Source organism: Mesoplodon bidens (genome assembly GCF_964165515.1).
Source record: "Mesoplodon bidens genome assembly, chromosome: 3".
Lineage (NCBI taxonomy): Eukaryota > Metazoa > Chordata > Mammalia > Artiodactyla > Ziphiidae > Mesoplodon > Mesoplodon bidens.
The window spans coordinates 80819003-80887659 of NC_138178.1; the positions used below are offsets into that span (position 1 = coordinate 80819003).

At 48.8% G+C, this 68657-nt stretch overlaps 1 protein-coding gene across 2 annotated transcripts; it reads left to right on the forward strand.

Moving 5' to 3' along the window:
• The first annotated feature begins 4631 nt into the window (after window positions 1–4631).
• On the forward strand, window positions 4632–37798 carry FAM174B (family with sequence similarity 174 member B). 2 transcript variants are annotated; one of them, XM_081229022.1, is made up of 4 exons: window positions 4632–5104; window positions 8434–8511; window positions 23425–23556; window positions 35783–37798. In XM_081229022.1, the coding sequence occupies exons 1-4, from the start codon at window positions 4761–4763 to the stop codon at window positions 35784–35786; spliced, it is 558 nt and encodes a 185-aa protein (XP_081085148.1). In that variant the 5' UTR covers window positions 4632–4760; the 3' UTR covers window positions 35787–37798. The 2 variants fall into 2 exon arrangements, with proteins under 2 accessions (XP_081085148.1, XP_081085149.1); XM_081229023.1 differs by lacking the exon at window positions 8434–8511 and having other exon boundaries at window positions 35783–37795.
• Window positions 37799–68657: the final 30859 nt, after the last annotated feature.

A 68657-nucleotide genomic window follows, 5' to 3' on the forward strand; every position in this document is an offset into this window, starting at 1 on the left:
CAGGTTACCCCAGTTGTCACTGCAGTGTTCTTGTGACCAGCAATCACTGCAACCCTCCTAAGGTTGAAGCCAGTGCTGTGGGCAACAGAGCAGAGAGATGGAAAAATCCAGAGTCCTAGACGTCATGTAACTGCTGAATCAACCACCTGGGTCTTCCTTTATATGAGAAGAGATTTCCTTTTTGTTTAACTCAGTTCAAGTTGGGTTTTTCTGTTTCTCATAGCAGAAAATATTCTAATTGATTTGCTTCTTTTTTCCACCCAAGCCTGATTATCTAAGCTCATCATCTCTCAAACAATCTTTTGGTCTCAGGAAATTTTGGTCTCTTTTTGATTTCCAGTCTTAAGAAAAATGAAGGACCTCAAAGAGCTTTTGTTATGTGGGTTATACCTACTGATATTTACTGCATTAGAGATTTAAAATGAAAACATCTTAAAATATTAATTCAATTAGAAACAGGGTAATAAATACATTAACATTTTAACATCGATACACTGTTATGAAAGTAACTATATTTTCTAAAAAAATAGAAGAGTGGCATTGTTTCAACATTTTTTGGTAAACCTCTTTATGGTTTGATTTATTGGAAAATAGCTGGAAAAACTAATACAAATGAATCCATATTCAAAACATAAACAGACTCACAGATATTGAAAACAAGCTTATGGTTACCAGAGGGGAAAGGGAAGGGGGCAAGGACAAATTACAAATACGGGATTAACAGATACAAACTATTTACTATACATAAAATAGATAAGCAGCAAGGATTTACTGTATAGCACAGGTAATTATACCCAATATCCTGTAATAAACTATAATGGAATATAATCTGCAAAAAAATGGAATCACTGTGCAGTACACCTGAAACGAACACAACATTGTAAATCAACTATATTTTAATAATAAAATAAACTTCTATCAAAAAAAAAAGAAAATAGCTGGATTCTCATATACACTTTTGCATTCACTCTGTTGCGATTTGTTGTTTGGGTTGAAAAATATGAAGAAAATCCAGCCTCACCCAGATATGCAGTTGGAAAAAGGAGAACTTTAATAGCCTTTTCAGATAGTATGGATATACTTCTTTAATTTCACACCAAAATTTGTGAGCAGTAGTTTCTTAAAGATTACACTGTGAAATCTGGAACCATATCAATGAACTTTTTTTTTTTTTTTTTGGTACGCGGGCCTCTCACTGTTGCGGCCTCTCCGGTTGCAGAGTACAGGCTCCGGACGCACAGGCTCAGCGGCCATGGCTCACGGGCCCAGCCACTCCGCGGCATGTGGGATCTTCCCAGATCGGGGCTCGAACACGTGTCCCCTGCATCGGCAGGTGGACTCTCAACCACTGCGCCACCAGGGAAGCCCCAATGAACATTTATACTCCGTTTCATCAAAATCCATTGGTCTATCTTGCACTTCGAATGGATCTTTTACCCAAGCATGATTTTGTAACACTGTGCATTGGCCATGCAGAAAAATTGGCTTGCTGATTTAAGCAGATATTTCAAAATTTGACATATTTCATTACATAATATCAGAAACGCCACACTTTTTAGTATCACCACCAAGCTCATCAGAAAAGTCTTGAAGTATTGGGAAGCAGTCCAGCTCACAGCAGAAAGCCTCCTAATGGATAAGTTTTCTAAAAATTCAGATTTTAGCCTGAAGGTTTGAATTTTATCATTGGCTACAATACTGTCAGTTGCCATCCTTAAAGTGACAGGCTCATTCTTGTTCATTTTTGAGAAAATGCCTGCCAAAGACCAGGTCTGAAGTTTGTCAGGCACTCTTGATTAACAACGGTGTTCCATGAAAAAAGTGGCTAGTTCAGTTTGCAACTTTAAGAATCACACATGTGTTTTTTTCTTGAGACACTCATCATGGCTCAGAGTGCAGGAGATGAGATTTATGCATACTTCTTATTTTACCACATCTAACAGTAAAATGTTCTGTTCTCAAGGGTCAAGATTTAATCATTTCATGGCTCTATCAAAGACACTATTAAATGAAACTGGCTCTTTTTTTTTTTTTCTGTCGTGCATGGTCATGAAGAATACAATTACTATGAGTATAGTTTGTCTTGATTCATGCTAAGGTACCATCAGTTTTCATCACGATTGCTTTTGCACCATCAGTGAAAAAGACAAATAACATCTTAATGTTATTATGGAATTAGTTTTGGCTTTGCAGGTTCCCTGGAAGGGTCTCAGGGACCCCAGGGGTCCCCAGACCACACTTTTAGAACTTCTGCTTTAGCTTATGGTTGATTCTAGAAGCAACCCAACGTGCTTCCAATAAACTCCCTTTTCCTGAAATCAGCCCCAGTTGGTTTCTGTTGCCTGTCAGCAGTGTTCCATGTTAAAATGTCATTGTTTATGGTTGGTTGATTCAAAATGTTTAAGGAAATCTAATTTAAGGCAATTTATAAGTAAGTTCTTTGTTGTGATGATTTGCACAGCAAATAATCAGGAAGAAGGAAAGATTCTACAGTTTCACTTTACTAAAATAACCTAACATTTATGTACATTCTTGGTGTTAAGTCAATTTTAAACAACTAAGCCAGTCTACTCCAGTCCATGAATTGTGGCAAAAGAAGGATAAGGGCACTAATGTTTTCTCCCTTCTTAGGCATCCAGTGGTCTTCCTGAGCTAAGTATTATTATCCTCACTTTAGACATTAAAGACTTGAATTCTGTGGTTAAGTCTTTGGCCAAGGCCACTCAGCGGTCAAACCTCTCATCCTGGTTAAAGGCTCCAAGGCCCAGGCCTTCTTTACTCTACCATGCAGGAATTTTTGATAAGGACAAAAATATAAGCCTGTGATGTCTGAGGTTTATGCCTTAGAGGGCAGTGCTGCAAAATCATGGACGTTGCCAGTGGTCCTTTAAGAAATTTATTTTCTAAATTCTATCATGATGATATGATAAAATGCTGGCTCTCTACCAACACATTTTTGACATACCATAAAGTGGTATTTTAGAGTTGGAAGAGACCTAAATCATGTGATCTGTCCAAATTTCTCACCACTGGGGCATGCTGGACTATTCAACGTGCATTTCAAATAGTACCTCCTGGGTGATGACTTCTGATAACCTGATTATTGTTCATCCCACTAAATCAAAATGTGTCACATTATAAGTGGCAGGCAGCTTTTTAGATGCCCCAATAATCCCTGCTTCCTGATATTCACACCCTTGTACACTTCCCTTCCCTTGTGATAAGATCTGTAACTTGCTTCTAACCAACAGAATATAGCAAAGGTGTTGGGATGTCACTTCTGTGGTCAGGTTTCCTAAGACAGTGACTTCTGTCTTGCTAACAGGGTCTTTCTATTGTCTTCTAGACTTGCACATTTTGATGAGGCAAGCTGCCATGTTGGAAAGGCCCACGTGGTAAGGAACGGTGGGCAGCCTCTGGCCAACAGCCAGTGGGGAACTGAGGCTTTCAGTTCAATAGCCCACGGACAGCTGAATCTGGCCAACGACGAGTGATTGAAGTTGGAAGCAGATCCTTCCCCAGTTGAGCCATCAGATGAGACCCCAGCCCCAACTGACACCTTGATTGCACCTTTGTGAGAGACCCTGAAGCAGAGGACCCTGCTAAGCTATGCTCAGATTCCTAAACCACAGAAACTCGGATATAATATATGTGTGTATTTTAAGCTGTGAAGTTTGGGGATAATTTGTTAGGAAGCAATAGCTAACTACTACACTGTACTATATTTTATTTATCTGTTGCTGTTTTTAGTAGGACCAGGAGTGAGCTGTTTAAGGTCACTGAGTACTTGTCATGTGTGTTTACCTGTTTACCTGTTACTGGAGAGCTTCCTGCCAGGATCCATCCTCATGCTGAAAGGTGGAACCTGAGGCCTGCAGTATAGTTCCTAGTGATCCAGGAAAGCCCTTTGTGCTCTGCATCAGTTCCCAACTTTGGGTCTCACACTAGAACATCCATAACTGTCTTTCTCCACTTAAGTATAATTTAGCTTACAAACCAGAGGCAGCAAGCCAATTACTCCCTGGGGTCTGAAACTTCAACTTGGGAGGAAGACTATTCCACAGCAAAGGTATGAATGCAGAAATGCACATCCTAATCCAGTTCATAAGCAGAGGTGCACAATGTCTGAAAAATCGAAGCCATAAGAAACTCTTTCAGAGAAAAAGAAGTTAACTGGGGAGATGAACTATATGCACTGCATCGGACAGCCCATTTCACTCTGGAGGCTTCAGTTTCCGCACCTGTAGAATGGAGGCTTGCCCCGGGTGCCATGGTCTTTTGATTCTTAGTCTGACACAACCTGGGTTGCTACGAGCAGGCTCTCTGGGTCTTGAATCAACTATTAAAGGAGGGTAACAGAAATACCTGTCTCCTAAGGGGGTTGCAGGATTAAATCAAATAGAGAAAATGTGAAATGTGCAGCACAGCGCCTGGCTATTGTTACTTCTCCAAGGGGGTGCCAGGCCCCGGGGGAACTGGGGCCGCCCGGAGCGCAGCGCAGCCCGCACCGGGCCTGGTGGCCTGCCCCGCCCACGTGGGGCTGCGGCCCGTCGAATGACTCTGTGCAACGTGTTGGTGGCGGCGGCCGCGGCGGCGGCGGCGGGCGGCTCGGACTCTTCCGGGCGCCGCAGCTTCCTGCCAAGCACCGCGCAGCCGCCTGGCTCCGCCGCGGGAGTAGCCGGTGCAGGCCTCCGCGCCGGTGCGGGACCCAGGGCTCCGCCGCGCTCGCCCAGCCCGACCCCGGGCCGCCGGACCGCACCATGCGCGCCGCGCCACCTCCCGCGCGGCTTCTGCCGCTGCTGGTGCTGCTCGCGCTCCTGGCCGCGCCCGCCGCCCGCGCCAGCAGAGCCGAGTCCGCCGCCCCGCCGCAGTCCGGATCCGAGCGCCAGCCGCGGCCGCCGCCCGGCCCGGGGCCCGGGAACGCCACCGGGATGGGCTCCGGGGAGGCGGCGGGCGGCGGCGGCAGCGCCAACAGCAGCGGTGACGCCCTGGTGACCCGCATCTCCAGCCTGCTCCGCGACCTGCCCACCCTAAAGGCGGCTGTAATCGTGGCGTGCGCCTTCTCCGCCTTCCTCATAGCCTGCCTGCTGCTGCGCGTCTTCAGGTGGGTCCGCCGCCCCTTTGCAGCCTCCGCGGGCCAACTTGCACCGCCAACCTGCTGTCACTGCGCGCCCGCCGCACCTGCGCGCACCGATGCTCCGGCCCCAGCGCCTGGGTGCGCTCCTGCTAGCCTGGGACTCCCGGCCCTGCCCCACAGGGTTGCACTCGGCTGGTTTTCCCTGCTACGCACTTTAGGAATTTTCTCCCCTTCGAACGATATCTCTATCTCTAGCTCTAGCTCTAGCTCTAGCTATGATATGTATCTATATATATCCATAAATATATAAAAAATATTGAATTCCTTTTAACTCTCCACTAATGCTTAACACTATCCATAGCGCTCCGAATTATGACAACCTTACACGGAATTTATTTTTATACCTATTTCACAGATGAGGAAAAATTTTCCGGAAGGTGGCTTATTCAAGTAAGCTCAGTGGTGGAAGTAGGATTTGAACCTTACCCACCTTGCTGCGCCTCCCTCTGTTCCCTCTGAGGGCTTCTCAGGCACCACCTGCTGTTTTTTCTTTTCATCGGTTCTGCTACCAAAAGAAGCAGTGTCTAGCCTGTGGGGACACCTATTGGAGGCACGCGTTGCGCCAGGGATTGGAGCTGGGCTTTAGGATATTTGGCCATCCTTGGTGGCCTCAGTGACTTTCTGCCTACCACCCTGCCTGAATGAACTGCCGCAATGAAGATTTGCAGGGGCATGAGGGATCTTGGAGAGGCTTTTTGTAGGTTGCTCAAGTTCAGGGAGAAAGTGGGAAATTAGAAAGGATGGCCGGGGTCTCTGGAGTAGGGGGATGGAGAGGGCTGCAGGGGATGCAGGGAGGGATGCATTTTCCCCTAATGCCTGGGAAATTCTGGTTTTGCAGGAAATGAACCAAATGTGTCCTGTTACTCAGGCGGGCCTCTGGGAAATCTGGGCATGTGTGTGTCAGTTATTCACAGCCTGTTCCTTCGCCTTCCAAGAGTATACAGTGTGCTTGGGTGTTTGATCAGCTGTTGGAGGTTTGGGGCCAGGGGCTTATGAGCATTTTCAGAGCAGGAGCAGAAACCAGATCTGGAAAGGCAGGGTTGGGAGCTCTCCCTTGAGGTTTGCTGTTGGTTGCTGTGTGACTTTGAGTCAAGGTGTTTCTTTGTGGGGCCATAGGATTAAATGGCAGTGGTCCTGAGAAAATGGAGAAGGGGGAACTGTGGGCCCACATCCCCTCGCCCCATCCCCTGCCCTGGCTCCGGCTACATTGTTTTTCACTGTGCTGATCCCCTGATGTGCAGCGGACGTTGAATTGCCCCTCTCTGTACCCCAGCCTTCCCTCTGCCCTTCATCCTCTGCTTGCAAACTTCAGTGGCTCCCTGTAGCCACTACCTGGATGTGGCATTCAGACCCTTACAAACTAGCCCCAGTGCACCTTGTGGCCATCAGCCAGCCCTTAGGAACCTCCTGTCACTTCTCTCCTGACACTCCCTGCTGCTGGCTTGTGCTCGTCCGCTCCTGGGCCAGTTCCCACTGCACACTTGCCATGACTGCACGCAGCCACCGGGGCCCAGCTCCCATGCTCCGTCCTCTGGGTAGTGTTCTTGGACATCCGAGCCAGGCGGTTGCTTCCTTTTCTGGCCTCCCCCAGCCCTAGCCTTGTGCATCCTCCATACGGCCCTTCTCACGCCAGGCTGGTGGCTCCCACACACAGAAGACAGTCCTGGAGGGTGGGCATATCCAGTACCCATGCCGAAGGACGGCCTGGCCTTCAGCAGATGTGCCATAGTCCTTTACTGCCTTCCTGATTGTTCAGTTGCATTGAACGTTGGTGCCTAGAGCAGCTCTGAGCCTGGAGGTTTGAAACATTTTGCTCAAAATAGGCTGCTCAGCCCACAAGGCGGTGCACTTCTTAAGACGGTATTTGAACTATTTTGCCAGTCTGCTCCGTATTACCCAGGAGCGGGGGAGAAAAGCAAGCAGCATGTGGCCAGATGTGAGGGCACGTGTTTGAGCAGGAGAGCCGGTACTCAGGGCTGGAAGGGATGGGTCCTTGCTGGCCTGTGAGCTGGGTGTTGGAGGAAGGTTCCGACTTCACAGGAGAGGCTGCTTATGGATGTGCCTTCTCTTTCCAGGAAGGCCTTCTTGTTGGGGCGAGTTTCCAGGGGGACAGCTGACACCCCAGTTCTGATGTGGACAGGAACTTACAGCATTTTACAGCTGGGAAGGGCCTTGATGATACACAGGTCCCACGTGCTCCTTTGCAGAGGAGAAAGTTGCATCCCAGGGAGGGGAATAAGTCATCCGGTAGACTCTAGAACACTACAAGTCTGTGGTCTGTACTGTGACCTTTCCACGGGCCTCTGCACGCTCGCTTCATCGGGCTTCCCAAAGGCCTGCTGCTCTGACTGGGCGTCTTCCTTACCTGCTTCCCCTCCTAGCCCCTTAGCGTGCAGTCACCACATCCTGGCCATTCTGCCTCTCAAGTCTCCCTGAGACTGTCTCATCTGGGCCATACCCCTTCGCCCACGGGAGCTTCCCCACCTGCCAGCCCTTCTGCCTGACTCACCTCCCTCCCTCGTGTCTGGAGTCACAGCAGCACCCTTCAGGCTGGTGTTCCTGCAGCCAGCCTTGTCCCCACTCCCATCCATCCTCCCTCGTCTGGTCTCACTCTTCACTCATCCCCCCGTGCGCAGGCTTCTCAGTGTGGTGGCAAGCTGGCTCTGTCTAACCAGGGCCCCGCCTCCCTCTCAAGCCCCCATCTCAGCTTTGCCCACTGCTCCCGCCCTGCTGGACCTTCAGGCGTTCTCCAGCAGCATCTGGTGGCCTTAGCCCTGCATGTCCCTCTGACCCTCTGCTTGGGGTCCCCTCCACCACCAAGACTACGTGGCCAGCTCACTGCTGTTTGCCTGCCTGTGTGTCACCTCCTCCGAGAAGCCTCCCAGCAAGGCCCCCTTCCAGAGCACATGTGAGTTTGGGATTTTCTACATGGGCTCAAGGGTGTCGCTGAACTTACCAGGCAGAGGGCTCCGAAGAGCAGGACTGGCCCTTAATCGTCTGTGCCTCTCTAACGCCTGCTGTGGCTCCAAGCACAAGCTGGCATCTGATAAAGGTATTTTTAGCAAATGAATGAACCCCTAAGTATTTTGCTTTGCTGATGCTTTGCTGATGCTTCTCAAAATGTCCTCTGTGATGAGCTGCATGGCTGATGCTGGGAACCTGTGAGATCGGGACTTATTTGGACAGTGGCCGCCATTTCCTTAACGATGGATACAGAGAAGGGAGGGAGGTAAAGGAGGAAGAGTGTAGTAAGTATTATTGCTTATACATAACCCGTGTGTCTGTTTTCCCTGAAGGAGTCGCTTTGCCAGACAACAGAAAGAATGTGGATCCAAGGCAACTGTTACAATTAGAAGCAAAGAATGTGTATCGTGGTAAGAAAGATATATACCTTTAACCAAGCAGGTCCATTTCTAAGGTACGCACATTTTTTACTGCAATACCTATTCTTTGCTTCTAATTTTATTACTTAGAAGAGGAAGCAAAGATGCATGGCCAATGAAGTCCAGAGCAGTTCTGTTTAATAGTGAAAAGGTTTAAGTAACCTAGGTATCTAACAATTGAGCATTGGTTAACTAAATTATGGTAGTCCTTACAATGAAATACTGTGCAGCTGTGAAAAATGATGATGTTAATATAATACTCACGGGCTTCCCTGGTGGCGCAGTGGTTGAGAGTCTGCCTGCCGATGCAGAAGACACGGGTTCGTGCCCCGGTCCGGGAAGATCCCACGTGCCGCGGAGTGGCTGGGCCCGTGAGCCATGGCCGCTGAGCCTGCGCGTCCGGAGCCTGTGCTCCACAACGGGAGAGGCCACAACATTGAGAGGCCTGCGTACCGCAAAAAAAATAATAAACTCACTATATGCTGTTGAATGAAACAGGTTACAAAACAGCATGTGTAGTATGAGCTCATTAAATAAATAAATAATATATATATATATGAATGTGCAAAGAATTTTTTGTATGGGTGTGTACACGTGTGACTGTGGGAGATTCTTCATTTTGTATTTATTTATTGTTTATGATATATTTCTACATTGTCTGAATTTCCTTTCAATGGACATTTATTCATTTTCTTTCTCCCTGTCTGTGCACTCAGCTCCTTGCTGCATCCTTAGGTGTGTCCTCCTGAGGGCCTGTATAAGAGAGTCTGGGGTGGACCCCTAGGAGTGGGATTCCTGGGTCCCAGGGGTACTCTTACACGGCTTCCTTGAGTATGTACCAGTTTACCCTCCCACCTGCAGTATCTGGGGGTTCTCAGATCCTCCCATCATATCTGACACTTAGTATTGTCTGACTTTCTAAAGTTTTTCAATCAGGTGGGTATGATTGGGTATCTCATTGCTTGCTTTTGCAGATCTCCAGTTCTTACTGAGGTTGAGTAGCTGTCTCTTCCCATACTTATTAATCAATCTGATGTCCCATCTGCAGAATCATTTAGAGCTTTTTCATGTATTGGAATCATTAAGGACAACTGTTTAAATACTGGAGACAAACTTGGAGGGAGGGAAAGGCAGTTTGGAGGCAGAGTGCCCTTGAGCCAGAGTACCTTCGTGTATGTGTGTGTGTGTGTGTGCACGTGTGCGTGTGTGTGTGTGTGCAGTTCTGCCTGGCTCACAGTAGGGCCAGCCTCCCTAGGTCTGTTGCTTGACATGTTTATGAAAGCTGGAAGGAAATCAATAAAGAAGCTGTGTTTAGGAAGTAGAAAACTCCTCCAATTTTTGGATGTTGGAAAGCGTCTCATGGGGTTGCATGGATTCCGGAATAACAAGCATAAGCCAGTGGCCGCTGTTCAGTACCTTTTGCCCCCCATGCTCTCTGAGGTCTGACTTTACCCTTTGAGATCTGAGGGGGAGTCTGACTTTACTCTGTGGTGTCTTATGAACGAGGTGGAGACAAGTTAGAAACTGCCACCTGAAACCACGACTTTCGTTTCCTCCTGGCGATCCTTTCCCCGTCCTGTCGAGTCTCCCAGCTCTCCTGCCCAGGCCACACTTCTCCCAGGTCTCTGTTGGCTGCATGCCCAGCCACTTATTTCAAAAGCTGTGTAAAATCATCTTATCTGAAAGGTGGGTTGTTTTGGTGCTTCCTGGGGGACGAAGAGGAAGACAAATTCTAGGTGATCTGACATTGCCCAGCTGTTGCACTTGGATCAGTGGCAAAGTTGCACGCTGTCATGTCCTGAAGACGCCGGAACCACGGGAGCTTCGTGAATTACTAAGCCAGGTCTTTGAAAAGGAATAAAAACGTTCCTGCTTCTCCTGGATTCCCCAGATCTCCCATTGTCTGTGTATTTACATTTGTCCTAAGAATAAAAGTTATTTAAGAGAAAATATAGAAGCTTAATGCTTTCAGGATTTGGGGAAAGTGTTCTGAAAAGTTTTTAGTTATTGCTCATTAGTATATCAATATTATTTTAATAAATTGGAGCTTTGGGCAGAGCCCTGGTTAGAAAGTTAAGCCCCTTTTTATGACTTTGAGATTGTGGTGCTTGTGTAGCACCAGGAGGTCATTTTAAAAAAATTTTATTGAAGTAGAGTTGATTTACAATGTTGTGTTTAATTTCTACTGTACAGCAAAGTGACTCAGTTATACATATATATATTCTTTATCATATTCTTTTCCATTTTGGCTTATCATAGGATATTAAATATAGTTCCCTGTGCTATACAGTAGGACCTTGTTGTTTATCAGGAGGTCATTTTTGATTGCTTGACCAAGGTTTTGATTTGGGGGAGAAGCTATAGTTGTGAAACATATTTATCTTAATTTAATTTTTACTTTTCAAGTGGGTTTTCTTTTTTCTTTGTTTTCCAGTTTTATTGAGATAAAATTGATACACAGAATTGTGTAAGTTTAACGTGGACAACATAACGACTTGACTTACATATATTGTGAAATGATGACCACAATAAATATAGTGAACATCCATCATCTCATAGATGCCAAAAAAAGGAAAAAATCATTTTTTTCCTGGTAATGAGAACTTTTGGGGTCTACTCTCTTAGCAACTTTCCCATCTCTCACACAGCAGTGTTAGCTATAGTCATGATGCCCACTCCATCCCCAGGACTTATTGGTCTTATTGGAAGGTTGCACTTTCATCCAATTCCCATGGATGTTTAATCTTACACACCACAGTAAAGAAAGTGTTAAATAAATCTAACCCAGCAAAAATCCATATTAAAAAAAAAAAAACAGGGTAGAGAGTATGCCCTTGATGCAGTTTTCCACGAAGTTGGAAAAGAAGTCATAGCGTGTGGGAGGAATAGGGTCCCTCAAGTGGTTCTTTCCTGGGGCGGATTCTGCCTGCTTTGGGGTCATTTAGCAATTTCTGGGGACGTTTTTGATGGTCATGACTTGGGGAGGGGGATGCTACTGGCATCTTATGGGTAGAGGCCAGAGATGCTGCTGGACATCCTACAGTACCCAGGACAGACCCGCTTAACAAAGAATGATCCAGCCCGAGATGTCAGTAGCACAGGTGCAGGCCTCCTGGTTGTCTACGTGAGCAGTTTACCGAACCTTTCTGGGCATCTGCTTCCCAGCACTAATTAAAGTACCTGCTTCCCAGGGCTATTGGGATGTTTGGAATGAGATTGGGTCAATCAAACCCCTGGCTCCCCTTTAAGCAGCCAAGTGTTCTATTGTATTTTAAAAAACGATTCTGAAAACAGATGTAATTTATACCCAACCTTTTGGTCTTGCTTTTGCCTGTAAATGAGGATTCAGCCATATGGCCAAGATCATCAGTCAAGTGCATCTGTTTCTGAGCCTTGCAAATATGAAATTGGTGACTCTTTAGCCTGCGTGAGCCTCCCTGGACACCTAGGACCCATGTAGGGTCCTGCACACAACTGAATTCCCCTGGGGAAGGAGGTGCCTCATGACTGCCCTTATTAACAGGCCTGCGAGGACTCAGGACCTGCCACTGATCCCTTCTATCAAGTTGGAAAGGGAGGAAATTCCCTCTTTAATTTAACCCTGAGCCCTCCGGCTTATTTGGCTTTGCCTGTAAACTCTCTTGCCCATGTACTCATCGAGTTTGGGGGCTTTGCCAACACAGGCCCTTCTGGAGACACGGGGCACATCTAGGGGTGGGGTGGGGGTCTCCAGTGTCAGTGTCTGCATGACATCCTGTACGGAGAGTGTCACAGGAGGGAAACCCTCCCAGATTTAAGCAGAGAAGGCTTCATAGGTTGTGTCTGGGATTTTAGTTTTATGGCTGATGTTTTGGTTCTAACTATTTACAAAGGGAAATTCTGGGACCATGAATTTAGAATCATGTTGTCATGGTTTCACTTTAAAAATCTGTATTTAATCTTCCTGGCAATCTGTCAGGAATCCAGACGATATTTATTTTCCTGAGGGTGCAGGGAGGAGGTAACCCCCTCTCACTGGCAGGTGTGGAGCAGGAGAGGGCCCATGGCAAAGAGCCTGGGTAGGGCTCTTCAGGCCTGGGAGAGCTTCAGGGCCTTGTAACCTCTTGGGTGTGGGGTTTCTTTGCACTGAGAGTGCCACTGGTCTCCCTCCTTCTACCCATTGTACAGATGAGGAAACTGAGGCCCGGAAATGGGAAGGGTTTGTTAAGGTCACCCAGTGAGTGGTGAGTTTGTAGGAAAAGTAGGACTCAAGGCCAGGTGTTCTAATGCTAAGCCTGGTCTTTTCTGGGCCTCCAAGACGTGGTGGGCTGGGTTTTAGCCTGGTCAGTTGGGTCTCCCCAATGCTCAGCCAGGGACCCAGGAGAGAGCATGGCTGAATGGATGGAGCAATCTTATCAGTGTATTTAATGACCCACTGGAAGCCTAGAAGGTGCTGAGAGAACACAGCCGAGGTGAAGGAGTTTCCAATTCAATCTGGGAGATAGGATAATGCCTTTGTATGATTTTACTTGGCAGGTGAAAGGCAATCTAATTCTGTAGGGGAGTCATGTGTCAAATCAACACTTGATAAGTTGCCAAAGGACTTATCAAAGCCCCAGGGACTTTGGTGGGGGACATAGTGGTCAGGGAAGGCATATGGGGATGAGTAGGAGGATTAGGACCCGATGGGGTGGAAGAAGAAGAGGTTCTTCCAGGACCGGCTGGCCGAGCAGGTTTTGCGGTGGGCAGGGTTTGTGAAAATGATCATCTGGAAATTATGGTGACAATAATAATAATAGCAACTAATATTTATTAAGCCCTTACTGTATACCAGCCTCTATGCTAAACATTTTATATGTTTCCTCATTCCTGTGAGGAGTGTACTGTCGGAATCCCATTTTACAGATGAGTAAATCAAGTTGCAGAGTGATGAAGTGTCTTGCTTAAGGCCATATGGCTGGTGAGGGCAGGAGTCTGATTTCCGATCCAGCATTCCTCCCCCACTCCTTTTCCTGTTGCAGCCGGATTTTGGAAGACAGGACTCCCAGCCAGAGGATTTTGGGATTAGTAGTGGGTCAGAGGAGCAAATGGAGGATTTGAATACAGGAGTGTAATGATGAAAGGGCTGCTTTAGTAATGCTGACCCCTTTTGGGTGCTTAATATGTATTTGCTGAGTGAATGGATGAATAGTGATGGGGCTGCCTCGGGGATGCAGGATGGCGGGGGAGACCAGTGGAAGGTGCTGGAAGGATCAGTAGGGAGGACTGGAGATTCGAGTGGGTGAAGAGGAGGATGAAGATGAAAGTGTCAGGAGGACCAGAAGGGCCTGGAGAGGTGGGCATGGTGAAGGGGATGGTCAGGCAGGGGAGAAGCCTTGGTGAGAACGAGGGTGACAGAGATACCACGGAAATGCCAGCCACGCAGCTGGACATCTTGGCTTGCGGTGGCGGGGTTGGGAGTTCTGTCAAGAAGTGACTGTCCCTGAAGTGTGGACTGTCCCTGAAGTGGGGGGGGCAGTGGCGGCAAGGACTGACACCCCCGCGCTTCCCCCACCACGTGGCAGGGACAAGTGGATGCTGAAAGGGTCATTTATGATGTGTGTCCCGAAGCACAGTGACCCCAGAATTTCAAGGCCGTGGTTGTGTCCCCGGGTCCACCAAAGAGTCCCTCTCGGTCATCTTGCCACTGCCCTTGAACCAACAGAGCTGCCCCTAGAGGCTTCCTTCCTCACTTTCGGCCTCGCTTGCCTCTCCTGGCACCTCACAGATGGGTGAAGTGGACCCAACCCTTTGCAAACACACTTGGGAGCTGGAGGAACAGGTCTTGGGGCATTTGCTGTGGCCACATTTCACGTGGCTCCTTAAACAGGTCAAAGCCGGGGCGTGATTATTTTTTCTTGGAAGAATGAGAGTTGGATCTGTCCCTCAGGGATTGAGGGAAGGAAGGGGAAACAAGGGTGGGGGGCAGGTGGAGGCGTAACCCTGAGGAGTTATGAAGAGGAACCCTAAGGCTTGTCAACGGTATGTGGTCCTGTGTGAAATGTAAGCCCGGGGCACGCTGTGCATTGGGTTCTGGAGGCCGGCGTTGCGATCAGTCAACAGTGGTGTCACTTTGTTAATCCTGAGGGGACAGTGCCCAGGAGAGGAGGGGAACAGCTAGGCTGTATAGGTAATGACTAGTACCTCTTCATCGTGACTGAACTGCTGGTGAACAGATCTAGGACCTCAGTTGACTGTGAGTATCAGGCCATCTCTCTGGGCCCATGATTTTAGCTCAGTTATTCAGTGTCACACATGCGTGGCACCCAGGACCAAATAAACCATGGCCAGGAAGCTAAGTCAGAGGTTGCAGACTGACAGCCCACAGATATGTTTTTTGTTTTGTTTTGATCTGCACAGTATTTTTGTTTTCATTTTTTATTAAAGTGCAGTTGATTTACAGTGTTTCACGTGTATAGCAAAGTGATTCAGTTATGCATACATACATACATACATACATATATATATATATATTCTTTTTCAGATTCTTTTGCATTGTAGGTTATTACAAGGTATTGAATATAGTTCCCTGTGCTATACAGTAGGTCCTTGTTGTTTATCTATTTTATATACAGTAGTGTGTATCTGTTAATCCCCAATTCCCAATTTATCCCTCCCCACCTTTTCCCCTTTGGCAAGCATAAGTTTGTTTTCTACATCTGTGAGTGTATTTCTGTTTTGTAAATAAGTTCATTTGTATCGTTTTTTTAGATTTCACATATACGCACGCAGTGTTTTTAACAACTGAGGTAACTGAGAACACTTAAAATTGGGAGCCTTCACATCAAAATCCAGATCTGCTTTTCTCAACAGATGGGAATACTGGAAACGCAGTGCCTCTGTAACAAGGGGGGAGTGGGGGCGGCGGGGAGCTGGGTAGCCACCGTCCCATCTCGTCTGTGTTTGTGAGCGCCAGTCCTCATGTCTCCTTGACTCCAAGACCGAGCATCGGCTGCCATTTGTCACCGTGTTTGTTCTAATGTTTACATCACACCAGGCTCGCTTCACTGCTTTCCTGCGCCTGTGGGCTCTGGGGCGTTTGAGTCATCGCGCTTGACTGGGTGCTGGTACTGGAGCAGAGTGTCTGGCGTGGTGGGAGGACAGGCGTCAGGTGTGGCAGCGCTGCTCGTGTACCTGGAAGTCTCTGGAACACCTGTGTTTGGGAGGGCTTGGCCGGGGCCCTGTTAGAGCTGGGCTGCCTGAGATCCTGAAGCTCTCACTGCACTAGAGGAAAATGCTTTTGTCTCATGTAACCGAGAGTCTCAAGTTGCCCATCTGGAGCGGGGCCAGATGAGATTCAGATCACGCTGGTGTTGGGCTCGTTTAAACTGCTTTAAAAGGATGGTGAGGGCTTCCCTGGTGGCGCAGTTGTTGAGAGTCCGCCTGCCGAAGCAGGGGACGCGGGTTCGTGCCCCGATCCTGGAAGTTCCCACATGCCGCGGAGCGGCTGGGCCCGTGAGCCATGGCCGCTGGGCCTGCGCGTCCGGAGCCTGTGCTCCGCAACGGGAGAGGCCACAACAGTGAGAGGCCCGCGTTCCGGGGAAAAAAAAAAAAGGATGGTGATGGGTAGAGCGCAGGGGCTGTGCCCAAGGCTGGAAAGGGAGGAGGCTGGTGCTCGGGAATTGTACCCTGGTCGCCAGCCTTCGGTTTGCCCCCGAGCCTGGGGCCCATCCCAGGTCATCGCCCTCTCTTGGGAGACATGGTGCTGTTGTCACTGGCTCTCCGGCACCTGCTTCCCTACATGGTGGGGCTGCACAGTGGGTTTTGGGGTCGTGTTCTTTCTCCAAGTTTGCTTGGTTTTCTAGGGAAGGCTCAGTTTTGTCATGTTCTGAGGGGGAAGATGCAGGGTAGAGATCGGAGGTTAAAAACAGGAAAGGCGGGCTTCCCTGGTGGCGCAGTGGTTGAGAGTCCGCCTGCCGATTCAGGGGACACGGGTTCATGCCCCGGTCCGGGGGGATCCCACATACTGCGGAGTGGCTGGGCCCGTGAGCCATGGCCGCTGAGCCTGTGCGTCCGGAGCCTGTGCTCCGCAACGGGAGAGGCCACAACAGTGAGTGCGAGGCCTGCATACAGCAAAAAAACAAACAAACAAAAAACAGGAAAGGCCTCTGTCCTCAGAGCATTGGAAGCTTCGGCCGGCTGCGAAGGCGGGCAGCTAACTCACAGCAGCTGCTTGATTTGATCTCTCCCCTACACATGCCGTTTTCATCTTCTTTATTAATTTTCCAAATGTCAAAGGTAACATGCTCTTTGGAACGAGTAGTGTGGTTTCAGCAGAAAGCTGGTCCTTGAGCCACAGAGCTACTTTAATGGGTTTCACAGTGAAAACAGCTCAGGCGGAGGAAAGGTCAGAGATGCTGGGTTTGGCTCCTAAAGTCACCAGGTGAGCAGGAGACGGCAGGCAGCCTCTGGATGGGACAGGGGGCGCCCCGGGCCTCTCCAGGAGAAGGGTCTCCTGTCCGAGAGGCAGGCCTGACACACACGTGGTCTGTTTAAATTTTTATCTTAATTATCTGCTTTGAATTTTATTATTTTATTTGTTTGTTTTAAAAATAGCTCATGGTTTGAAATTCACGAGGAGCCCGAGGGTATAGTGAACAATCTCCTTCTCAGCCCAGCCTGCCCTTTGGCCACCCAGCTTCCTTCTCCGGATGCTGTCAATTTCTTGTGACTCTTTCCAGAGAGATTTTATTAGTATAGAAATGAATGAATGTGATAGATACACATACATACATATATATCTACCTTTCCTGCTTTTAATGACAGCTTTATAAGGTGTAATTCACATGCCATACAGGTGTCCCATTTAAAGTGTCCAAATCATGGTTTTTAGTACATTCACAGAGGTGTGCACCATCACCCCAGTCAATGATAGAAGACTGTTGTCATTCCAGAAAGAAACGTGAGCTCGTTATCGGTCACTCCCCATCTCCCTCCCAAGCCCCACGGCGGTAAGCTCTGCCACCAGCACCCTAGCTGCACCCGGGAAGTGCGTGACGTGGATAAGAATTGGGTTCAGGGTGAGGGACTTGCCAGGAGGCTCACAGACGAAGGAGTTGCAGGGCTGAGATGGAATCGCACCCCTGGACGTGCAGCCTATGGATCTGACCGCCGCACCCCCAAACTGAACTTCCGACAGCAAATTAACCCGTCCGGCTTTGCATTGTTTTGTGTCTCTTTGCAGGGGAGGGTGGGGAGGGCAGGCCCCTCTCCACGTGGGTCCTCTTGGCTCCCACTCTGCTCCCCAGCCTCCGTGTCTGCCTGAGCCGTGCGCTGGGGCGCATTGGGAAACCAGTTTCCGACCAGCTGTTGAGCGGGCCTTTGAGTAAACAAACCCTCTGGCTTTAGGATTACATTTCAGAGTAAGAGAATTTGAACTTCTCTTCTGTCTAGTTAGAAATGTTTGTTTTGGCCCCAGTGGAACGATCCTTTGTCTCTTCTCAAGCTTCTCTGGTCTTGCTGGGTCCTGTGAAGCACAACGTGGGCATTTACTTAAAAGCACCCTTTAAGTAAATGCCACCGTCTCTTCGTGGAGGCCACTTGGTTAACGGGACCTTGTACCAGAAAAGAAAAGTTACGGCGAAGGGGCCATGCTGTTGCAGATGGGCCAGAAATATCTTTTCCCTTCCTACTTCCCTGAATCTCCCCCTTCTTGGGCGGGGAGCACTGTGACAGTTGTGGCAAAGCTGCCTTCCTGCTTGTGCCTCCCACCCACCCCCAGGTAGACGAGGAAACAGGGCTGTACGTAGAAACACCAGGATAGAAACCGAAGTCTGACTCTAACCTGGGGCTCTGTCTAGAGCCAGTTGCTTCTTTCTCAAACTGTGTCCTCGAGGCTGACCCACTGCCCCCCCGGGGACACTTGGGTGACTGCAGATTCTCTGCAGCTGTGTAGCCTTTGCCTTTTCCTCAGACCGGGATGCTGGTGAACAGCCCTGTGGGAAGATCACCAGGATGTTTGTCGTCTTGGAAAACCTGTTCACAGGTCGCCCTGAGTGAAAACTTTCACGATGTTGTCACTGAGGTGCGTTATATGTATGGTTCTTTGTTTCTAGAACCAGAAACAGGGAAGAGTCCTAGGGTTTTAAAGGATTTGACAAAATGGGAAAATTATACTTACAGTGGAAGGTTTGCTGTTAAAATGTGGGAGAATCCCGAGATGGTGTTTATCATTACAGCCATGCCTTTTTTCCTTCGAGACCCTGTGACAACGGTTAGTGTTCCTTTGTTTGTGTGTGACAGAAAGCCCTGACCAGACTGGCTTCAGTGACAAAGAGAGTAGCATTGTTGGTGTCAAGGAGGGCTGGCATCATAGTAGACTTGGAGCCTGGTCTCTCCCTCCAATCTGTCCTCTACCATGTTGGCTTTTTGTTCCATTTCTAGAAGGTGACGATGCAGCTCTCACCTGGGTGATTTACTGACCCCTTTCCTGCCTGCCTAGCAAAGGTCACTGGCTCCGATTAGTCCCATACTCCCCTCAACCTCCCAGCCATGGCCCCGGGGGTTGCAATACACTGATTCTGACTCAGGTTTAAGTCCCATGGTCCACTCCTGGAGCTGGGGGTGTGGCCAGTGGTCAGGCCTCCTCACCCACGGGGACCATGGAGAGGGGGATTCACTAAGGATACAGATGCCCAAAGGAGGGAGGAGATGGAGGCTGGCCTGCCCCAAACCAACATGTGTCCTGAGGGAGTCACCGTTAGAAAGAGTTTACGAGAAGTCTGCCCAGATCAGTTTGAAATAGGAATGTGTGAGCTGTGGTAAGCGACAAGTTCCAGAAAGTTTGTACCAAGGGCAAAGAGTTTCTTGGGGTTAAAGATAAGTGGAGGCGGAGCCTAGTGGTGGTGTGGAGTGGGCTTGCAGAGGGAGTGAGTGGGGGAACTGGCACCTTGCCTCTTGCCCGGCACGAGGTGGTTCAAGGTGAGCCTCCAGGGAGGTTTATGCTGGGGCAGCCCTTGGTCCTCGGTCCTGGGGAGATCGACCTCTCTGAGCCTCAGTTTCCTCGTCTGGAACACAGAGACAACAGCGCTGCCTTGTAGGGTGATTTATATGTTTTGCATGGGATCTTACATGTAAATTGCTTAGCTGGCACCCGGGAGGAGCTCAACTCTTAGGGACTGCTATTGATCAGAAAAGATGCGTTAGAGCATCCACACTCAGAAGAGGCAGCAGGACTCGGTGAGGTCATACAGGCTTCGAACGAATCTGTTTTCCCCTTATCTCACGTCTTCCTCTCCGAGGCAGGGTGTCTCTGCTCTCTGACCCGGGACAGTGAGGCTCGGGAATCTAAGGGTCTGCGGGAAACGCTGATCGACTATTCATGCATTTCCCAGCTTCTGACTCACACACAGCTAGTAAAGGAAGGGCTCACCTTTTAATTTGAAAAATACATGAGGTGAGGCCCCCTCCACCCATCCCACCCCACGCGACTCCAGTCACACGTGTGGTTTCTCTCTGGCGCAGTCAGTCACATTCTGCCATGGATGAGGCTGAGTCTCTTTCAACTTCTCACAAGTCCTGTTTTTCCCTTATTAACATGTCCAGTAGTGAAATAGCAGAAAGTACTCCTTTTTTGTGAAAGGTATTGTGGCTCAGAGAGTTGATTATTTGAAATGTAATTTCTTCAGCTCATTGTGTCAGAACTGGTGTTTGATGCATGTATGAGGGTTCTTGCTAATGGCCTTTTGGATTAGGCAAGGTTCTGCAGAGAAATGGAACCAAGAGTGTGTGTGTATGCACACATACAGGCTTGAAATCCAAGAAGAGCTATGATTTCAGTTTTAGTCTGAATGCAGGAAAAAAAAAAAAAAAAAGAATGATGTCCCAGCTCAAAGGCAGTCCGGCAAGAGAAATTCTCTCTCACTTGTGGGAGGTCAGCCTTTCTTGTCTATTCAGGCCTTCAAGTGATTGGGTGAGACCCACCTGAGTTGGGGAGGGCAATCTGCTTTACTCAGTCTACCAATTCCAGTGTTAATCTCAACCAGAAACACTCTCACAGGCACATCCAGAAATAATGCTTGAGCCAATGTCTGGGTACCCTGTGGCTCAGTCAAGTCTACACATAAAATTAACCATCACTGAACCTTTGGTGTAATCTTGAGGTTTAAAATTACCTTCTCAGGTGACCTGCTTGGAATGGCTGTCATTAAAGCAAGTAGGCCATGGTGTTCTAGAGGCTGGGCTGTGTTCCAGCTTCTCCCGTGGTAAGTGTTCAAGGGTCTTATTTTAAGCTCAGCAGGTTAATTTTCTCATCACAAGACTCTATGAACAATTAGGAAGAAGGAAGGTGATTTTATGGTTGATGGGGATCCATTTCCATGAAGCAGGGCTGAAGTCAGAGCCTCCAGAACCTTCTCCCAGGGTCAGCAGTCAGTCCTGCTCCAGAGCCAAAGACTAAGCGAGGTTTCAAGTTCCAAGTGCAGGACCAGGTTTATGAATCAGATTTTGCATTTTTCTTTTTTTTTTTTACATCTTTATTGGAGTATAATTGCTTTACAATGGTGTGTTAGTTTCTGCTTTATAACAAAGTGAATCAGTTATACATATACATAGGTTCCCATATCTCTTCCCTCTTGCGTCTCCCTCCCTCCCACCCTCCCTATCCCACCCCTCTAGGTGGTCACAAAGCACCGAGCTGATCTCCCTGTGCTAATAAGCCTCATGATATTTGAAAAACAGTTACATACAAGGGTGACCTTCATCCAGAAATCATCTGGGCGCCAGTCTCTTCGGGCATCTACAGGAGCTTTCTCAAGCCCTCGGGTCCACAGGACGAATCCTATTCCAGCGTTCCGGATGCTTGTCCAGATGTGTGTTGGGAATGGGCAGCCCTGGCACTGGGCACAGTTAATAGAAGGGCAAGTCCGGCTCCTTTGCAAAGCCAGGTGCTTCCTCTGAACAGCTGTGACCCGTCAGGGCAGAGAGAGGAGACTTCTGAGAAAAGTGTGATGTGTGCGTCTGTGTAGATCCGGAGCTTGAGCCTAGTCTAGAGGGCTTGGGGGGTGGGGGGTTTTCCTTGTGGCTTTGTCTTGGGTTGCTTGTGGCATATGGAGCCGTTTCTGGGCTTAAATTTCCCCATCCAGTATTGGAGATTGAATTGGTCAGGGATTATGTCATCTGGGGCAGGACACTAAGATCTGTTTTACTCCTTTGTGGGGAGGTGGAGAGAAAACAAGAATCTGTTGCTTGTGAGCATCTGGACCAGTGGTATATATAACGTAAGCATTTACGCTCCCATACAAAGCCTGCTTCCAAAATACTGTTGTCCCGTGGCCACTGGGGAGGTGACTGGCTGTGCCCCTCTTACCTCTTAACCACCTGGCTTGGTGTTTGCACCGTGCTGCAACGTGTTTGAAATCCACGCAGTTTCACACCCACACCTCTGCGAGCGTGCCTGTGATGAAAGCAGGAAGGACAAATTGCTTTGTAATGAGGCTAGGGGATTGTCAGGCTTTATAGCTGATTTCCCAAAGTCTCTACACAAAGAACCACAAGAAGCAGTACTATAGGTAGTACAGGTTGCTTTAAGCCAAAGGTATAGATAAATATTTATATTTTCTATGTAAACAATCCTTTCACAAATCATGTCTTTGATAAATAATACTAGGTAAGAAAAGAGCAAGTTGCTGTTGCTAAGAAACCCTTACTTGACGGTGAACTTCTGTTTTCATTGTTTTGCAAACTTCTTGAGGAGTTTCTGTGTGCTGGGGACAGAGAGACCCGGCATGTGTCTTTGATGTGGTCTCCAGCTGGGTACGGCTTACAGTGTGCAGGAAGCATGTTTAGAGAATATGATTCTTCAATACCCCATTTATGATTTTGGGGGGTTTGGCTGGTTTCTCATAGAAAGTTTCAAATATTTTTTAGGAAGGAGGGACATCAGAGAATACAAGGCATTTAAGAAAAAGTTCAAAATAGTGCAGAAATAAATGCTTAGAGCATCAGTAGTCATAATAACAGTATTGTTCCCTGTGGCATCATAAACTTTCAGCTGTGCCCTGATCAGTGTCTTGTGCTTCGTGCAGAGGGTCTGACACTGGAGATGGAAAGGCTTGCTCGGCACTTTCCCTGTGGTGCCCAGTGACCGTCTACCATCCCAGAGGTAAAAGCATAGGGTTATAACTCCCAATGCTCATAAATCCTTGTGATGGAAACAATACTCATTTGTACAGGTCCTTGTCACATGAGAGAGGCTGTAGCACGTTTAACTCCTATTTGTTGATTATTTTCACAGACAGTCATTTTTGCCGAGAGCTTGCTGTGTGGAGGCTTGTTAAATGCCTCATCTCCCTTAATCCTCCCTAGGCTGTGAGGGACAGATACTATTCTCATCCCATTTTATTTATGAGGAAACTGAGGCCTAGAGAGATTGACTGACTTGCCCATGATCACACAGGTAGAAAGTGGGCAAGCCTGCGTTCTAATCCACCTGGCTGGCCCATGGAGCAAGGCACACAGTGCCAGGCTGCGACGCCTGTGCTTGGAGCAGTGACCTGCCAACACGGCAGGGCTGGGATGAGGGTGAGGGGCCAGGGAATGAAGGGATGAGGGGCATCATGCCAGCCCAGGGGCAGGGCTGAGTTCCGTCCATGTTGAACATTTTGGTCTTTTGCTCATCATGTATTTTTTTTTTGCATTAATTTTGCCTTTTAAAATCTTGCATTTGGGCATTATAGATCTTGATCACTGGGTTTTACGGTGCTTTGGGCAGGTGTGGGTGAGGACCACAAGGGTTGCTGAGGTCAGGAACCCGCCCAAGGTCCCATGGCTGGAAGTGGAGGAGCTGGGGTATTTGTCAGATCTTCTGGGAGCCGGGCTGGGGGCAGCAGTGTGGCTTACCTCAGTGGGCATCTCTGAGGTCTCAGGAATGTGTTTCCCCTCTTCCAGGTCGGGGAAGAGGTTGAAGAAGACCCGCAAGTATGACATCATCACCACTCCAGCCGAGCGAGTGGAAATGGCCCCATTGAACGAAGAGGATGACGAGGACGAGGACTCCACAGTATTTGACATCAAATACAGGTACCGGGTGGGAACAGTGGCTTTCTCCTGGGCTCGCTGGCTTGGGGAGGTGGGGCGGTTCACCTCTGAAGACAGTGAGTGGCCAGGCATGTATTCTTGTTCTTTGGCTAAGTCTTTGACCTTGGGGCATTCTGCTTCTAGGGGGGAACTGCTTTGATCCCTCCCAGGAACGCACAGCACCCAGAAAGCCAGCAGGGAAGTGCTTGCAGGGAAATGCTTATTCTCATCTCTTTCCTGATGTGAACCCTCGAGAAGTCAGCTTCGTGGGAGCGAAAGGAGGGCTGAATTTCGGACAATGAGCTTGTCATGTACAGACTGTGGGGAATCTGGTCCAAGCAACCGCCATGTACCACGTGCCATGCACACAAATGGAAACTTGTTTTTCAGCCTTGCTTAGTTGGTAATGGAGAGCATGGGGTGGGGGTTACTCCTTGGATGGAATTTACCGCTGAATTCCAAAGGCAGGTGTGTTTCTTTAACGTGGCCAGTAGGAAAGTCAGAATGACTTTTTGACTTCAGGATTGTAGTTTGGGCTTTGGCTTCTTTTGGGAAGTACTACTTTGGGTATGTGAGATTCTCAGTGTTAGAGCTGGGGGCAGGTGTAGTTTAGGGATGAGGGCTTGGAGGCCCAGAGAGGGGCCATGGGTTGCCCAAGGTCACAGCTATTAGTGGCAAAGTTGAGACACAAATCCAGGCTGGACCCTATCCGGAGACTCCTCCCTCCCCACCAGGGTCCTCCAGAGAAACAGAATCAATAGGATATACACACACAGAAACAGATTTATTATAAAGGTCCAAGTCTGAAGGCCTGAGAACCAGGAGAGCCAATGGTGTAAGTTCCAGTGACAGTGCAGGAGGAGACCAATGTCTCAGCTCCAACACGGTCAGGCAGAGAGAGCGAATCCCCCCTTATTCTGCCTTTTGTGCTATTCAGGCCTCCAGTGGGTTGGATGAGGCCCACCCATGCCGGGGAGGGCGATCTGCTTTACTCAGTTTACCCAGACAATTGTAATCTCAGCCAGAACACCCTCCCAGACACACCCAGACTAACGTTTTACCAACTATCTGGGCACCGTGTCACCCAGTCAGGTTGACCTGCAAGAGTCACATCACACACAGCTTTTCCGTACCTCCTGACTTGTCCTTTTCCAGCACAGCCTTGGGTATTCTTGGCTATAAAGGAGTTAGATTCAAGAAAACAGTGTTTGGGATTTCAAGTAGAACTGCATTGACTCTGTAGATTGATTTAAAGAGAATCAGCCCTTTATGCTAAGTGAAATAAGTCAGACAGAGAAAGACAAATACTGTATGATATCACTTATGTGTGGAATTAAAAAAATACAGCAAACTAGTGAATATAACAGAATAAAAAGAAGCAGACTCACAGATAGAGAGAACAAACTAGTGGTTACCAGTGAGGAGAGGGAAGTGGGGAAGGGGCAATATAAGGGTAGGGGCTTAAGAACTACAAACTATTAGGTGTAAAATAAGCTACAGGGGCTTCCCTGGTGGCGCAGTGGTTGAGAGTCCGCCTGCCGATGCAGGGGACGCGGGTTCGTGCCCCGGTCCGGGAAAATCCCACATGCCGTGGAGCGGCTGGGCCCATGAGCCATGGCCGCTGAGCCTGCGCGTCTGGAGCCTGTGCTCCGCAACTGGAGAGGCCACAACAGTGAGAGGCCTGCGTACCACAAAAAAATTAAAAAAATAAGCTACAGAAATATAGTGTACAACATGAGGAATACAGCCAGTATTTTATAATAACTATAAATGGGCTATAACCTTTAAAATTTTTGAATCACTATATTGTACACCTGTAACTTACATAACATTGTACATCAACTGTACTTCAATAAAGAAAAAAAAGAGAATCAGGCCCTTTATGTTGACTCTTCCCATTCATGAACATGGAATAACTTTCCATTGATTTAGGTATTGGAAAAGATGTCTTTCAAAAACTTCTCCATCAGTGTATTATAAATTTTTGCTAGATATATTCCCAGGTGTTTTACATTTTGATATATATATATATATATATATATATATATATATATATACACACATATATATTTTACTTTATTAAAAAATTTTTTTGGGGGTAGTATGTATCTTTTTAAACTTTTTTATTTTATTTTTTATACAACAGGTTCTTATTGGTTATCTATTTTATACGTATATGTGTCAATCCCAATCTCCCAATTTTTTTTACTTTAAAATACTGTTTACTTTAAAATACTATTTTATTTATACTCATGTCTGAAAAAAAGTCTGTATTATCATGTTCACGTACATACCAATATTGGAAACAGAGTTTGTTAACAAATCACACCTAAATTTTATGAAGAACGCACAACATTGACATGGATTGGTTATAGATAGAGTGGAAGAACAAACCATTAGCTATAATTTTCAGTTTAGGTAGAGAGCAGCCCCCTTTGAGAAGAATCAAAACAATTACTAACCTGCACCCATACTGCAAAATACTATATACATAAGAAAGTGATTATACTGATTTTATTGCTAAGCTGTTTTATCGGTCTCACATTCAAGGCACAGAAATGAAACAAAATGTGAAGACCACGATGTCCTCATTATGAGTCACAATGGAAAGGCTCAGCTGCATCCTGCAGGCCTGGGATTATTGTATGATAGGGAGCCCTTGATGGCTTAAGTGGATCAACAGACTGTTTTGATTTTGAGCCATGGGATGGGAACTCATCCATATTTGGTGTGTGAGCCGACTCCACGGGTCTAGGATAGATGGAGCCATTTTTGTGGTAACCTCAGACCCAACTACATAAGAAAAGACCCTAAGCAAAGAAATATCACTGTCTGTCCGGAAAGTCTAACTGTTGACTCTTTCTTGAGTATGAGCTGGAAAAGGGGCCCCTCTCGAGAATCTGGATACAAATATTATTGCGGTCTAAAGACTGCTGGGTGGAGGTCGTGTCTGTTGTCACAAAGAGGAGGAAAGTATTGAAACCACTGTCAGACTAAGAACCTTCCACAACGAGTCTCAGTTCTTCAAATAATGGAGCAAGTTCCTTTCCTAGGAGCAGTTAGCGCTGTATTGGCATTGCTTTTGGCTGTGAAACTCACCATCAAAGGCAAATGATTTCAAAATTAAAACATTTTTTTTCCAGTTTTATTGAGATATAATTGACATACAGCACTGTATAAGTTGAAGGTATACAGCATAATAACATACATATATTGTGAAATGATCACCACAATAAGTTTAGTTGGCATCTAGCACCTCACATAGTTACAAAAACATTTTTTTTACCTTGTGATGAGAACTTATAGGATCTACTCTCTTAGCAGCTTTCAGATCTATCATACAGCAGTGTGAACCTATAGTCATCATGTTGTACATTACATCCGCGGGAGGTATTCATCTCGTAACTGGAAGTTTGTACCTTTTGACTGCCTTCACCCAATTCCCCCCTCCACAACCCCCTGCCTCTGATAACTGCAAATCTGATCTCTTTTTCTATGAGTTTGGTTTTTCTAGATTCCACGTATAAGTGAGATCGTACAGTATTTGTGCTTCTCAGACTGACTTATTTCATTTCACGTGATGCCCTCATGGTCCATCCATGGTATTGTAAATGGCAGGATTCCCTTCTGTTTTATGCCGACTAGTATTCCATTGTGTGTGTGTCTGTGTGTGTACATGTGTGTTTGTGTGTATCACATTTTCTTTATTTATTCATCTGTTGTTGTACACGTAGGCTGTTTCCATGTCTTCGTTATTGTAAATAATGCTGCTGTGAACCTTGGGGTGCAGATATCTCTTCAACATAGTGATTTTGTTTCCAAAGGCAAATGATTACATGGAACTACCTGGTAGGTGTTAAGGTAGCAGGTAATACTTTTGCTGTTTGAGAGTCCGAGCTTGCTCCCTGGTCTGTTGCAATGCCCTGGAGCATTTTTGTTGGCCACTGTAATAATGGGCCCTTTATCTCTATGTGACACAGCGATAGCACGGGGCCCTTTCACACATGGTAATTTTTTTAAGGAATTCCTTTATTTTTATTATTAATTAATTTATTTATTTATTTATTTTTGGCTGTGTTGGGTCTTCGTTTCTGTGCAAGGGCTTTCTCTAGTTGCGGCAAGTGGGGGCCACTCTTCATCACGGTGCGCGGGCCTCTCACTATCACGGCCTCTCTTGTTGCAGAGCACAGGCTCCAGACGTGCAGGCTCAGTAGTTGTGGCTCACTGGCCTACTTGCTTCGCGGCATGTGGGATCCTCCCAGACCAGGGCTCGAACCCGTGTCCCCTGCATTGGCAGGCAGACTCTCAACCACTGCGCCACCAGGGAAGCCCCACATGGTAATTTTTAATACAGGAATCACTTAAGGTTCCCCAGGCACCTCCATGCCTCTCCTCCACCCTGATTCTGGGCAGAAACTCAGGACTCAGCAAGTCCATTCATATTAGTCTTTCATCCCAGATCATCCACGGTAATGACCCCTGTATCCCACAGGATCAGTCTCCACAGCCGGGTTTCTGCTTCTGGGGCTGCTGGCTTCTCTCTGCTGTCACTTTGGGGACAGCTTCAAAGACAGGTTCCTCTGCAAGCCACTGCCACATGATTCATGACCTCAATCTGATCTCTTTTTTTTTAAAAAAATACCACTTTCTTACTTTCTGTTCATGGTGTCTAGAAATGCAGTTGATTTAAAAAAAAAATCCAGCAACCTCATTAAACTCTTATGAGTTCTAGTAGTGTAAATGTGGACCTTTTGAGTTTTCTATGTAGATATATCACTTGAGACTAATAAGGCTGCCTCCCTTCCCCCCAGGTCCTTCAACATTTTATCTCTCTCTTGGCCTCTAAGTCATTGTTAAATAGAAGTGATGATAATAGGCATCCTGTCTTGTTTTTGATCTTAAAGGATGTGCTTTCAATATTGACACTAAGAGCAGTGTTTGCTGTAGGGTTTTGTAGATTTTTTTTCCCCAGGAAGCTTCCCTCTATTCCTAGTTTGCTAATGTCAAATTTTATTAAATTCTTTTTCTAGCTCTGTTGAGAATATTATACTTTCTCCTTTAATCTGTTAAGGTGGTGAACTTATATTCATAGATTTTTTTTCTAATATTAAACCAACTTTGCATTCCTGAGATAAAGGAGCTTGGTCATGGTCATGTTATCTTTTTATTCACATTGCTACATTCAGTTTGCTGATATTTTGCTTAGGACTTTCTTGTTTCTGGTAGTGACTGAGATTGGTTTGTCATTTTCCTATTTTGTAATATCCTTGTCAGGCTTTGGTAGAAGTTTCACTAGCTTCATAAAACAAGTTAGGTCGGTTCCTTACTTTCCTTTTCTCTGGAATAGTTAGTATCAGATTAGAATTATTTGCTTCCTAAATGTTTAGTAGAATATGCTAAAACTGGCTGGACCTTGATGCTTTCTTTGCTTGAAGATTGGAAAAAACTACTGTTGTCCAATTCTTTGAATAGTCACAGGACTATTTAGTCTTCGTCTGTTTATTCTTGGGTCAGTTTGGATGGGTTGTATTTTTCTGGGATTTTGTCCGTGTCGTGTAAGTTTTCAAATGTATTGTCCTAAGGTGATTCACAACATTCTCTCTTTTATCATCTTTTTATTCTTTGTCACATGTGTAGTCGTGGTCCCCTTTTCATTCTTAATATTGATTTTGTTTGCCTTTTCTCCTTTTTCTTGATCAGTCTTGCTGGATGTTTAATTTTTTTCATCTATACAGAGAGCCAACTTTTGGTTTATTTGATCCTCGCTATTATATTATCATTTTCAATTTCAGTTGATTTCTGCTCTTCATCCTTAAGCTTTCTTTGAGTGCATTCTGTTCTTTTTTTCTAACTCCTTCCATTGCATATTTAGCTCCTTCATTTTCAGCCTCCTTTTCTGGTGTAAGCATTTATTCTGTAATCTTATCTACTTCAGCTGCCTTCCACAGGCTTTCCTTATCACTGCCAGGTGCTATCCTGCTTCCCTGTTTGTTGTGAAGGACGGACTTCGAGTGGTTCATGTGAGAAGTTGGTGCTGTTTGTGAGGATGTGAGTGAACTTGGGGGTGAGTCACTGGACAAAAGACCACTCTAGTCCTCAGGCCCAAAGATGATTGACCATTTAAAAAGAACAGGTCATAGATTTTATTACAGATGTAATGTATGGTATAGAAATTACGGATAAGAAAAAGGGAAAATAAAACCACCTTTAACCTCACTACTTAACGATAGCCACTAGAGTGTGTGTGAGTACGTACCCGTGGAATTTTCTTTTTTACAGAAATAGGACCATGTTACACGTGCTGCTTTGGAACATTTTCCCACCCGAACAGCGTATCACAAATGACTTTTCAGGTCAATACGTTTGAAAGAACAAGAATTTTAAGGCCAATTTTATGTTGGCTTTAGCATTTTTGAGAACTGCTCTGTCTGCACGTGATAATCTGTTCACAGGTCCTTGTCTTTCCTGTTTAGAGACGGCTCCAGTAAATTTTTTGGTTCCCCCTGGGAGACAGACTACATTTAAATCGGTCGGATGTGGCTGAATCATGGCCTTGGGTGGTTTTATGAGTGAGTGCAAAGAGGAAAATCACGTTTTTGGCGCCCGGGCAGTAAGGCCGTAACCTGCCTTGTATTACACGTGCAGCTCTCTGATAACATCTCCTGACTTAGAGCCCGTGAGCATCAGCCAGGCAGGAAGTGGGGTGGAGAGAAGGCAGGCAGGGCAAGGTTTCCGTGGGCAGCCCTCCTCCCAGGCTCCCACGCCACTGAGATGTCACAACGCGTGAGGTAAGGCCTCCGATGTTTAGGGCCAGATGTGGGGAGGGAAAAGAGTCTGTGGAAGTGAGTTTCCAACTCTGTACTTGAAAAGGCTAATTGGAAGAGAGAAATGATGGCTAAATGGAGTACAGCGACCCCTGGGGTTTTGAAATGGTTCCGTATTTCAAAAGGCATTTGCATCCTGGCTGCATGTGTTTTGAGCTTGGTTGGCCTAGTGTGCAGATGTGGCTGATGTCGTGGACCTCTGGGCCTCCCTGGTTTATCACTGGAGCCTTCTGTGACACCCTCCAGGTGTCCCCTGAGGCGAGGCAGATGCCGCTCTTCCTGCCGTTTGTCTGGTAGGTGCCACCAGGAGCCATGACAAGCGCAGCCCAAAGGTGTGCTGCTGGGAGGACACGCAGCTCCGGCCACAGTCCTGGTGTCCAGGGGCCGGGAGGGAGGGCGGGCTTGGTGCCTCTGCTTCTTAGGTGTGGAAAAGATGTGGCCCGTGGGGTGCAGATGTGTGCCCCAGAAATGCCTGACTCTCACCCTCTTGTGGATAGGGCTTCCGGAGGGAATATAATTAGAAATGGATGAGATGTCCCCTGCACCTCTGGGGGCTGTGCCTGGCATCTTGGCTTTGGAACAAAAGGCGTTTGGTGGCTGTTTGCAGCCAGAGGCCCCTGGAGGCTGTGGTGGGAGAGGGAGAAAATGGACTTGACTTGCTTATCCTAGACTGAGGGCCGAGAGGTCAGGGTCCCCATGGCCACCCTATGGCAGAGACAAAGCTAAGGCCCTGCTAAGCACACTCAGGGCAGTGACTTCTAGAATCCTTGAGCTTGGAGGGCCCTTCAGCCCGCCCCACACTCCCTCATCACCTGAGGACGAGGAGTGTGGCTGCTAGAAGCGTCAGCGTGGGGACCGCTGCGGAGGCAACCGGTAACCTGAGCTTCTGGGGCCTGGAAGGAATCAGAGGGGACCTGGTGAACTGCGGGCTCCCCAGGGTGGCCGGAGCATCCTCCCTGGACCTGAAACGGCATCAGAGGCCATCCCCAAAGCAGTTTGAATAACTCTCTGCTGGCCCTCTTGCTTGTAGAATGCCAAGCTTATGTGTTATATATAAATGGGCATCTCCTGAGGCATTTTTGTTTCTCTGAAAAGCAATGTTGGCATTCTGGGGGCAGTTCTCAGCTGAGGTATCGTGCACCTTAAAACTATTTGAGTTTTATATCTATGAGGAGGGAGACTATGCAAACAGGAATTTGTGTGGCGATGAAAATTTACTGCTAGGTGATCCTGTTTTTCATTGAAGTATAGTTGATTTACAATGTTGTGTTAGTTTCAGGTGTACAGCAAAGTGATTCAGTTACACACACACACACACACACACACACATATATATATATCTGTTCTTTTTCAGATTCTTTTCCCTTATAGGTTATTACAAAATATTGAGTATAGTTCCCTGTGCTATACAGTAGGTCCTTGTTGGCTAACTATTTTATATTGATATATAGTAGTGTGTATATGTTAATCCCAAACTCCTAATTTATCCCTCCCCCCTTTCCCCTTTGGTAACCATAAGTTTGTTTTCTATGTCTGTGGGTCTATTTCTGTTTTGTAAATAAATTCATTTGCATCATTTTTTAGATTCCACATGTAAGTGATATCACACGGTATTTGTCTTTCTCTTTCCGACTTACTTCACTTAGTATGATAAGCTCTAGGTCCATCCATGTTTAAGTGAATCTGACTTAGTTTCCTGCCTACGTGGACACACAGTTTATAGTGCTGTGTAAGGATCAGGCAAAGAAAAGGGGGAAAAAAAGGAAAACACACAAATAATCCTAACTAGCAGTGATTTGGAAAAGCTAGCCATGTTATTCAGTCGTGCTTTTTTGTGTTCGATGTCCTGGGATGAAAGTGGGAAGACTGCCGAGGGCCCCCCGGCACCTGGTGGTGTGGTCCTCACGTCTGTCTGTCTCAGGAGAACTCACACACGTGGCCCGGCTTCCTCCCTCGGCTTCTCCATTCCGTGGCTGCTGTGCCATCTTCCTGAGGTGTCCTTGTCTGCTGCACCGAGGGGTCAGCTGCCACTGTGCAGGACAGGTGCTGAGACAGGTGCTCCCGTGTGGAGAGCTTTTTCTGCCAACAGACAAACTTCTTGTAAAACATGGGACAGGGACAGGTTGGGGCATGTCCCTCTCCTTCTCTGGGATGGCTGTAACCCAGCGTCGCTGTACGGGATGGTTGCAAATCAGAAGGGAATAAGCATGGGTCATGGCACCTAAACGTGCCTTTACTTCACCTGGAGTTTCCAGGGAGTGTGGGAGCGGGGTCTGCATGGACCACCTTTCTGGTTCATCTTAGTGACAAAGCAGGGATGTCAATAGCAGTTTGGCTGTTCTAGAGGAGGGAAAGGGCCCAGAGAGCCCTCTTAGAAATCTCTGCTTGTCATCTTCTACGTGCGCCCAGCTCACTGCAAGTGCAGGACGGGTAAGCCTGGCCCTGCCTTCCGGGAGCTTGTGCTGAGGTGGGGGGTCCAGGAACATGGACTCTTATAAGAGGGCCTGGTAAACGCCACAGGCAGGAAAGAACAGGGTGCTGTGGGCAGCCAGCAGGGGCACATCTCCCTGGCACCGCCTCCCAGAGGAGATGAAGCTTACAGGGGGTTTGGAAGGACCAGGGAGCGAGCCTGGAGCAGAGTGACGGGCAGGGAGGAGTGAGGGCATTCGAGGAAGAAGTGATAGCCTGTGGACAGGTGCGAGTCTGAGCGGGTGTAGGGCGACCCGGGCGAGCCGCAGCTGTGAGCCTGTCCCCCCAGGACCCTCCCCAGGGGAGAGCCTCAAAGCTTCATGGCCTCCGGGGCACAGCAGGATGAAAAGAAGAGGGCCGGGACTTTACAACCTTCCTCCTCACCCCAGTCCTCCTGTCCGTTTTCCCCAGAGCTTCCCGAGTCACAGTCACACCAGAGAGTCTGAAAAGGCAGCCAAGCCACACTGCTCAGACCTGAGATCCAGAGCTGGTGACCTCCGAGGTGCTGGCGCCCGCCCAGGGAAGCTGCTCCCCGGGGGGCAGGCGAGCGCGTCTGTTTTCTTTTTCCAGGAGCAGCCCTGGAGATTCAGTTCTGCTGAGGAGGGAGCCCGCGGAAGCAGATGTGCCTGATGGTTCGTGGTGGGCTCCCCTACTGCTCCGTCTCTACCCGCTGTGTGTGTGTGTGTGTGCGTGTACGTGTGTGCGTGTGCATGCGCGCGCGCGTGCTCGCGTTTATTCCTGTAAACACAAGGAGTCAACAGCTGCACACGGGGATGGGGTGCAGGCAGGGAAGCTGGCATAGCATCCCGGGGTGTGCCCTTGGGGCATCCGGAAGATGCAGTTCCACAAAATAGCAATCTTGGGACACCTGCGAAGGTGAATTTTCAGTGCGTTGGCGGTATATAAAGTCCACATCTCTGCGAATTCTGACGGTCTGCTTTTTCCAGATTCAGCAGGCTCATGGTAGTCTGCTTTTGTTCATATGCACACCTGCTCTGGGTAGCTCTTGGGAATCGGGTCCCTTTACTCTGGTCCGATTCTTGGTTTTGGAAAGCTTTGCTGCTCCGTCTCCAGTCCCCTGGCCCTGACCCCTCATGCTCAACATTGAACTTGCAGCAGGATGCAGGGGAAGGCCTGACTGTGGGGTCAAGGCCGCTGGGAGTCTTAACATTTGAGGTCCTCAGGCTGCATCTGTAGAGTGGGGGTGTCTGGGCTCCGTGGATGTCAGTAAGCGGGGGTGAGCCCCCCTCTTCCTAGCCCAGAGGAGGGGGCATGTGGGTGAAGCAAGAAAGCCAGGCTTCACAGCGTGGACATGGCTGTGGGGATTTATCTTTTTCTTCCTCTAATCTGTTGAACAGGAGACCCTAGTGGTCAATACGAGGATACCCATGTCTATTTTTTTTTTAATTTGGAAATAATTTCAAACTTAAAAGTTGCAAAACAAAAACAGTAGAGAGAACACCCGGATACCCTTTACCTAGATTTTCCTATTTTAGAATTTCGCCTCATTTGCCTTATGATGGCTCTGTGTGTGGGTTCAGATGTTTTTTTTTTTTTTCCTGCGGTACGCAGGCCTCTCACTGTTGTGGCCTCTCCTGTTGCGGAGCACAGGCTCCGGACACGCAGGCTCAGCGGCCATGGCTCACGGGCCCAGCCGCTCCGCGGCATGTGGGATCTTCCCGGACCGGGGCACGAACCCACGTGCCCTGCATCGGCAGGCGGACTCTCAACCACTGCGCCACCAGGGAAGCCCCAGATTTTTTTTTTCTGAATCATTTTCTGAACGTGTTACGTCTCTCATGTCCCTTTCCCCCCAGTACTTAAGTGTGTATTTCCTAAAAATAGGATGTCCATATCTTTCAGTAATTAGTTACCTGATATTTATATGTGGGATCATATAACGTTGTGAAAAGCAGTTTATTATTTTATAAGTTCTATTAAGTCCCCACTGTTTTTCCATGTGATTATGTAATGCCCATGTTCAAAGATTAATAGATGCTGGGGACCTCTCAGATTTTCCCTCCTTTTCTAAGTCCCTTTGGCTGATGTCTTAAATAGATTTAGTTTTTCAACTTTCATTCATTGTACAAATATTTCTTGCACTCCCTACAATTGTCTGACACTGTGCTTGGTGCTGGGGTTTAAACGTGAACAATCTCCAACAAGGGTCTCACCTGCAGGGAGCTCCCAGTCTAAGCAAGAGACAGACACGAATGAGATAATTACATAAACCATAAACCAGGGGCCAGCAGGCTAAGGGCCCTGGGCCAGATCAGCCCACTGCCTATTTTTGTACGGCTCCTGAGCCAAGAATGATTTTTACATTTTTGATGGTTGCAAAAGAATCGAAAGAAGAATAACATGTAAAAATTAAATGCAATTCAAACCTCAGTGTCCACAAATAAGCTTTTATTGGAACACAGCCATGCCAAGCATTTCCAGCAGCAGGGCTGAGCAGTTGCCACAAAAACTAGAGGACCTGCAAAGTCAAAAATATTTAGTACTCTCTGGACTTCTACAGGGAAGGTTTGCCGAGCCCCGGTGTAAACACCCACAGAAGTGCTAGGAAGGAGGATTACAAGGATAAGAGAGGTGGTGTACTAGGGGTCTGTGTGGGGACCTAGAAAAGCATCCTGAGCTGGGAGCTGAGGGAAGGGAAGGCGTTACCTGGAGGAGTGGGTGTGCGTTCCAGGTAGCACGTTCAAAGGTCCTGGGGTTGAGGAGGGTGGCGTTTTCAAGGGCTGAAAAGGCAGCTTGTGTGGCAGGAATAGAGATGGGGGTGAGAGAGATGGAGGCGCTGCTGGAGGGGCACGGGGAGGGGTGTCAACTGCCCTGCTAGGACGGCGGCGTGGCCTGGAGGATGGTCGTGGTTAGGGAGGGGTCACAATGGGTGTGCGGCTCTGCAAGAGGCCACTGACTTGTTCTTCTTCTTTTAGGTAAAACCTGTTCTCCAGCGTGTTGGCATCCTGTGGCTGGTCGGCTGAAGCTGGGGGGTGTGAAGTATCTGGAAGCTGTCCTGTCCGAGGTGTTGAAACCAAAACAAACATTATTTATGAAACTCTGGCACAGTTGTGTGTAGAACGTTGGCTCCGAATGTCACTGCAGGAGACACCACCCTCTGGACGCTCCTTTAAAATGTCACCCTTTATTCCCTCCTCAAGAGGGCTTTTGCCTTGCTAAGGGGCAAGGGGAAACGTGCTGATTTAAAAAATAATTTTAAAGCAACTGCCGACAAAAGTAAAAGAGATCAGAAGTTATCAAGAACCTAAGAAAAGCCTATATATTCAGCGACATATTTAGGGTTTCTGACAGTCTGCTCTCCTGGATCTACGAACTTTTAGATGTCTGACCCTTTGTGGTCTTTCTGGGCTTGGTCGAGTTCTGGCCTTTCGTTGGTGGTGGCTGCGTGAAAGTTCAGAGTGCAAGGGCTCAGAGCTGCTCAGCTTGTAGCAGATGTAAACACGTCCTGTGGCTCCTTTTCTTTTCCTTTTTCGAAAGGGTTCAGCAGAATTAGGCATGGCTAGCTCACAAAGAATTCTGAATATCAGGGAGAAACCTAGACCTGTGTGTGTGCATGTGTGTGTGTGTGTGTGTGTGCATGTGTGTGTGTGTATGTACATGTGAGATAATTTCTCCATCTCTAAAGAGAAAAGAAAGTGTTTGGCAGCCTTTGCTTAGTAACATCCATTGTGTGTTTCTCTGCCCTATCACCGTTCTACATTGTTGGTCTTAGAAATGGAATTTTAAAAAAATCACTGTGATAATTTAAATGAATGGTGATTTGGTTGGCTGAAAAAAGCCCACTGCCAGGGACTACGTTTGCAGTTGGTCCAGGCCAGACTGGCCTAGGAACCCACCTGGACCCAGGAGGTTACTGCAGGAAGGCCCCTCACACAGGTGGGGTTGGGTGGTGGCTTATCTTGCAGCTCGAGTGCCACTTGCTGGAAGCAGGGCCTCGGGCTGACTTCTCAGGATGATAGAGGCCTCCCATTTCACTGTTTCCCCAGGGTTATTTGCTGCAACGGATATCCTTCTGCTAAAGTCTCCTAGCAGTGCCTTTGGGGGCGGGCTACTCAGTTCTCTCTGGCAAGGTGTTTTGTAATTTTTTTTATCTCCTCTTTTCTGGCATTCTGCAGGGTTTGCAAATGTGCCTGTTTATTGTCTGCTCCACTGCTTGGGATGAAAACTCTGGCCTTTCCCTATTCGACCCTATTTTCAGATTTTTCAGTTTCCTGGGAAGGGGCTGCCCTGCTTTGGGGTCCCCTCGTTCCCAAGGCCATCAGGGTGGCACTTTGGCCTCTGCAGAAGAGAGGGGCGGCCACTCTGAGGACAGAGTCCTGCTGGTCCTCGGCTCCCTCCCGTGATTTTGCTTCTTTTGTTGACTTTCCTTCTCCCTTTCTCCGCCCTGTTTGCCAGAGGGGTGGGCGTGCTTTATCTGTACCCTCCACCGTGTCCTCATGGGCCAGGGTGGTGACTAAACGGGATGGGCCGCCTAGCAGCTGTGCGCTGTCCGGACCTTTGAACTGGAACCGTGGCTCACACTTGCCTTTCCGACAACCGCGTCTGAACCATCTGCGGAGAAGCTGGATTCTTCTGCCTGATGCATGAACGCCGGCCTCTGTCTGCCAGGTGCTCATCACAGGGCCTGGCAGAGGTGGCCACCAAGAATGACCTTGCAGATGCCACAGCTTTGGCACTAGAGGCTCTTAAATAAAAAAACCCTTCTGGTGTGAACTGTGTATGCATCAGTTTGGAGGTTTTCTGAGATGGAGGCCAGCAAGGTGCCTTCCTTTGATGAGGGATGTGGGCCCGAGGCTCAGAGGAGGGCAGAGAGGGTGCCCAGGAGGAGGTACTGGGCCTGGGGCCGGCCTGGGTCTGAAGCCCTGGGTGCCTCAGTGCTGGGGCTCGGATCGAGCTCAGGGGCCAGGTCCCACTCAGGCCCCTCTGCCTCTAAGTCCTGCCAGAGTGATAAAGTTCTGTGGGATTCCAGAGGTGCAGAGAGAGCTGGTGGTGGTAGGGGGGCTAGAGGTCCCCTGTTGTGGGCAAGGCACTTGTGGTGACCGGTGCTGGGGAGAGTGGGGTCCCAGGCAGAGGGGAGAAAGGAGGGTGGGATGGGGACAGGAGGCTGCAGGAGACCTTCCTTTACCTGCATAATCCAGCTCCTCCTCTGCGAAGACAAGTTCCGTTTCTTAAAAGCAGAGTGAGTTGGGTCTCGGGGAAGCAAAGTTGGGCTGGAAGGAATATCGGACCTGGGTGGGATGACTTCCTTTCTCTAATGCTTCCTTCTTTTTGTTCTTTTCATGGGCACTTCAGAGGGGCCAACTTTGGGGTCCAAAGGGACAACGCTGTCCAAATGGATCCTACACCCCCAGCGTTACTGCCTTCCTCCCTCGGTGAAAGATTAGATGTTCCTTAGCTGGGGGCACCCCGATTCCAAAGACCCGGTTCCCGTTCTTTTGCGAGCATTTGGGGACTTGTCAGATCACGTGTCCAGTATTGGCTCTGGAAGGTGTGACCATTATAGAGACATGATCTAGTCGATGTCTTCTGGATTCACTTAAAAATAGGACTGGAAGTTATAAGAAAACATTTCAGACTGATTTAAGTAGCAGAATTTTGATTAAAAATGGATTTATTATAAAAGTGATGTTTTCATGGGTGACATTTTGGAAGACAGATAGTTAATTATAAAGAAGATAAAACAAGTTATCCAGATAATAATACCCTTAACAGCATTTTGATGTTCCCCCCCTTCCTTCCTTCCTTCCTCCCTCCCTCCCTCCCTTCCTTCCTCCTTCCTTCCTTCCCTTCCTTCCTTCCTCCCTTCCTTCCATCATTTATCTGTATTTATCATTTGCAAACATTTATTGAATGCCCACTTATGCTGGGCTCTGTGGTAATTGGAAGGCTCGAGAAGTTGAGTCTCGGGAGAAGACCAGACACGTGACAGAGCATAACGGGCTGTGACAGGGATGCGAGGGCCTCAGAAGCCTTGACAAGGGAGGGGCCAGCTCTGCTTTACACTACGAGTGGCCTCTGGACTTCTGTGTGAGTGCCTTTTCATGTTTTTCTCTACACATTTGGGTCATACAACCTGATGTTTTCACTTAACCATTATGAGTATTTCCTGGTGTCCACAAATATTTAAAACAGTTTTAAAAAGAGCCTTAGCATTGTATTCTGTAGAATTGCACCACTGAGGGACCCCATCTCTGATTTCTACTGGCAAAAGCAAAGAACAAGAGGGGCCCCATGCCAAGTACAAGGAGTGAGGTCCCTGGGGTCTGAACTGGACCCCAAGGAGAGCTCAGATGATAGCTAGTTTCTTTTCCTCCTTCCCTTTCCTCCTCTTTAGACCCCTTTCTATATTTCAGCCTGAAGCCTGGGGAAGGATGAAGTCTGCCTGAGCGCAGAGCTCGGCTCACCATGGTCCAGCATCATCTCTGCTCGCGGCCCGGCCCGGCCGTCACCACCCAGCTGTGTGCAGTTCTGACCCTCAGGTGTCCCCACCCTGGCTGAGCAGCTCAGTGACTGTCCTTGTGTCACTGAGTGGAGCCCACAAAGGGCAGCTGCTGCCCGTGTGGAGCCTGTCCAGGGAGGGCAGAGTACGCTGGGGCTCCTGACCCCGCGGCAGACCCATCAGAGCCCCACCAGGCTTCCCAGAACCGCTGTGAGCATCGGCTCAGCATGAGTCCCCAGTGGTCCTGATGTGCAGAGACGGTCCAGAAGCACTGGTCTCCCCGAGTCCTGTCCTTGAAGCGGCCGTCGTGTGAGGTTGGATTCAATTTTGGTTGTTCTCAGGTGTCTATCCGATTGTCCCCACACCACTGACTTGGGATGCTGCCTTGGTCAGGCACTAAGTTCTATATCAGACTTTTATGTTCAAAGCTTTTGCATCTTACCCCTGCGGTATTAATGATCATCCTTGGGATGAGGTCCTAGGGCCTGGAAAGAGCCAACCAAAAGCCCGCACCCCAGCATGGAGCACTGTTGGCAAGCAGGAGGATGCTGGGATGTGTAGGGTGGGTGTGCAGGCTGGAAGGGCACTGGGGGGTCATGGAGTCCAGCATCGTCATTCTACGCTTGAGGAAACTTGGGCTCCCAGAGTTTATGGGAACTCCCAACTGTTTTCTCCACAGGAGGGTAAATTCCCTCTGAGCCTGGAGCGTCTGTAGCCAGAACCCTAAGCAACACTCAGGCGGAGGCCGCTGTCTTCCTCTTCCTCCGGTTCTCCCTTCTACACCTGTGCCTCATGGCTTTCCCGCCCCACCTGGCGGGGGTGGTGGTGGGATGCTGAGGGGTGTGTTGGGGGCACCCCACCCCCACGTCCAGACTGGAGAGGGTGTGGTGACTGCCCGCAGGGCAGAGAGTGGATTTGGACCCACCTATAAAAAAACCTGAGATCCACAGTGCCGTGCCACTGGGGGAAACCACCGTCAGGTGTTTCCCAAAAGCAGTAGGCTCAGTGACTATGGAGTCTGAAAGCCTTGAACTTCACCAAGGGGGACGAGAGTGGCAACCCCAGAATGTTGGCCATAAACAACTGGCGCTGCTCCTGCTGGGGCTTCAGCTGCATGTTTCCTGGTCTGGAAGCCCCGCCAGGGTACGCCCAACTGGGGGCAGGAGGAGGGGCACGGGTCCCAGTGGGCCCCACTGTGAGGTCCACGGAGGCCAAGGCAATGTGAAGATGCACGCGAGCTCACCACAGGAGCCCAGAAAGAGTCAGCAGGCCTGTGGCCTGAGACTCTGCATTTCCAACAAGCTCCCAGGAGAGGCCGCAACTTGAAGAGCAAGACTGTAGGTTGCCTTTTACCTGCACCCTGCTTTGCCACCACTCATGGCTTTCTGAATTCTGGCCCTGGAGGTTTAGGCCACAGGCCCAGCATCGTCCCGGACCTGCCCCCTCTCCTGCAAGAGCCCTAGTTACTGTTATGCCTCCTGGATGTTCTGGCCCGAGGGTCACCTGTGCCAACTCGTCCCAGATACTGGAGGCCAGAAAGCAAGGATGAGGATGTACTCATGTCCTTGAAGAGAGCAGGGATGTGGTGGGGTGACAGTTTCCTTCCCATGCCCAAGAGAACCACCCTGTTTGGAGGATCAGAGTTTCCAAGATCTTGGGTACCTGGGAAGATGGCCCTGATGTCTGAGGAAGGGTCAGCTAGTCTGAGAGGAGGGTTGGTTGTCTACCCACATGGATATTTGGCTCTTACTGGTGAGCGGGAAAAAAACTTTAAAAGGTACTACAGAGTTTCCTTCCCTTCTCAGCAACCTACAGGTAAAAAGCTCCAACTCAGGAAGAGACAGTCTCGCCCATGAGGAGACCAGATGCCCCTGAAGGGCCCACCTGGTACCACAGGCCAGATTGTCCAAGGGGAAATCTTAGAGTGGCATCCGTCCCAGCTGGTGGCCGGGCGCTCGGGAGGCTGGAGGTGAGCCCAGGAGACTCTGGGACAAAAGCCGAAGACAGGCATTTTTTCTCTTTTGAGTCAAATGCTGCACACTCTGCAATGTAAGTCTTCTCCACAAGAACATTTCCTGCAAATTTACAGAGTCCTTTGTAGGGTTGATTTGGTTGAATTTGAGGCTCCTGCCACCTCTTAGTCCTACAGCGTAGCTGAAGGCATAGATGGGTTTCCTGAGGATCGTGCTGTCATTTATCTGAACCTCCTATCCTGGGACCTTTATGTGGCTTCCAAGTTTTCGCTGTTATAATTAATGCTTTGAAAAACCTTTTATGAGCATCTTATGATTGCCTTCTCTTATCATTTCTCAGGATAGATTCCTGAAAATGGGATCTCGGGGCAAAAGTTTTTGGTATATTATATACCATTGCTTTTATTTTTTCTACAGAGTTTGTAGAACTCATGGAAGTCAAAAGGCCACAGATAACATGAGTCTCAGCCAGGCACCCCTGTTAATGTGCCTTGTCCTGATTCCATATGTCCCAGATTGTCAACTCCACGTGTGTCCTGGAGACACCCCAGGAGGAGAGAGGAGTTGGGATTGTTGGAGGAGTTTGCAGACCTCAGAAGATCAGAGAGGAGGGTGAAGATACCAGGGAGGTATGCCTACAGCCCATGCTGATGGTCCCTGGGATGGAGTCTTTCTCTTTTTCTTAATGATTACCTTGGCCTTGGAGTTGATCAGTTTTGGATGCCAAGGAAAACCAGGCTTCTGAGCTTGCAAAGCCAAGGTGGAGGTCCTCCTGTCTCCCCTGGTTCTCCCATAGCCTCTAGGGAGAAGGATGCCCTTAGGTAACTGGCCTATCTGGTAACCGTGCCTTTGGCAGCTCGGCTGTCAGGGACCCTTCTCAACTTCGTAACTGCACAGGACTTGATTCATTCATTCATTCATTCATTCATTTCACAACGATTTACTGAGCACCTACTGTGTGTCAAGCCCTATTTTGAGCTCGGGGGACACTCCAGCCTACAAAGCAGATCAAAAAAGCCCTGCCCGTTTACATTTCATATTCTTAGGAACGTTTTCCTGCATGAGGATAACGTCAGGAGTCTTTCACTCTTTTAAGCCCTCGGAGTAGGATTTCCCTCTCCCTGTGCTACACAATTCCCCCCTCTGCCCCCCAGGTTGACTTGTTCCTGAACAAGGACGGCTCCCTCTAGAACTTGTATTTGCCAGCAGCTGAGGGTGCGTGGAATTTCTTTAGCTTCTATCACTAGCCTTTGTGGGCTGAGCAGATCCCTTTATTAAGTGTAGACCCATGGGGTGGGGCAAGTTGTAGGGAAACGAGAGCTCAGTGTTGGCACCAGCAGGCTTTCATCAGAGGGAGGAATGCGGGGCTTGGGAGGCTAGGGGGTGGGCTGGGGTCCAGTCAGATGCAGCATGTGGCATACTCCCTGGGTGGCCCAGATGTCAGCTAAGAGAGTTACAGAAGAAATTCATTCAGCCCAATGTTAGGAGCTGAGGTCGTGACATGGCTGGGGTTTAAAGGTCTATCTTCAGAAAGCTGCAGTGGTTGAAAAAAAGACTTGATCCAGTCGTAAATATTCTTCTGGATGGATTCATTTGCATTTTTTTTCCGTTACACGGATTAAGAAATGGGATGGATCACATATTTGCACTCCACTGGGCCAATAGAAACACAAGTGGCACTACTGTCCCCCAGTGACAAGTCAGTTGAGGGGCCCAGGGGTGCTCCAGGCAGCACCCTGCCTGTCCTTTATGAGCTGCCAGGACCTGCTGTGCCAGGGGTGTGGCTCGACCTCTGCTTGGGCCGCCTGGTAGGTAGGGCAGTTGGTTGCAAATCTATCAGCTAAGAAAGGCCAGTCTTGCTCAAGGCAGAATTACACCCAGGTCCACGGGCAACGTTCTCTAATGTCTGAAGGGACGGGGTGGTGGGAGAGAGTCCAGAGGGAGAAAATGAGTACTTTAGTCTGCCTCGTCCACCTGGTGGGATTTCTGTAATACCGCATCAAGGGTGTAGCATTTCCATATAACCCCGCTGCCCAGCACTCCTGCAAAGAAACTGTTTGGACTATGCTCTCCAGGGACGGCTGATCCCTCCTTGGGTAATGGCATCCAGTTCTCCCAAACCGGACATCACCTTTGACCCCAACGCAATCAGTTAGCAGATGGTGTCGATTCCCACTCCCCAGCCCTTTCACTGCGACGCCCGCCCGCTCAGGCACACCCCGTCTCCAGATGACTCCAGAGCTTGGCTGCCAGTCATGGAAATTCTACACTGCTTCCCTACTGGTCTCCCAGTCTCCAGGCTCAACTCTTCCAGTCCTTTCCAGACACCGCTAACAAGTGATTCTCCCCTGACACCGCTAACCAGCTGTTTCTTCCCAGCTCACAAAAACCTTCAACATCTTCCCATCACCCACAGATGAACGTCCAAAGTCTCACTTGGGGTGAGAGTCTGGACCCTCCGTGGCCCTCACTCTTCTCCTGCAGACACCTTCCATCCCTGCCCAGACGTTTCCCCAGTTGTTCCTGAGCACTTGGCTTACACCCCCGACTCCTCTCGCCATTACGGGCCTTGATTTCTGCTCAGATTCCAGCTTGCAGCCCCGCTCCGTGGTTGCCCTGCACTCTTCAGGAGTCGTACAAACTGATGAGTTCCTGTCTGCTGCCTCCTATGGCTGCCTGTATTGCCTGGTTGCCCATCTCTCCAAAGACACTGTAAGTTCCTCGAGGGCGTGGATTGTGTTTTGTGGCTCTCTGAAGCCTCAGCCTTGAACAAAGGGCCAGAAGACCTTGCTCGCTCGCCCTGCCGGCTGGTGGGTTTAAGATGTTCCCAGGACCCCCTAGGGCCAGGTCTAGGGGAATTGCAGTCTTCAGTGGTAGAGAGGCAGCCATCAACTCAATACTAAGGTCAAGGTTGGCCTGGAAGAAACTTGGGCTGAGATGAAGTGAGCAGAAAGAAAGGGAGAGAGGAAAGAAGAGTCTAGACGTGGCTGCTTTTGCTCTCGAGGGAGAAGTGGAAACTCTCTGTACCCATCGACAGGGAATACCAGCACTGCCCCAGCGCCCGGCGCTGTGAGCGGAAATTGCTGTCACTGTGCCCAGTGTTTGCTGCACCCACCCTGACTCCCCAGACGTGCCAGGGGCTGCGACAGACAACCTGGCTGTGGGTCAGCAGGGTGGCTGCTGGGGCTGGAAGTCACGTCATGGACATAACAAGGACCCCCCGTTTCAGGGAAGTGAATGTCTCAGACACACAGCGACCTTCACCCCCAAGTGAGGGATGGAGAAAAGAACGTGAGTGCAGATGTGGGCTGCCGGCAGAGGAGCTCCTGGCTGGGGTGGCAAAGGCCCCTTGCCTGCCCCCACTCCGCCCACAGAGAGCGGGGATGGCGGGTGGTGGCCACGGGGGAGGGGCCAGAAGACTGCAGATTTCTTCTGTCAGAACTAAAATCCTCTGTCAAGTGATTCCCAGGGTCTCACCCTCTTTAAGCTGGAGCAGAACATCATCTCAGGTTTCCCTAAACCCTGGCCATTCGGGACATGGGTAACAACCCGCCCTCCACTGGATTCTGAGGTCAGGGATGGTCTCTGTTACGGAATGGGTTTTCTGGGTGGAGAAACGGGTTGAGATCTGAAAGATGGGGTCCTCCACCTGGCAGGGGGAAGGTGGGCAGAGGCTGGTGCCCAGGCCTGCTTGGGCTGTGATGCCAACCGACTGTTGTCCTGGGGATGTTGGGGAGGGGGACAGTGCCCGTCGCCCCCCTGCCCCCAGGAGCAGGACCTGACCTGTCCTTCCTTCCCCTCGCGCCCACCTCTCCCTGTTCGTTCCCCTCCCACCAGAGCTGCGGGAACCCTGGGCTCAGACGCAGTTCACCCCACAGTCTTATAAATGATGGGGAGAGGGAAGGAGGGTAGGGAGGCTCAGGGAAGACAGCCATGGGGAGGGATGTGGCTGAGCCCTGCCCACACCCAGCCTGGCCTCCAGGAGACTTTGCTGGGAGTGGAGACGCCCGAAAAGGCAGTGCAGCAGCCGGCCTCCTGCAGCCTCCCCAGGGGGACGTGGCCAGTGCAGAGGGTTGTTCTGGGATCTGTTCAAATTTGGAGATTTCCTCGGTATCCCTCAAGAATAAGAGGCTGCTTGCTGGGGTGCAAGGCTGAATTAGACATACCTCCTATTTCACACTGCAGTGTTTTTCATACTGCCGGTTGTAAACCATTAATGGGTTGTGAAATCAATTTAGTGGTTTACAGCCAGCACTTTACAACAACAGATTAAAAACAAAAGCCTCAGTGTATCGCATATAGAAAGGGTGTTTTTTTTTTCAATGTTTTTTTTTTTTTTCTGATGTATGTACATGTCTCCATACCTATAACCATGCTTATACCTCTATGATATCTAGATATCCGTACTGGGTGGTGATGAAAAATCATACTTATTTGTTAGTGTGGTTTTAGGGGTCAAAGCAAATTGAACATTGGTCTAGACTAGAACATCCCTGCTGGGACCAGCTGGGCCTGGAGTAGCAGAGAGAGACCAGGCCTGAAGCTTGGGGCCTCTTTTGGCCTCATGGACCCAGAGACCTGGGTTAAGACCAACCGGTGGGGCCCCATCTCTCCTTGGTGAGAGGACATGCTGGGGGCCCCGGATGGGAAGGGCTGTGATGAGAAACCTCCTCTATAGGACTCTAATTGCACCTTTAGCTGTTTAAATGCCTCCGCTCTTTATCGGTTTGGGGCTCACGTTCGCTTCTGAGACATAGACTGGAAAGAGAGCCCAGCAGAACTTGGAAGACCTGGAGGATGGCAAGGCAGAATGGGAAACCAGGAATTTGTCAGGGAGTGTCAGTGGCCTTCTGGGACATGATATTTGAGCTTAGGGGATGGGCGAGAACACGCACGCTCAAGTTTTTAGCATGCTTTGCTAAAAGCATGAAATCCAAGAACCGCTGGAAGAGTTGGATGTGCCAGGGATGGGGGCCTTCTTCCTGGCAGATCAGTTTCAAAGGGCCCCATGGGAGACCATTACAGAAAGCACAGGGGTCTGAGGAGGGGTCAGGCCCTGCCTGATTCTTCACTCAAAGCCATCGTTTCGGCTAGCTGCAAGCTGCAGTAGAGAAAGAGAAAAGAGTGCAGGCCTTTGATCATTCATGGTGGGAATGCTTCACAAATGACAGAGGTTTAGAGAATAGCATCCAGAATGCTGAGAGGGAGGAGAAAGAATATAAATGTGCGTGTGCACGCACACACGATACTCCTGCCTGGTTTCTGGTGGAGACAGCGTTCACCTGGGAGGATGCACTGTGTGAAGCACCCCTGAATCAGGGTGGTGGGACCTTTACATGGAGAGATGGCACATTTCACTAAGGAAAAAAAAATGATACAGTATCTAGCCCATTGCTTTAAATATATTCTACATGCTTAATTTAGTTAGAACAATTCCACCAAAGATTTCAAAATGTGTGCTTGTTAGTCACTGTGGAAACTAGGAAAGGTGTTGGTGCTCGGGATGTAGGCAGCACGAAGAAATAGCTGAAATTGAGATTCCAGAGTTAAATGGAAGCTCCGACTTTCAGAGCTTCGATAACGTGTGCATTGTTTTTCTTCTTTCAAAACCCCGTTACTCCCCCTCACTTCCCTCCCCCATCCCTTGCTCCCTCACGTCCCCCCCCCACCGCCCTTTCCAGGGCTCCCCATCTCCCTGGCTTTCAATAAACCATGAAGAGGATAGAGAAATTAACTTGACAAAGAGAAGGGATGGATTCAGGTGTTGGGTCTAGTCTAAGCTACTTCCCAGGCCTGTTTCTCTACCGATTGGAATTTCTGTTTACTCCCATTTGGGAATAACCAGAAAGGATCCAACTGGTGTTCCTTACTGAGCAGAGGCCACCTGTGAAGTATTTACCCCATTACTGTCATTTTCATTATTCCGTAGCTGGCTGTCACTGTGCCCTGGGGAGAGATCAGAGGACGATGGAGGCCAGGACCTCTGCCCTCCACAAGGCTCTCGTCTGATCAGGGAAAGCATGGAAACAGAGACATGGAATAGACATGGAATAGACATGGAATAGAGGACAGTGACAGCTAGGATGAGACCAAGTGTGCGACTGTCCAGAATAGAATCTCACTGCTATTGTTGCTTTAACATGGGGTGTGTTTTTCAGGTGCAACTTCTTTCCATGTTAGTGGGGAAACTTTGAGACCCTTGGGAGCATCCTTCCAGATGCTTCAACTTTGGCAGTGTGGACTCAAGTGAACAAAACTATTCCTTACGGGCAAAGGTTCCCAAGAAGACTGGTATTAGATGGCTGGGGAAATGAAACAACTCACTCAGAAACTGCCTTGGCAATAAATATAACATAAAAATTTGAGACCAGCATGCCTGCCATCTCTCACTCTGATAATAGGTAGTAAGCACTGAAGGACTCAACCAGGACTCCTATTCAGTCGTTTGTCTTTGTGTTTCCCCAATTCTGCACTGAGATGCCCCAGGGCACTGCAGCAAATTCCTGAGTGCCACCGAATATCTGAAAATTTTCAAAGTGAACACAGTGACATCTGCCAGACTCCACGGGATTAAGTTGTTTGGAACGAACTGCCTATTAATAGAACTATCAGGTATTTCTTTTAGCCTGGGGGCCTGCAAAACATTACCATGGCGGTAGGGCACCTTGAACCGAGAAAGGCCGGCACACTGTGCGTTCGGTGTGGCTTCAGCACAGACGCAATCTGATGGACACTCGGCAAGGTGCCCACTCCCAGACGTCTCTGCTCCATTTCCCCTGCTCAGCCTTGGCACTGGCCAGCTCCTTTGAACTTGCCGTGGCTGATTTCTTTCCTTAAAGTAGTTGTATCTCTGGCATGAGCTTGATCTTGATCTTTTTTACATCTTTAGTGGAGTATAATTGCTTTATAATGTTGTGTTAGTTTCTGCTTTATAACAAAGTGAGTCAGTTATACATATACATAGGTTCCCATATCCCTTCCCTCTTGCATCTCCCTCCCTCCCACCCTCCCTATCCCACCCCTCTAGGGTGGTCACAAAGCACCGAGCTGATCTCCCTGTGCTATGCGGCTGCTTCCCACTAGCTATCTATTTTACGTTTGGAAGTGTATATATGTCCATGCCACTCTCTCGCTTTGTCAGATTCACCATCCCCACCTAGAGTTCAGCACCAGAAGCAGCCAGGACTCCTGCCTTTGGAGCTAAGAAAGAGACAGGTAGCTAGCTCGATGACTGTGGCAAAGGCCTGAGTTTGTGTCCTTGGGGCAGACTCCCCGCATGGACACACAGAAGTTGTCAGAGCCTGCCTTTAGGCCACTTGATAGCAATGCCCGAGCCCCCGCCCTCCGGGACCTTGTCGCTTTCTTCCCTGTAGCCAGCACGATCTCCACTGACCACACCCTCCCCGCCCCTTCCCATCAGCTTTCCCCTGCAGACCCTGAAGTGTGCTGCCCAACTCTGTGCCCCTCCCCGGACTGTGAGTCCTGCTGGCCCCTGGCTTCACTCAACCGGTTGCCTTCAACTGCCACTTCAACTGCCATCGGAATGTTCTGTCGGTTGGTGGCCTGGTTTTGCAGCCTGGTAGATGATCAGGCCTCAGGGACGTGGTCCAAACCTTTGTGCGGGGACCCAGCAGCTAGCACACTGGAAATGCTCAGGGAACGTGTGATGAATCCATTTAGTAACTTAATTCCCAGCACGGGTTCTAGGCCGGTCATGGCTGCACGTGAGACCCCTCTGGTCACTGCCTGATCATTTCCCAGGGGCTCTGCCTGCCTTAGCAGAAGAAAAACTTGATGTGGGAGTCTTGGTCCAACAGAGGTTTGTGGCTGGGGGGCTGTGGCCCCCTCATATGGCCCCACTCCTGCCCCCTGGGCTGTGCCTGTGTTTTGCCACGGCTCTTGTGCCTTTCTAGGTGGGTGATGAGTGCATGCAGCCCACAGAGAAGGTGGGGTGGCCCTGTGTGAAGATGTGTGTGCTGGATTTTCCCCTTCTCACAGCTACAAGGAGAGGAGACCGCATGTCCCAGAGTTGGAGGTGTCCACTCCTTGCCACTCCCCTTCTGGGGGCCCCGCCTCCCTGGGCTGCTGTGCTCTGTTGTCACCAAGTGTGTGCAGGGCCTTGGGGGAGAGGACTGGGAGGGGCTGGAGAAGAGGCCACCCCTGCCTTGACACTCCTGGACTCCACTGTGTGAGCCCTGAGAGGGCATTTTGGAGGTGGAAAGAGGCCCCAGTCTTTTCCTTTATTGAGCGCCTTGAATATTTGAAAAGAAAAAAGAAAAATGCCAAAAACGGGTACAGAAAATGGTAGCAGGTATATTTTATTGAAATGCTTAGTAAGTAAATGCCTTTTAACACTTGTACAAATACAGTGGCTTGGTAGACCTTCATTTGGAGAGCAGGTTCACTGCCTGTGGTTTGAGGCCCTTTGTGAATGAGCCCTCTTGGAACTCCATTCCCCTTCATTGCTCGTGGGAGGTTTGGGCACCTTTGGGGGTGTCTCGTGCCAGAGGGATCAGGGCCCCATTCTCCTGGTGGACAAAGGCCTTCAGACCAACTCTGTGCCCCTGGGTGGGGAGGGTCTCCCTGCCAGGTTGGGATGAGCAACAAAGGGACACACCAGGGTGGTGCCCAGGACGCGGTGCCCTTTCTCAAGGTGGGGACCCATCACTGGGATGTCCGGGCTGTCGGTCATAACATGCACAAAGGCATCTCTGACAGGTGGCTTCCACTCGGGCCTGCGATGCTTTTGGACCTAAGCAAAAGCTCTGTGGCCAGGGCCAACTTTCTGCTGGTTTCCTTCTGTGATGGTAGCAGCCAATGGCTCACTTCAGGACAGGCCTGCATTGGCCAGGCATCGTGCCAAGAGCTGAAGATACAGGGATTATTCACAGTGACTGTCCCAGGGGAGCTGGCCGCTGACTTGGGAGGAAAGCACCGGAGTGTGAATCACGTCCACATAATGGGATGAGCGCTCTGCTGTGGTTGTGATAGACAGGGACACAGAGGAGGGCCACCCACCCAGGGCCCGAGTTCCCGAGAAGTTTCCAGAGCGAAGGGAGGCCGAGCTGAACCCTGATGAAGACAGGACTCAGCCAGGCCATAAGCACTTGCGAGAGAGTCTAAGGGCCCAAGGGACCAGTGGGCGGGGCGGACACCCTGGCTTGGGCAAAAGCACAGAGGTGTGACAGACCAAGGGTGGGGACATGATGGGAACTAGTGTCCAGGAAACTAGTGGGAGGTGGCTGTAGAGCAGGGGGAACCGGGGAGAGCTGTTATCCTGTAGAAACCGGTGAGCAACAGGGCTGCGAGGGGTCCCACAGGGCCTTCTGGATGGAACTTGGCCTCCAGTCTGCAAAGAACAGACCTAAGTGAGGCCAAGAGGCCACTGCAATGGACCCAGTAGCAGATGAAGCCCTCAGTGAGGGGGAACAGGGACGAGGGCTTGAGTGGAGGAGATGGGTGATGGCTTGTGTAGGGGTGGTCCCGGGTAGATGTCACCGGAGCAGAGTTGGGAGGTGGGGGTGAGGATGATGAGGTCTCTAGTGGCCTGGGGGGGGGGGGAGGGAACAGAAGGGAGCGTGTCTTTCTGTCGCCTCAGTCCAGGGGGCGCTGTTGGACACCAGCTTCTGTAACACAAGCCGACGAGGGATGCAGCCCAGGGAGGGTGAGGCAGAGCGGTGCTCGCTCGAGCAGAGGTTCCTGGGGACAGAGGTGTAAGGGACAGGCCGATGGGGGCGGGGCGAGGGGGCCGTGTGGAAGAGCTTGGTGGACAATCCAGAGAGCACGGTGAGTGGACTTTCCCCGCGTGCCACTCCTCCTCCTCTGCCACCAGCCCGGGGAGGGATTCCTTGAAGGCAGTGACCTGAGCTTTAGGGTTGCTATCCCCTTACCGGTGCCTGACACACAACGGGCACTAAATTAATGTTTGTCAGATCCACTGAACACAAATACAGCACAGAGGCCAGTAAGGGGGTGGAGTGGGGGCGGAGGGCATCCAGTGGGTTTGGCAGCCGGTGTGGGGCATTTGCCAGACCCTTTCCAGGATGAGGCAGGTGTGGAGGGAGGGAGGGAGGGAGGGATGCAGGAGGCTGTATTTTGGGTGGAGTTGGGTAGCTTGGGGGGTGAGGAAGTAGAGACAGCGTGTCTCTGTGTTCTTTCTCAAAGTTTGACCAAGACAGGAAGGAGAGGAAGTGCAGGACTCATCACTGGAGCATTTTTTTTTAAATTAAAAATATCTTTTTACTGCTTCCTTGCCCCTGCACCCACCCCCGCCCATGCCAAATACGATTGCAAGTTCCTTGTAGAAAAGCTAAGAAATAAACATAAGTAAGAAGAAAATAAAAATCACCTGTAATTCCATCCATTAGAAATATATACTGTTACTTTGGAGTCATTTTCCTTCCAGACTTTTTGTTTTTTTGTAGAAATGGTATGACACAGAACCTTAGTATTTTGTAACGTATCTTTTCACTAAATACTTCTTGAATACCTGTCTCTGTCTGAGCTACTATAATTCAAAACATTCCTTAAAATGTTATCTACCTATCTAATTATCTATGATTGGAATGGTTCAAAGTGCAACGGGTACAAAAGAGCATTCCGTGGAAAGCTACCTTTTATTGCCCGCTTCTCAGCCACTCAGTTCTTTCTGGAGGCAAATGATATGACCTTACAGCATCCAGTTTGGTGGTGAGATAATATTCCCATGTGGGCATGTTCCTAAATTTATTGAAATAGCTTCCTGTCTTGGAGAGTTAGGTGCTATTTAATTTCAGTTTGCTATTATACATAAGGCTCTGATGGAAATCCTTCCAGAGAAATCTTTGAACACATACTTAATTGTCTTAGAACAAGTTTCTAGACGTGGAATTTCTGGGTTAGAAGGTAGAGCCAATTAAAGAAACAAACAAAGCCTTTCAAAAGCAGAGTTTACCTCCCAGGAAACTGATGTCACTTGGCAATCTCACGACGAAGCATGCCAGCCTTCCTATACCGCCTGGCCCTCTGCGCCACGTCCTCCAACTGCACCAACTTAGTGGGGGAGAGGTGCTCGTGGGTGCCTCCAGCCCTAACTGCAGGTTGCATTATAGGAGAGACAAATGACACCTTGGGAAACAATGGGGGACTAAGTGTTGAGAGGGCAGCCCACCTGGCCGAGGAGCAAAGGAGAGCAAGCCATGGTGGGTCCCGGCGGCTGCATTGTTGGTGAAGGCCGCCCCCAGGGACAGACCCTTTCACATTTTCAGAAACCCCTAGGCAGAAGGGAGGGCCCCAGGCCATGAGAAGCATGGGCCCACCGAGGCGAGGTCCAGGGGCAATTGGTTCACACGCTGGATTTTTGCTTGCTTTGCCCCTGTTAAGAGGCAACCCTGTGGCTTCTTCAGTGACAGCTTCCAGGTGTGCTGGGACGGGTTCCCAGAGCAGTGTGGAGGGGGGTGAACACGCTTAGGTGAGCTGAGCGAAACCCACCTCTCCCTAGACTTTGCCCCAGGCGCACAGCCAGTGCTTTTATTGGCGAAGGGAGGCTCCAGACGGCTTACACCAGCCCAGCTGAGAGGGGAGGCGGAGCAAAGCTAAGGAAGCTGCTCCCCACTCATAAATCCTAGGTCTTGCAAGGTTGGAACTGGAGGTAAACCTGGATGTGGGGAGAGGCAGGATTCCCTCGGCCTCCACCCTCCCTTTGGGACGCCATCCACAGTTTTCCTGTACGTCGCCCTGCTAGGGGAGCTGCTCCTCTTTGGCTTTTATTGCACGCCCTAGACACTAGACTGTTCTGTAGACTGTTTATTAGTTTTTTTCCCCCTGAAAAACAAAAAACCAAAACAAACAAACAAAAAACAGAAAAAGGGAAACAAGGTAATTTGGTTTACAGTAGGTAGTAGTTACTTGCCTTTGGGTTATGGTTGCTGGAGGTCGCCCTGCATTGGCTTTCAATCTGACTCCAAGTTTGGGAGGCCAAGTATAATCCCTGTTCCCCAGAAGCACCTTCAAGGACTATAAACTTCCCTGAAATTCACATCCCAGAGCGCTGGCCCGAGAGCTCGCTGGGAGTCCCCACCCACACACCCGTGAATGTGGAGTCATATCTCGTTGCTATAGCTCACTAGTTCTGGGGTTATTAATTCTCACTGATTATTCTTTGCAAATTGTTTTGTTTCCCCCCAAGGCCTTGTTTTTGTCTCAGCCATCATTTCCAGAGCCTGATCTCCAGGTAGATTCTTTATTGGTCTCTGCATTCGTTTCCTAGGGCTGCTGTAACAAATTACCACAAACTGAGTGGCTTAAAACAACGGATGTGTATTGTCTCACAGTTCTGGAGGGTCAGAAGTAAGAAATCAAAGTGTCAGCAGGGTTGGCTCCTGGCAGAGGCTCTCAAGGAGAATGGGCTCCTTGCCTCTCTCCTGGCTTCCTTTGATGGCTGACAATCCTTGGTGCTCCCTGGTTTGTAGACGCACCTCTCCAATCTCCATCTTTGTCTTCACATGGAATTCTCATCTCTGTATGTGTCTTTGTCTCTCCTCTTCTTATAAGGGCACTAGTCATTGGATTTAGGGCCCACCCTAATCTGGTTATGACCTCACCTTAGCTAACTACATGTGCAAAGACCCTATTTCCAGATAAGGTCACATCTTGAGGTTCTGGGTGGACGTGAGTTTTGTGGGGGGACACCATTCAACCCACTGCAGTCTGTCTGCCTTCAGACACTTCCATCCACCAATCCATCCTGTATCCCTTGTCAGAGCCGCTTTTCTTGAACCACGCTTAGCAGGAGCACCTCACTCTCGCTCTAAAACCCTCTGCTGATTTCCCACTGCCAACAGAATAAAGTCCTATCTCTAGCCCAGCCTTAGAAAACTCACCACAGTTAGGTCACAGCAATATTTTTCAGATTCCGTTTCTCCAGTTCTCCTGCTCACACCCTCCAATCACAGTGGGAACATCTTCCATGTGGCTGAACACGCTGGAAGTGCCCTTGTCTCCTGCCCAATCCTCTGTCCCTTGCCTAGATGCTCTCCTTCTCAAACACCCTTGTCGCATCCCACCTTTCCTCTCTCATGAGGACATTTCCAGCCAGCCAGGGTCAAAGGGCTCACCTCTGCTCACAGACTGACTCGACTCTCTGCTCTTCACCTCTTCTCAGTCTGTAGTGGTGCTGTCCCCTGCTGGAATCTACCTCTTACCCAGGGATGAGCCTGGGTCTTGAACTTCTTTGGGTCCTTAGATTTGAACATGGTGTATTGAATCATGTGGCGTCATGGTAAATGATGGCGGACCCGGCCTGTGAGCATGCAAGGGGGTTGGTTTAGACCTGAAGTGATTTGAGCTGTCATGTTTCAATGCAGTAACTGAATCACCCCATGCCTACAGCCCCATTATGTCTAGAGCAGATGAAGAGTCCTGTGCTGAGATGAAATGAGGGGAAGGAGAGAATGGTTGCTGCCTCGAGAGTCAAGGGCAGTAGTCTTGCAAAAGAAGAGTGAAAAAACAGACCTGCTGCAGGAGAAGCGAATCCGCAAGGCTGGAGGACAAGGGGCACTGGCTTCCAGGGGAGAGTTGTAATGATCCTCGGGGCGGGGCGTGGATTCCCTGCCCCCACTCTTCCTGATGGACCATTGGTGAGAGAGATGTTGGCAGGGAGTGGGAGGAAGGTAAAAGTGGAGACATATAGTGCAATGAACGGGATAGCCACCAACACCTTTCACTCTCAGCTTTAAAATAGATGCTCTGAAAAGTTGGAAGTAACAAGGATGTTTTAATTCCAAGGATTGTTATAAGTGTTTTTTGCTGGCCCCTCGTAAGTGGCAGTGATTGGCAACTGGCTCTTCAAACTCTCTCCCAAATCTTTGCGTCTATGAGGGACTTGGTTCATCTGGAAGCAGGTTTCCTCTAAGCCTCCTTGCCTCTTGCACTCTGTCCTTTCTGTCTGATTATGCCTCAGTTGCATCAAAGCCCCAAAGGCATCACCCTTGGGGATCAAGATGTAGTCCACCCAAGAGAGAAGAATAGAGGTATAAAGAATTGGGATGAGAATTCTGGGCGGATGCTCAAGGTGTGGGCTCTGGGCTGAGCTCACTGAATGTGGCATTCTGCATTGCAGATAGACCAGGACAAGTTTCCACCATCAAAATCTTTGAAGCCACCAGGGCTCTTTCTTGCTGGGATAGGTTTGGCAATGCTCCTTCATGGGGGTAGGTTTAGAAACTCAAGCTGAAGAGACAGCCAAGGAAGAATCCCTGCCTCTTCTGTTGATGGACAGATTGTAATGTTAGCTCTGATCCTTGCTGAGTTGACTCAAAACTCTACCTGCATGGTCTCACCTGGCTGGGTTCAGAAAATATCTATCTAATTGTAAAAACAGGCAACCCTTGACTCCATTAAGAAAATTATAGTTTCTTAGACATTCCATTTCAAAGGTTTGCCAGTTTTCCTCCTGATAAATTGCCGGTTTGTGTATTTCAGCACTCACTATTCAACAGAAGAGGAAGGATTTAGTCAAGTTTCCTTTGTTGGTAAGTTTCCTGTGCAATGTACTTGTCTGCAGGTCCTAACAGCAATTTTGCTCAGGTTCAAACAAACCGAAAACCAACCACGCAAAAAGGAATGACTCAAGTTAGAGATGGTCCTATCCATCTACATAAAGAATATACATGAGTTTGAAATGTTTTGAGAATCAGGAAGGGGAGAGGAGACAGGAGGAAAAGGATGCATTGTTCATAATTCTGTTCTTAAGCAGTGATTTTTCTCTACTGCTCCCTATTACTAGAACGTTCGTTCCACCCACCTCTGACAAAAGAGAAGTATAAACAACATTTGACACAAAGTAAGACGTGAAAGATCTTTCAATGGTTCAGTGTCCTGGCTGTGACTCAGAATTATTCATTAGATTTAAAAAACACACACACATAAAAACACATGCCCGGCTAGGCTCCCAGGCTGAGTCTGGAGCAGAGGTGGCCAATTCATACCATTCTTCTTGCCGTTTGCTGTTTCCATTGAAGGAGACTGGGTTAGTCCAACTCTTAATTTCTGAAACAAGGATTCGAGGTAGATGCTTCTGTTTCTTTTTCCAACTAGACAGTGAATTACTTGAGGGAAAGGATGATGTCCATTTGACTTTCCATCTGCAGGAAGCAGCTCAGTAATTGGCACACAAGAACACTTTGCTACTTTTTTTTTTTGGAATGACAGTGGTTTAAAAACAGCAAGACCCTCAGTAAGTGTAGGACGTTATATTCCTGTTTTCCTTCAGAACACATAAATACTAGCTATGAGGTTGCACCAGGATTGGGATTCTGAGTCATAGCAGTGCTGGTACCTGGGGCTCTGTGACTTGCAGACAGAGGAGATGGAGCCCTGGGGAGAAGGTGGAGCAGACGGGAAATTGTGGTGCGGATGCTAGGTGTGGAGGGTGAATTCGTTTCCTACTGCTACTGTAACAAATTACAAGAAGAGGAGTGGGTTAATACAACACAAATTATCTTACTGTTCTGGAGGTCATGATGTTCAAAATGCGTCCCCTTGGGCTAAAATCAAGGTGTTGGTAAGGCTGTGTTCCTTCAGAAGGCTCTAGAAGAGCATTGTCTTCTTGCCTTTTCCCATTTCTAGAGGCCACCTGTATCCTTTGGCTCATAGCCCCTTCCTCCATTTTCAAAGCCAGCATCTTCAAATCTCCCTCTGACCCTGATCTTCCCATCTCCCTCTTTCCCTCACAAGGGTCCTTGAGATTACCCTGGGTTCACCCGGCTCGTTCAGTATCACCTCCCCCCCCGCCCACGTCTAGGTTACCTGAATAGCAGCCTAAATTCCATCCACAGCTTTAATCCCCCCCAACTTGCCATATAACGTAATGTAACCACAGGTTCTGGGGAATAGGACAGGGACATCTCTGTGGGGAAGCAATACTGTGTCTACCACAGAAGGGTGCCTGGGGATTGTGGAATCTGGTGTCCTCATTCTACGCTTGAGGAAACTTGGGCTCAGAGAGTTTCTGTGAATTCAACTCTTTTCTCCACAAGAGGATACATTCCCTTTGTGACTGGACCACCTGCACCCAGAACCCTAAGCAAGACTCAATGGAAGGCCGTTGGCTTCCACTTTCTCTAGTTCATCCTTTTACACCTGTGCCTCACAGCTTTCCCTCCCAACTCATGTGGGGGGATGGGGAGTGGTGTGTCAGGGTGGGGGCACACTTCCCCTGTGTCCAGACTGAATGGAGAGTGGCCACCATGTCGGGCCAGAGAATGGATCTGATCCGTGAAAGCCTTGTCTTGGAAGAAGCATGAGCTCTCAGAAGTGAGGATGCCCAGCTGAGGCCACTGAGCTCGCTGATTGGGGGCCCCTGGAGTCAGAATCTTGGATTTTCTCCCCTAGAAGGTCGAGAAAGGGGAGTTAGAGGGTGAGCCTCAGCTGGCTGGTTCACAAATGACAGTGACATTGCTGCCTGGGCAGCGGTGTGGGCTCCTCAGTCTGGAAACCCTGTTGCACCAGGGCTGCTGGCTCCTGGCAGAAGAAGCTTTCCGCTACTGGGTGTCCTCTGAGGAGAGGCTGGTGATTCTGGTGTCAGAGCCCAAGCTGAAGGCAGCAGGGCGTCCAGTAGTCACAACTGCGTGTCTCCCTGTCAAGGTCAGGGCCAGAGGAGAAGACACAGGAGGACTTAACTTCATGAGACTTTTCCTTGGAAAGAGCAAACCATGATCTGGGGGCCGGGGGCGCGGGGAGGAGAGAGGGGAGGGGCCGGGCTCATTCCTAAGGGCGCCTCCTTCTATGTCTTTCCATTCCACGTAGCGGCCCTTCATCCTCACTGCTGTACTCACAGCCCGAAACCAATGAGAGCCTGGCCTCTGGCCCAGTACCTTGCTTGGAATGTGATTTCCTCCGAACCCTGAGGGGAGGCCAGTCTTGAGAGGAAGATGCAGCTTGGGGGGTGGGTGGGGGAGAGGGCTGGGATGCCTGAGGAAGGCAGCCCCGGCCCCCAGCCCCGGGGTAGCTGATGTGACTACAGAGCACCTGGGGCCACAGCGCGGGCCTGGGTCCCACCTGGGGATATCGCCTCAGTATAGTACTGCAGAGTTCCCCTCTGTCCCCCGTAACTGGCGGGTGGCCCCTGGGGTGTGTGTGTGTGGGGGGGATGAAAAGCAAAGCAGGGCGTCCCCCACCTAGGGAGAGCCCAAGCCCCGTGGCTGGGGGCCTGGGGGAGCTGGGGTCACCACGAGTGAGCTCTCTTGCTATTGAGAGAAAGCCTTTAGCGCGGCGTTCCTGATCCGCACCCGGTGTCCCCCGAGAGGCAGCTTGAGATCTGGCAAGGGCGTTTGCAGGAAAGTGTGTGTGGACGAAACTGGGGAGAACAGGCTGAAACAGCCGGGGTGGGGGCGCAGCTGGTTGGGTCGTCTGGCAGCTGGTTGCGGCCATGGGGGAGGGTGATGAGACTGCGCCACTCTGCAGACCCCGTGTCAAGGAAGAAGGGAGGCGGGGCGCTGCTCGTCAGCCTCAGGGACACTTCTTTTGGTGACATGAGCCCTAGATGGGGAACGACGACCAAGGATGCTCCCTGGGCAGTGAAGCTGGCACCCCGCCTCACCAGTGGTGCTAAAAGCCTCTCCCAAGGAAGGGTCAGTTCAGAAATCCAGCAGCTGCCGCCCCTGGGGAGGCTCCCTCCTGCCGGGGCCTCCAAGGCCACGTGACGAGGCTCCTAGAGGTGAGCCCCGGGGAAGCGAGTCCTAACAGACTCGATGTCGCCCGCAGCCACTCTGAATGTCTGCCTCAGAGGCTGGGCAGCTACCCGGTGCCTAGATGGGCCCTGGATTCTCCTGCCGGGAGTTCCTGGGTTGGGAAGCCTGAGAATTAAAATTTCCTTTTAGGAGCCCAAGATGACCCTTTCTCTGTCTTTCTCCTGGGGCTCTGGCAGCTTGTGAGATGTACAGCCCTGAATAAAAGAACCTAGCAGACATGGAGCGGGAACAAGAGATAAGGTCTGTGGGCCGGACGCAAGGCCACCGGGCGGCCTCTAACACCCTATTCCTGGTGGTGAGAGCTGCAGCCCATCGGAGGGAGCTCACGGCTTCCGGGCGAGGGGCGGCCCCTTCAGGGTTGGTGAGCCTGGCTGCATCCGGCCAAGTTTGTGTTTTTCCGAAGGACCCTGACAGCCTCTATGGTGTAATTGCCCAGGGTGGGGACTGGATCTTGAGCAGAGAAAGTCCTGCAGGTTCTGGAGCAAGGAAAGCCCCCCGACCCGGGATGCCCACGTGGATGGAGTCCATGTGCATGGGCCTGGCTGAGAAATCCCAGCGGTCGATGTGGCATCATCTAGTTACTCCGGTTTACTGGAAACCAAGAACTTAGGAGAAGTTGAATCCTCTTCTAGAATTTCTATCCTGAAGCCACCAGTTAGGTTTCTGTTTTGAAACCAATTAGCACAGGAGTTTGATAATGGCCTTCAGGTAATGTGTTTGAAAATCTGTGTGATGAAACCATCATCATTATTTTAAAGTTCTGTGATGTATCCAATTGGCTACGGTTCTAGATGAGTTTCAATATGATTTGTCAAGGTCGATGATGTAGCCATCAGTGTTACCCATAACCTCATGAAACCTGCGGATTCATTTAGGAAGTAAAGTGACAGCTGTTGGATCTGGTGTTTTTCTACTGGATTTTTTTTTTTTTTTTTTTTGCGGTACGCGGGCCTCTCACTGTTGTGGCCTCTCCCATTGCGGAGCACAGGCTCCGGACGCGCAAGCTCAGTGGCCATGGCTCACGGGCCCAGCCGCTCCGCGGCATGTGGGATCTTCCCAGGCCGGGGTACAAACCCGTGTCCCCTGTATCGGCAGGCGGACTCTCAACCACTGCGCCACCAGGGAAGCCCCCTCTGAGCTTTTAAAGCTTCCATAAAGAAACACCAGGAGCTCCTCATCAATACAAAAGCCCTGGCGAGGAGGCTCCTAGAGAACCCCACTGTTTGTGATGTTCCGCCTTGACTCTGCTGGAGAGTTACCTGAAGAAGGCTGAACCATCCTCATGCCCAGCCCCCAGTCCAGATCAATCACATGAGAATCTCTGGATGCGGGCTGGACCTCAGTTTTCCTTTAATTTTAGTTAAGGAACACTGCTCAGTTTCTCGCCCCTCAAAATACGGTCCTTGGACCAGCCATATAAGCATCACTTGGGCCCTTGTTAGCACTGCAAATTCTCAGACTCCAGTCTGGACCCACTGAATTAGAAATCAGAAATTTGGAAGGTGGAGCCCAGCAACCTGTGGGTTATTTTATTTTATTTTTATTGTGGCAAAATATACCTAATATTTATCATTTTAACCATTGGTATGTGTGCAATTCAGTGGCATCAGAAACATTCACAGTGTTGTGTAACCATCACCATTATGTATACCCAAAACTTTTTCATCATCCCCAACAAAACTCTGTACCCATTAAACAATAACTTTCCCCTTCTTTCCCGCTCTCTCTTCCCAGCCCCTGGTAACCTCTATTCTGCTTTCAGGTACTACAAATTCACGTGCTCTAGGTAGCTCATACATATGGAATCATGCAGTATTTATCCTTCTGTGTGGGACTTATTGTCAAGCATAATGTTCTCAAGACCCATCCATGTTGTAGTGTTGCATATTTCAGAATCTCAGTCATTCTTATGGCTGAATAATAAGCAGCCAGTGTTTCCACAAGCCCTCTAGGTGATCCTGATACTCACTCAAACTCACTCAAACTGGAGTTTGAGACCCACTGACCTGGAGCAGTGGTTCTCAGAGCTTATTTACATCTGAATCACTTGGGAATCTTCTTAAAATGCAGGTTCTGATCCTTTAACTGACTTATTAGCTGATTCATTAGTGAGGCCCAAGATTCTGCATTTCTAACAAGCTCTGAGTGGATAAGATTGAGAACCACTGTCTTAAGCCATCACAGCTGTGCCCAGCTCACCCTGAAATGACAAGAGTGAGGGGCACTCTCATTATCCAGTGGAGTGAGATGGAGGGTGGGGTCTCTTTCTGCCCTCTTGACCAGAAGACATGGACCTTGAGACCCTTATGTTCTCTGACTCGACCTTTCTGGGCTGGGAGTCTGTCATGAGCCTCGCTGGGCCCTTGGATTGGGAAGGGCTGGAACCGGGGGACTTTTTAGGGAGCTCAGTGCTAATGACTACACTATAAATGATAACCTGATCCATCTTTAGTCACTGCCTTGAGGCTTCCTGCCCACTTCTATGGTGTGAGTCTGGGAAAGAGCCTGACAGTGCTGGGAGGAAGCGGGTGAGGTGAGGCTGGCTGAGTCCTGGGGTGTCAGAGCAGAGGGTAGGCTCCAGCAGGCCTCGGAACAGGCTGGGGAGGCCCAGGTCATCACACCAGGGGCCGCTGAGCCAGGCAGGAGGGTCAGCACTTCTGTCTTCCTTCCTGATTGATTAAATCTGACATGGCACAGGGGGGCAGAGAGGGAGGCAAGAGACTCCAGGACCACTGTTTTCATTGAAGTGATGCCAGATTTGTATTTTCAAAGCAGCAATAATTGCTTCTGAGCGAATCCAACCACAGAAGATCCTCAACCCAGTACCGTTCAACCTAAGGATATTCCCACAGAAGAAATTACCACGTACCTCCACACAAGCTGTTCCAATCTGACCCCCTCAGATGATGCAAGCTGTCACTAGTGTGTGTGCTTAGAGTAGAAAACAAAGATAGTCTAGACCATTCTTTTGGAGCCTTATCTGTTTTGTAAGTAGTGCTGCATGGAGAGAAAAGGAGTAGAATGCACAATAAGGTAATTATGGTTCACACATGTGATGAAATACTTTGGAGCCATTGAAATTGTTGTTTGAAAGAATTTTAATGACATTTCAAGCATAGTCATGATTAAAAAGGGGAGAAAGGCTCAAATAACACGTCTATGCATGTGTGTGTGTGTGTGTGTATTCTACGTAAAAATTTTAAACAATACATATATATAAAGAAAAAACCCTAAAAATATCAATGGTTATCATTGAGTGGTAGGAGAGTCGTGGTTTTTAATTTTCCTATTTATCATGTTTGTGTTTTCTATATCTTTTATAATGAGCATATTACATTTACTAACAAAAAGAAATTTAAAACTGTATGGTAGGGATGATCAAGAATCAAAAGGTACACATTTGAATCTATTTTTAATCTTAGAAAACAACAGAGAGTGTTTTGGAGCTTGGTAATATTTGAAATATTCAACTGTTACCCAAATCCTCCAAAATCCCACCCCCCTCCAAAATCAGAGAGAAAACCACGAACTTTGACAAAGACTCGGAGGCCCACCCTGATTTCATTCCCATGGCTCTGACATCCTCTTCTCCACTGCAGTCTTTTCCTTGTTCCAGCCTCCTTGATCGTCATCAAGCCCAGACACTCTCTGGCCCCAGGGCCTTAGCACTGGCTGTGTCCTCTGCCTCCCCCCTGATGTCTGCTGAGCTTTGCACCCTCACTTCCCTCTGGTCTTTCCTCCAGACTACCTTCTCAGTGAAAACTTTCCTGGAGACACTACTTAAGGTCCCAACTCCTGTAACATTTTATCCCCCACCCCCTTCCACCACCACTTTTTAACATTCTACATATTTTATTTCTCTATTTTTTTTTTTTTTTTTTTTTGTGATACACGGGCCTCTCACTGTTGTGGCCTCTCCCGTTGCGGAGCACAGGCTCCGGACGCACAGGCTCAGCGGCCATGGCTCACGGGTCCAGCCGCTCCGTGGCATGTGGGATCTTCCCGGACTGGGGCACGAACCCGTGTCCCCTGCATCGGCAGGCAGTCTCTCAACCACTGCGCCACCAGGGAAGCCCTATTTCTCTATTTTTTTAATGGTCTTTCCCACCCATTATAATGGAAGCCCCACTAGGCCAGAGATTTTTCTCTATTTTTTCACTCCAGTAGCTCCAGCTTCTAGATGAATACCTGGCTCTTGAAAATCAGTTGTTGAATGAATAAATGTCAAAACGCCAAAGCTCTATTTTTTGACCTACAAAATCATAAAGGGTAGACAGTTTGTAAATATGTCTCAACTCTACTAACAAATTAAATCGAAACCGTTCACAACCGAGACACTTACTGCCACTTAATCATGGCATCCCATAGTAGCTTCTGTTATTTCAGGAGATATAATTTTCAGGAAATCTGAATATACACAATGGTGCCAGGAATATCATTTTATTTGGTGAGTATGCTCAAAAGAAAAGGCAGCTTAGGTCTGGAATGGCATTAGGACTTAAGTCAGGTGTTGCATAATAACTTGCTGGAAACTAGTTTAGAGAAAGCCACAAATTTCAGTAAAGTATTGATCCATTTAACCAGTATTCCTTAAGCATTGACTATGCAGTGAGACCTGGGTACACACAGTGAACAAGACATCACTGCTTCCTGGATGCAGCTTACAATCTAGTAGGGGATACAGATAAGTAAATGATAATAATACAATGAGATATTATGGAAGCACAGAGGAAGGACAGCTGACGAGACTTGGGTTGGGAGGGTTGGGGTAGATTTCCTGGTGGAAGTAACATTAGAGCAGGATAAACAAGAGTGTGTCAGGGAAAAGGGCTTGGGTTTCACAAGTGGGGGTGGAGAACGGGCTGGGAAAGTGTTCCAGGAAAGGGCTGGAGGCACCGGGAGTCGATGTTCCTCCAAGGAGCTGGTGAGCTCAGTGCGGTTTGAGTGAGGGCTGTGACCACATGTGCATCCTGAAATCAGTCACTTACCAGCTCCACAACCCTCACCCCAATGCAAGCCACCGCCATCTCTCACTTGGACCACTGTACCACCTTTCGAACTGTACACCCTGCTTCTGCTCTGTGTCCTAGTAATGCTGAGGAGAGAAGCAGCCCCTGGCAGGTGAGAGCTGGTCTGGCCTTCACAGCTGGACCGTCTGTCCTTCTGTCCAACACAAACACATCATAGAGCCCCAACTTCAGGCCAGGCCACCCCGTGACCCTCATAGATGAAGACAAAAACAAGGCCACTCTGTAATCATGTCTGAACAGAGACACCACCATAAACAATGTGCAAACCACAAAAATGACAAATGAGCCTTCCGTCCTGGCTCATGTGAGTTACTGCAGCTTACAATCTAGTAGGGAATACTTCTTTACCAATCCATTTTTGCTTCACTTCATTCCTCTCACCTTCAAAGTAAGATTTGTGAAGAAATTCAGCTGCAGAATCCTCCCAGGCTTCCTGGCAACATTGAACTCAGAGCAAACTCCACTTCCTTGAACCTTCACTAGAATCGTCTACTTCAAGTCCAGAGCCCATCATTTCCAACATCCTTTAGCTGAGATGCCCCCAGGGCTCCCCACGGTGTGTGCTCACCCTCACTGCAAGGAGGCTGTTTACCCTACTTGTTCAGCCACAGGTGTGTTCCTGGTGGTCTTGAACTGGAGGACATTGACAATCAGGTTAAGACACTTTCCTACATGCTTCCCATGACTCTCAAAATCAAAAATCAAACTCAGAGTCAAAATCAACACCTACATCATTCAACTCTGCCTACCTCTTAGAGCTCGTTCATTCACTCTACGAGTGCAGTTAAGTCCCCTACACACGAACCTTCAAGTTGCGAACTTTCAAAGATGCGAACGTGCAATTCTATCAACGTCAGGCGTGAGTGACATTGCAGCTTGCCCTCCGTCTCCTATTGCTGACGACCCTTCAGCTCTACCATCTCCCACCTCCTCTCCCTCCTCCAGTCAGCAACTCTTCTTGCCTGTTCACTCGATGCCAGCCCCTCTATGACAGCTGTTGTACTGTACTACTGTACCTTTCAAGGTACTGTACTGTAAGATTAAAAATGTTTTCTTTACTTTTTGTTTGTTTGTTTTTTATGTATTATTTGTGTGAAAAGTATTATAAACCTATTACAGTACTATATAGCCGATTGTGGTAGTTGGGTACCTAGGCTAACTTTGTTGGACTTAAAATGAAAAAATTGGGCTTATGAACATGCTCTCAGAACAGAACTCATTCGTATGTAGGGGACTTACTGTACTGTTGAGGGTCTACAATGAGCCAGAGACCCTTCATGGTACAGGAATGTTTCACACTGCTGTGAAGAGTCGGTCGGAGCACAAAACTAGAGCAGGGGGTAGGGAGACCCGTCATGAGGCTCTTTTAGTCCAGTGAAACAAATGGACCAGAATCGGAGAGGGAGGAGAGTGAAATATAATGCCCAGCATTACTTTAGGTGAGATAAGTCAGACAGAGAAGGACAAATACTGCATGATCTCACTTATTTCCTGGTATCTAAAAGCTGAACTCAAGACAGTAGAGTGGTGGTTGCCAGGGGCTGGGGGTAGGGGAAATGGGGACAGATTTCTAGTTATAAGATTGACAAGTTTTGGGAACCTAATGTACAGCAGGGTGATTATAGCTAATAATATTGTATTATGTATTTGAAAGTTGCTAAGAGAGTCAATCTTAAATGCCCTTATCATGAAAAGGAAATGGTGATTATGTGATATGATGAAGGTGTTAGCTAATGCTATGGTGGTAATTGTTTTGCAATATATAAAGGTATCAAACGAACACTGTATGCAGTGAAACTTACACGATGTTATATATCAATTATACCTCAATAAAGCTGGGGAAGAAAACCCATAATGCCCAGATTTCCCTGTATGGGAAACAGGGGCCAACACTGTCATTTTCTGGGTGAGGGAGTGCAGCAGACATGCTAGCAAGGATTTTAGAAAAGGCGATCACTTTGCTGGGCTAGACAGCAAAGTCTTCTTGGCTGAAGTAGACTCCTTTTCAAATTTCTTCGTAAGGGGACCTCCCCGGCTCCCAGGTAGTCCTGCAGAATTTCATGGCTGCTTTTGGCCTGTGAACTGGGGTCTGTCACTGCAAGAAATTGTTTGAATAATGTGCCTATTTCAGGTTCTAGTTTATATGTTTAAGGGAGACATATTTCAGTGGAGTCAGTAACTTATTTCTTACAGCCTTGTGGGCTTAAATAAATGATGATTAGAGTAATTCAGGGTCCATGAAATCGTGCAAAGACAGCTGCCATCTGCCATTGCTCTCAATGGTAATTCATTTACTTCTTATAATGGCTTTCCACACCTATGAATTAAGTTAGAATATGCTGCTCATGCTCAGAGGAGCCAATAATGACTTGCTTTTGTGTTACAGCTCTCAGAAGTAAATGATTCAGTATTCATTGCTTATAAGTTTAAAGAGAAACTAAATTTATTAGGATTCCCCCAACCTTCACTCTAGGACACGTTTTTAATGTTCCCATCATGGAGACATTGTGGAATTGACTAATTGTGTGTTTTGCATATTTATAAACACTTTTTTATTTGTTAATGGGCCATTTCAGAGATAAAATTAGTACTTTATTCGCATTGCAGCCATTTCTCAAAGTCACGCCGACTCATGTTAGAGGGGCTGAGATTTGAGAGCACGGAATGAAAGGGCAGGTAATTGTCTTCTCGGTAAATCCTGAGGAGGGGCAAGAACTGCCCGGATGCAGTTTATCAGACTGATTCTCTAGAGCTGCACTGTCCAATATGGTTGTGTAAAATGTACATTCATTAAAGTTAAATAAAATTAAAAATCTAGTTCCCCAATCACACTGGCCACGTCTCAAGAGCTCAAGAGCCACATGTGGTCCAGTGACCACCATATTGGAGAGTGTAGAGTATTTCCAGCATCGCAGAGAATTCCACTGGACAGCGCTGCTCTGGGCTGTGTTGGTGCTGGTGTCCTTTCGTGTCTCCCTGGATTGAAAGAACTTGGTGCTTGTAAACTGACTGTCCAGAAAAGCTGAGGGGTTAAGGCACCCCTGGTCATATCTCACATCCTGAATATAGTCAGAATTGCATAACTTCTTACCACCTACAACCTGGTCCCATTACTGTCAAACCTCTCCTGGATTTACTGCAACAGTCTTCTAACTCCCCTCCCAACTTCCATGCTAGGCTCTCACAATCTCTACTCCACATAACAGCCAGAATGATCCTGCTCAGAACCTTCCAGTGGCTTTTGTGTCTTACAGAGAGTAAAAGCCAACATCCTTACAATGACCCCCAAGGCCTTATATTCTGACTCTTCACCATCCCTTAGATGCATCTCTTGCTATACCTGCCTTGGTTTTCTCTTCTGCAGCCACACTGGCCTCCAGGTATGTTTTCCCTTGCCTTGGTTCTTTCCTGAAATACTCTTCTCCTGATAGCACTATGTCTTGTTTCCCCACTTCCTTCAGGTCTTTGCTTAAAAGATTTCCCTGCCTACCCTATCTAAAGTTTCAGTCCTGATGGGGAGGACCTTCAAGATGGTGGAGGAGTAAGACGTGGAGATCACCTTCCTCCCCACAAATACATCAGAAATACATCTACATGTAGAACAACTCCTACAGAACACCTACTGAATGCTGGCAGAAGACCTCAGACCTCCCAAAAGGCAAGAAACTCCCCATGTACCTGGGTAGGGCAAAAGAAAAAACAGAGACAAAAGAATAGGGACGGGACCTGCACCACTAGGAGGGAGCTGTGAAGGAGGAAAAGTTTCCACACACTAGGAAGCCCCTTCGCAGGCGGAGATGGGGGGGTGGTGGTGGTGGGAAGCTTTGGGGTCATGGATGCACAGGCCCAGCGGCCACAGCCCATGGACCCAGCCGCTCCGCGGCATGAGGGACCCTCCCGGACCGGGGCACGAACCCGTGTCCCCTGCACTGTCAGGCAGACCCCCAACCACTGCGCCACCAGGGAAGCCCTGTGAGGTTTCTTTACAACAGTTTTTAGATGGGAAAGCTAGGAATCAATGCTGATATTCTATGAATGAAAGTTTCACAGAAATTCCAATAGAGAAAAGCAGTGGGAAAATCCGGTCATGCTGAGTCACACACGGTGGCATAAGCCTGCTGAACTCAGAAAGAACCTACACCACAGGGCACAGGCTTATAGTCACATTTCAAAGAGGGAATTTTGTTCAGCAAAATAATGTAGTCTATATGGTCTATCACGTTGAATTAATGTTATTTGGAATTTTAGTTTTTTTATTGTTATATTAGAACCCTATGCTTATAGAATGTATACCTCGTTTTATGTTTGTACTTATTTAGAAGTGTAGCAGAGGTCCCACCAGCAAAATTGAAATGACTCTAAACATTTGAAACAGAGGCAACTTAACACAGGGAAGTGGTGATGCAGGGGGTGGGATTGCTGAGACCCAAATGGGATGCACTTTAGAAACTGGCAACAGCAGGAAGCTACCTCACCCCTAGGCTGGAGAGATGAAAGAGGATGGTTTTGGAGCCCAGGGTGGCTGCCCAAGGTAGGCAAAGATGGGAGGAAATACTCTGGCTTCTCCCTTCCCTCAGCCTCCACTTCTTCAGTAATGCTTCCCGTTTGACTCTAGTAGA

What these genes read in the sequence shown, in the direction of transcription:
- FAM174B (XM_081229022.1), top strand. Translation starts at nt 4,761, where the DNA reads ATGCGCGCCGCGCCACCTCCCGCGCGGCTTCTGCCGCTGCTGGTGCTG. An exon ending in CTGCTGCTGCGCGTCTTCAG is followed by an intron (nt 5,105 to 8,433) that starts GTGGGTCCGCCG and finishes TTTTCCCTGAAG; the next exon opens with GAGTCGCTTTGCCAGACAAC. An exon ending in AGCAAAGAATGTGTATCGTG is followed by an intron (nt 8,512 to 23,424) that starts GTAAGAAAGATA and finishes CCCCTCTTCCAG; the next exon opens with GTCGGGGAAGAGGTTGAAGA.